This window comes from Dicentrarchus labrax, unplaced genomic scaffold, assembly GCF_905237075.1.
Source record: "Dicentrarchus labrax unplaced genomic scaffold, dlabrax2021, whole genome shotgun sequence".
Classification (NCBI taxonomy): Eukaryota; Metazoa; Chordata; class Actinopteri; family Moronidae; genus Dicentrarchus; species Dicentrarchus labrax.
In genome coordinates, this window is record NW_026136851.1 from 26 (window position 1) to 71,605 (window position 71,580).

Genomic DNA, 71,580 nt, shown 5'->3' on the forward strand with positions numbered 1-71,580 from the left:
CCTGGTGACCCCTGCAACATCCGTGGCCAAGCATGCACGGTGGATGGTGGCCACACTTACCTCAAGGGCCAATACTTTTGTGCTGTGGAAGAGGGCCCTGGAGGACGCACAGTGCAAAGAGTAGATCAGGGAACAGCTTGGCCCTGGTGAGCTACAGAAGCTCCCAGAACAACAGCCTGGAACCTCAAACAGAGGCATGAGAAACCAGAGAAACCAGGTGGGAAAGTGAGGAAGCCCCATAAACTGCGGATCTGCCAACTCTGTGGCCAGCCACAGCAGAAAGACTTTGGCCACAGCCAATATGGGGGAGAGCACTTCTGTGCTTTCTATGAAGGGAAGACTGTGGAGCTGTGGCTGGCTGAGAAGAGTTTAAAAAGACATTAAAAGTTTTTTTTTTTTAATATTTACTGTACTATTATCCAAGCACCTTATATGTTTCATCTGTTCACTGCACCTTATATTTTTTATTTTTAGTTTGCACTGCAATTATACTGGTTATTTATCCATTTTTTATATTGCATTCTATGTTGATTTTTTTGATATGTCTGTGTGTTGTTACTGTGTGTAATGCTGCTGCTACATTGCACTTTCCCAGCTTATCTATTATACATTTTGACCATTCCTAATAAATATTGAATTGATTAAAACCTTGTCATGTCTATTTAAATACTTTTTAACTTGACTTTTTAAACCTGGAGCCATTCAGGAGGCCAAAACGATACAAATATTAATGCACATTTAACAAAACAGGTCTCCTTGCTTTAAATGCGTGCAGGTGCCTTTAATTCGCCATATAATAAGTAACCATGTGCTCGGGATGATGTCGAACAACAGCTGAGAAAAGAAGCTTTTTCATTTAAGCTGCCATTGTCTTCCAGAAGCACCTATCTGCCAGTTTCCACCTCAGGAAGCTTCACAGCGGTGACTAGTACATTATAGAGTGGTTTGGTGTGGCTCTCTCACTTAGTTTGGCTGTAATGCACAAAACTATTAAAAGTGACTTTTTTGCGTTCCCCATGTAATTCTGGCTTTTTCCTGTTTCACATGCCATTCTGTGGGACTTTGGTGTTTTTCCACCTAAGTGTGCTGAATGAGCTTCTCAGGCTGAGAAAACAAGCTTTTTCACACAAGCTGCCATTCTCTTCTGGAAGCACCTATCTGCCAGTTTCCACCTTAGGAAGCTTCACAGCGGTGACTTGTACATTATAGAGTGGTTTTCTGTGTTCCAAATGCAGTTACGCTTTTTCGACAAAAGAGGGCACACTTGACCACAGAATAATTCATTCTGGACTTGCAAAGCTTCACAGTGGCATAATTAAAGTGATGCATAAGTGGTTTGATGTGGCTCTCTCACTTAGTTTGGCTCTAATGGACAAAACTATTAAAAGTGACTTTTTTGCGTTTCCCATGTAATTCTGGCTTTTTCCTGTTTCAAGTGCAATTCTGTGGGACTTTGGTGTTTTTCCACCTAAGTGTGCCAGGCTGAGAAACCAAGCCTTTTCACACAAGCTGCCATTCTCTTCCAGAAGCACCTATCTGCCAGTTTCCACTTCAGGAAGCTTCACAGCGGTGAATTGTACATTATAGAGTGGTTTTCTGTCTTCCAAATGCAGTTACGCTTTTTCGACAAAAGAGGGCACACTTGACCACAGAATAATTCATTCTGGACTTGCAAAGCTTCACAGTGGCATAATTAAAGTGATGCATAAGTGGTTTGGTGTGGTTCTCTCACTTAGTTTGGCTGTAATGAACAAAAATATTAAAATTGACTTTTTTGCTTTTCCCATGTAATTCTGGCTTTTTCCTTTTTCACATGCAATTCTGTGGGACTTTGGTGTTTTTCCAACTAAGTGTGCTGAATGAGCTTCTCAGGCTGAGAAAACAAGCTTTTTCACACAAGCTGCCATTCTCTTCCAGAAGCACCTATCTGCCAGTTTCCACCTCAGGAAGCTTCACAGCGGTGAATTGTACATTATAGAGTGGTTTTCTGTCTTCCAAATGCAGTTACGCTTTTTCGACAAAAGAGGGCACACTTGACCACAGAATAATTCATTCTGGACTTGCAAAGCTTCACAGTGGCATAATTAAAGTGATGCATAAGTGGTTTGGTGTGGCTCTCTCACTTAGTTTGGCTGTAATGAACAAAAATATTAAAATTGACTTTTTTGCTTTTCCCATGTAATTCTGGCTTTTTCCTTTTTCACATGCAATTCTGTGGGACTTTGGTGTTTTTCCAACTAAGTGTGCTGAATGAGCTTCTCAGGCTGAGAAAACAAGCTTTTTCACACAAGCTGCCATTCTCTTCTGGAAGCACCTATCTGCCAGTTTCGACCTCAGGAAGCTTCACAGCGGCGACTTGTACATTATAGAGTGGTTTGGTGTGGCTCTCTCACTTAGTTTGGCTGTAATGGACAAAACTATTAAAAGTGACTTTTTAGCGTTTCCCATGTAATTCTGGCTTTTTCCTGTTTCACATGCAATCGAGCCCCGGACTGATTTCGCACTCTTGCTGGGGCAGGTGTATATAGTTGTTTGCAGTGTTGTGTGTGTGTGTTTTTTTTAAAAAGACATTGACTTTCCCCTCCACAAGGACCGGGACTTTGCCGCAGTGTGGAGGCTTTCTACCAACACCGGTCCACCCACCCTGCCACAACTCTTCTACAGCACAGTGACACTCTGCTTGAAAAAAATGTGTGTCCCATTCACACCTGTATAACACGCTGTCATGCCTCTGTGCTGTTCTGATTCTATGCACTGACAAGTCTTATAGGCCTGCTGTGTGTCTGCTGCCTGTCATATGGTTTAAGGGGGGGGAATCATTGTGTGTCCCATTCACACCTGTATAACACGCTGTCATGCCTCTGTGCTGTTCTGATTCTATGCACTGACAGGTTTTTTTATTTTTTATATTTTGGACATGTGGGTATGTTCATGAATGTGATCACTGTTACATCAGTTACATCCAGTAGCTGCGACGCAAGATATCGGACTGCCATTTGTGCTGGTTCATCTGCTGTTGCCACTGGCTCTGTTGCTGCCAAAAAAATAAAAAGCCTTGTATGTACAGGTACTTCACACTGTAATGCCCCTGTGTTATGTATCCATGCATATCTGTGCTGAGCTCTTATACTATGTGTCTGCCTGCTGTGATTGCCTTGTGCCACTGCTCTGTTCTGCATCACCATTTATTATTATTATTATTATTATTATTATTATTATTATTATTGGATTGTAGTTTAAATAATCTATTTTGCTCTGTACTTCTGCTGTGTTTGATGTTGTTGTTGTGAAGATGCAGAACACAACAACAATATATTTAATTGATATTTATTTCACTGAAGAAAAAGGGGAAACAAATCATACACAGCATGTAACTTTAATTTATACATAAATAATTTATTTACCCTTTTTTACTGAGAATTGTATTTTATTTGTAAAGCCCTTTCCACACTGATATGCTGCACTGTCCTGTATCCTGGACATCTGACTTCATATTTCAAATAAATTGTCATCATTTTATACTGGTATCATTGTTCTCTTGTCCTATATCAAATTTAAAGCAATAAACACTGATGATACATATTCTCAATAAACACTGATGATACATATTCTCAATAAAATGAAGACACAGGAGATAAACCGTACTGTAAATGAAAAATCCATTTATTATTGCATTGCCTGGCCTTGGAAATATGCAAATTCATTATCATTTATAGACTCTATACAACGGTTCCAAGCATGTTTTAATCATTTTTTTATATTTAGAGAAGACATTTCGACGCTATGCACGCGTTTCGCAGTTTGCCTCCGTCGGGATTCGAACCGGCGAGCGGGAGTGCCGTTCCGCACGTCGACCGCGCGTCTTTTGCGCTCTAGTGCGCATGCGCGGGTGCCGACCAAAACAGAGAAGAACGCTGGGGGAGCGCCTCTGGGACAGCCTTCGTCTCTGTACCTGTGTTCCACATAAATGTCCCCACCTACCGATTTCAGAGGCTATCATTGGCTCATGCTCAAATGGAACAGGCCAATGGGTGAAGGCCAGGTCAACCCCATTGGTCTGTTCCATTTGGGTGCTGTGCTGTGATTCGACAGCTCGCCGCATGTCCCGCCCACCCCCAAAGCCACAGCCACGGTCAGTGTCATTCATTCATTCGGACTGAGCGGCGTTTGAGTGAGCGGACGGACGGACATTCACACAATATTATATGGTTAGACAAACTTTATTGTTTGTAAAATTATGTGCTACATTGAAAAGGCAGCTTATATATTATACAGTAATCAGTTAGCAGTGAAACAGCGAGCCAATGTAACGTTAGCGTAAGTTAGGACTGCCGCCGATGTCATTACCGATCGGTGAAATGTGTTTAAAATAATATTCCCATACTGGGTTTACTTGTTGAGACCTAGGATATTGTACTGCTATTGTGTGGAGTTGATATTTAAAGTTCAACTGTGCTTTAGATGCGTTAGCATATAAATCGCTATTAGCATGCTAAGCGTTGGAAATGAATGAGCATTTAGCCACTGCTGTGATGAGCTGACGATCTCTGGAAACGCTTTAAAAACGTGATGAGACAACTTGGCTCACTTCTTAAGACCCTTGGTATGCTGGTACAACGAGGTGGAGTCAAAATTTGAAGTGTAAATATGGTTTAAATGTGTAAACAGACCAGCCGTGATTTTGCTAGCTAAAAACAAGGAGGTGAATGAGGTCATTTTAGTTACTACTTTTCTGAGGGCTGGCGATCTCTCACAATGTATTTAATCTTTAAACAGACTACCTGATTATCTTCCTTAGACCCTGTAGATGTAGTTACTACAGTTTGAAGTCAAAATTCAAAGTGTAAATATGGTTTAAATGTGTAAACAGGACGCCTGATGTTGAATGTATGTTAATGAATGGGCACAGTATCATTGAGTACAGTAATAGACTGTCAGTAGGATGTAAACAGTGCATGTGTAGCAGATTACTGACTTAAATCTTATTTCTTGTCTTTCTAGAAAATGCAGCCTATTTTCCGCTTTGAGGCAAACCTTGACCTGACCCTGCGGGCCTCTCAGGAGGCGCTGGCCTTGAGCCGCCGCCAGAGGGGGGCCTCTGCCTCTGCCACTGCCCTGGTGGTGGTTAAGACCCCTGAGCTGGTGCGCTCTGAGGCAAGAGACAGGGTGGTGCAGAAGGGAGGTAACCCCACCGATCACCATCAGGTGCTGGCCGAGAGCGAGCTGCAGCTCGGCCAGTACCGTGGTCAGACGTTCCGGTGGCTGCTGGAGAATGACGTGGGATACGCAGTCACCATCTGTGTGTCCCACGAGGGAGAGAGAGACAAAGGGGGCACTAGTCAGCAGAATGCCCTCATGGTGCACAAAGACGCCCTCGTCTCCTACGCCAGGCTGTTCCCGCCGATGGTGGCAGCCATCGACAGGCGTAGGATGCTCGAGGGCAGTCCCCAGACCATGAGGGGCGTGGACGACACGCTGGTGGGGTTCGGTGTTCATAGTGACCTGACCTACAAGACCCTGTACGAGTCGACGGACCGTGAGCGGGCAAGGTAAGTTGTGTGTGTGTGTGTGTGTGTGTATCTGTGTGTGTATCTGTGTGTCTGTGTCTGTGTGTGTCTGTGTGTGTATCTGTGTCTGTGTGTGTATGTCTGTGTGTGTGCGTGACTTTTTTACCCATTGCATTTCTGTTCTCTTTTTAGCTATGTACAGTTTGTGAGGCAGGCGGCACCCACAGCCAAAGCGTCCAGGTTGGTGGACTTAAAAAAATATGTGCAGGCCCGGGATGCAGAGAAGGCAGCCCTGGCAGCACAACCACCACAACCACCCCTGGACGCTGTTGGTCCCCAGGATGGACCCTCGGATGCTGACCTGCTCGCTGCCGCCATGGAGGTCGACCCGTGCAGGGATGCCCCATCAGCCGTGCCCCCTTCTCTCTCTCTCCCAGCCACCGGAACGTCCCCTTCAGGACAACACCTGTGGGGAGAGGTCAGGCCCCGGCGCACAGGTATGCTCAGTGATGACATATTGTGTTGTAGTGTGTGTGTGTCTGTGTTCAGTACACTAACGGTCTGACACTGCTGTGTGTTTCAGCTGCTACCACGTGGCTGGAGGCTGACGCTCCCCGAAGAGCAGCACGACTGGGTGGGCCGGGCACTGTTCAGGAGGGCACCCAACGGGCAGGGTGTCCTCACATCTGAACTCCGCCTGTGGTGGCACCCACCAAGGTGCCCGGCCCCCTCTACACCCAGCCACCCGCCACAGCCCACCCCTTTTTCCAGAGTCCCTTTTTCCTGTGGGTGCCCTACAGGATGTGGGCGTACCACCTCCGCTGCCCCATCGTCGCCTGTGGGGGGCAAGCTTGCGGGAGCTGGCCTCTACAAGACGGTGAGGAGGGTCTTGGACAGGAGCTGCTGGTACTTCATGGGCACGGAGTACCTGGAATGCAGCTCCTGTCACAAGAAGATGCCGGGATGGTCGCAGGACATCTTGGGACAGCTGGACATGGCCCATCGTGAGCAGTTTCCAGCAGTTCTCACGTACAAGTAAGTAATGTAAACAGTAACAGCAACAGTAATGTATTTCTGTGGTTTTCTCCAGTAACCTCTGATCACCTCTTTCCCCTCCCAGGTTGTCCTGCGACAGAGCTGTGATCGGGCTCATGAAGGGGCGCACTTTGGGCAACAGTGCGTCTCGCCTCCGTGCCTCTCTGGTGGAGCGCACACCAGAGAGTGGATGGCGCGGTCGATGCTGTACCTTTCCGTGCTCCGCAAGCTTCGGGTACCGGGCGCTGCGCCGCTGGCGGCGTCGTCGCTCCCAACCATGCACCCGGTGCCCACAGTGCTCTGGCTCATCAACGTCTACGTCAGGGACGCCTTGACGAGGCTCGACGAGACGAGAGCCAGAGTCACTTCCATCTTTGGTGATCTTTTGAAGATGGACTCCACCAAGAAGGTAGGTTTTGTTATCCACCACAGCGTGCCGTGTACCCAGTGTAATGTTTGTTTTGTCATGTGTCTGAATGTTGTTGTGTTGCTGTGTCACACAGATCACCAAAAAGCTTGCGGGCGGTGCTGCCGGGACGGCCGCCTGGGTCACCAACGTCGGCAATGAGTACGGGCAGGTGCTCATGTCCGTCCTCACCGCAGCTGAGGGGGGGCGGACTTGTCGACATGGCATGGTACCGCGAAGCCGGGAAGGCCCCTCCAAGGGTCCTGTACGTGGACCGGGACTGCTGTGCCACCGTGGGACAGTGTCAAACGTCCAAGCTGTTCCACGAGTGGCACGAGCTGGTCGTCAGGCTCGACGTGTGGCACCTCATGCGGCGTTTCGCCAGAGGGGGTGACCACCGACAGCCACCAGCTCTACGGCCTCTTCATGGCGAGGCTCTCCTTCGCCATTTTTGAGTGGGACGCCGAAGACGTGTCCCGCCTGAGAGGAGCCAAGCAGTCCGAGGAGGGGAGGGACGCCCAGGAGGTCAAGCTGTCCGCCAAGGAGCTCGCCCGTCACTGCCGGCGCCGCACCAGGGGTGCAGTGAAGACGGAGCGGCTGGTCCAAGAGGTGCTGGACACCTTCTGGCACGTGACAGACAGCATGGGCGTCCCTTTGATCGACCGCGCCCGAATGGAGGAGATCTGGAGCACGCTGCGCCGACACCTCGACTGAATCCAGGACCCTGCGGGAGTGGACCTCTACACCAAGACGGGAGAGCTCACCAAAGGCGGGGTGAGGCTCCCCGTCTACCGGTGCGGCCGAGGCTCCACTTCCCTGGAATCGTTCCACCTGCACCTGTGCCGCTTCATCCCAGGTAAGTACATGTGTGGTTTACAACACAGACTCAATTATGTATTTGTGTGTTTATTTGTTCTCACACTAACTGTGTTGCTTTGTTTCTGCTTAGGACAATCTGCAAGTGATGTACACTTCCAGGTGTACCTGCTGGAGGGCCTGGTGCGGTGGAACGAGAATCGAGGGAGGACAGAGGTCGGCGCTGCGTTGCTACAGTGCCCAGCTGCAGCACAGCTTCGACCAGCTGACCCAAGAGCTTCTTGGGCTCACGCTGGTCGACACGTACACCATGCCCAGGGAGTACACAGGTAAGTCATAAATCTGTCTGAGGTAACGGTAACGTTTAACACCTGTCTTAGGTGTCTGTCATTTAACATCTGTGTCTCTGTGTGCCCACAGGGGAACTCATTGGGGTGGAGTACCTGTTCTCCCAGACGGGCGCTGTGCTGCAGAAGGACCTGGATGATCCTGACGCTCCAGGAGGGACTGATGAGGACGAAGCCGGGGGGTGGGGTGGGGGGGCAGTGATGAAGAGTTCGAGGAGGAGGAACCAGAGGAGATTCGTCTCCTCGAACACCACAGCGCTCTCCTTCAGTCCTCAAACCTCACCCGCGTGGACCAAATGGAGGTGCAGCAGGCTGTGGAGGAGGAGGAGGAGGAGGAGGAGGAGGAGGAGGAGGAGGATGTTATCGGGCCAGGTGGAGGCAGCTACCAGCACGTCGTGGCCCTGGCCCAGGCCCTCGTGGAACTGCGCCACCGCCGCTACGTCACTCCCAGGCAAGCCAGAGAGATCACCGATCTCTGGCTGAAGTTGAGTGATTGGGACAAGGCAGCGGTCAAACCCCCCCCGTCACCAGGGCCGGCTTGTCCAAGGCCGATTCCGGACCACCCAGCGGCACGCTCACATGCCAGGGGTGTGGATAGTGTGAAGTGGTAAGCAGTCACAATAAATTTCCAAGCTTTTTTTGGTTCTTGTCCTGTCCTGTCAGTCACTAATTAACTCACTGACTCATCTCTCTCTCTCTCTCTCTGTCTATGTAGTGCGGTCCTGGGCAAGGGGGCGGGAGCGGCGCAGTCTCCCGATGTGTCGAGGCTTGTGGAGGCTGTCCTGCTGGACCTCAGCATCCTCCACTGCAGCGAGGGCAGGAAGATTGCCGGGGTCTGGATTCCTCGCTGGGGTGCCGTCATGAGGGACTATCTAACAATTCGCGAGAATGTTTATAGTTGTGCAGCCCTCATGACGAGCACCCGCATCCAGCTATATGATGTCAATCGGCGGACCCTGACGCAATGGTAAGACCTGATCCTTTCTCTCACATCTGATTTGAAGTGGCACTGTGTGAGTGTGTGTGTGTGATGTCATGATTACTAATGTGCATTTGTTACATTCTGTTTTTTAAGGCACAACCAGAGGAGCAAGGCCATGATGAGGGACACCATCGCCATTGCAGTCCTGGGGCCCAGCACTCCCCAGACTGCAGCGGAGCCCCTGCCTGCCCCACCGACTGTGCTGCAGCAGCCTGAGCAGCCAGACCAGCCCCTCCAGCACCGCCTGCCCACGGACGCTTCTGGTCCTGGACCTCATCGTCGCCAGCTCCTCCACTGCCTCCCTCCTCCTCCTCATCAGCCACCCCACAAGCCTCCAGCGCGGACGCCGTCCTGTCCACCAGCGTCAGCGCGGAGGCCGGTGACATCCCCCTCCACAGCCACAGCTGCCACTGCTCCACCAGTGCCAAGGAACACCGCCTGGAGGCGCAAGCTCCAGGACGAGAAAGAGCGTTGTGCCGGGAGCTGGGAGAACACTTATAACCAGCAAAGAAGGTCTCCCACTTTAACTGCAGGCGCAGTGGCCAACCGAAGACGCGGGCGTTTGGCCACAGCCGCTACAAGAAGGAGACCTTCTGCTCCCGGGCCGAGGGGAAAGGGAGAACTGTGGAGCAGTGGCTGGCAGAGGTGAAGGGGCGTGATGGAGCAGCCCCCCCTGCCTGAGCGAACACTTCACTTTGTGTGTGTGTGTGTGTGTGTGTGAGTGAGTGATGGGGCGGCTCCCCCTCTCTGAGCGAACGCTTTGTGTGTGTGTGTGTGTGTGTGTGTGTTTGGGAGGGAGGGATTTGTAAATATTGTGTATATAGTGTATTTAGTTTGTCAATTATGTTTGCTAAATAAATATTGTGTATATAGTTGTCTTATATAAGATATTCCTTTATTTGTCCCACAATGGGGAAATTCCAATATATATCTATATAGTTGTATATTGCTGTCTTAATTGTTTTTGTTTTAAATAAACTTTTCTTTTTTAAACCAATGCTTTCTCCTGCTTCTTTCGGTCTTTAAGAAATTAAATAAATATAGGGAAGACTAGGTATCTAGACTAGGTGCCTGATATCACTAAATTCCCACAGGTAACAGTCACACAATACATCATTCCCTCTCCTCACTTAAAACTAGGGTCAAGGGGTCATCCCAGGGTCAGGTTCAAAGGTTTACCTAGAGACTAGGTGAGAATGGGCCTCAAATGGACACTGTAAAACAACAGGGGGTGCTGAGGGTTTAGTTGGACAGAATGGAAGGCAGAAAAGCAACGCGGAAAACCAAACACGTCACTTCATTAGGTTTGTTAGAAATATACTTTGTTAAACTGCATCTGTGTTTCTATGTACCTTGACTAACAGAGTTCTGTATTGTATTTGTATTTAAGTGGACTACGACTGCACATCCTCCTCCCCCCTCCTCCTCCTCCAGCTCCTCTCCTTGACGGCTTCAGGCAGCAGAGCCAGTGGCGGGGACCAGCAAGCCCACCCGTTGCACTGTGTACAGGCGCAAAATTAAAGCAGCAAAAGACAAAAAAGTCCTCCAAAGTACCAGGGGAAAGCCACAGCACAAACCTGGTGACCCCTGCAACATCCGTGGCCAAGCATGCACGGTGGATGGTGGCCACACTTACCTCAAGGGCCAATACTTTTGTGCTGTGGAAGAGGGCCCTGGAGGACGCACAGTGCAAGAGTAGATCAGGGAACAGCTTGGCCCTGGTGAGCTACAGAAGCTCCCCAGAACAACAGCCTGGAACCTCAAACAGAGGCATGAGAAACCAGAGAAACCAGGTGGGAAAGTGAGGAAGCCCCATAAACTGCGGATCTGCCAACTCTGTGGCCAGCCACAGCAGAAAGACTTTGGCCACAGCCAATATGGGGGAGAGCACTTCTGTGCTTTCTATGAAGGGAAGACTGTGGAGCTGTGGCTGGCTGAGAAGAGTTTAAAAAGACATTAAAAGTTTTTTTTTTTTTAATATTTACTGTACTATTATCCAAGCACCTTATATGTTTCATCTGTTCACTGCACCTTATATTTTTTATTTTTAGTTTGCACTGCAATTATACTGGTTATTTATCCATTTTTTATATTGCATTCTATGTTGATTTTTTTGATATGTCTGTGTGTTGTTACTGTGTGTAATGCTGCTGCTACATTGCACTTTCCCAGCTTATCTATTATACATTTTGACCATTCCTAATAAATATTGAATTGATTAAAACCTTGTCATGTCTATTTAAATACTTTTTAACTTGACTTTTTAAACCTGGAGCCATTCAGGAGGCCAAAACGATACAAATATTAATGCACATTTAACAAAACAGGTCTCCTTGCTTTAAATGCGTGCAGGTGCCTTTAATTCGCCATATAATAAGTAACCATGTGCTCGGGATGATGTCGAACAACAGCTGAGAAAAGAAGCTTTTTCATTTAAGCTGCCATTGTCTTCCAGAAGCACCTATCTGCCAGTTTCCACCTCAGGAAGCTTCACAGCGGTGACTAGTACATTATAGAGTGGTTTGGTGTGGCTCTCTCACTTAGTTTGGCTGTAATGCACAAAACTATTAAAAGTGACTTTTTGCGTTCCCCATGTAATTCTGGCTTTTTCCTGTTTCACATGCCATTCTGTGGGACTTTGGTGTTTTTCCACCTAAGTGTGCTGAATGAGCTTCTCAGGCTGAGAAAACAAGCTTTTTCACACAAGCTGCCATTCTCTTCTGGAAGCACCTATCTGCCAGTTTCCACCTTAGGAAGCTTCACAGCGGTGACTTGTACATTATAGAGTGGTTTTCTGTGTTCCAAATGCAGTTACGCTTTTTCGACAAAAGAGGGCACACTTGACCACAGAATAATTCATTCTGGACTTGCAAAGCTTCACAGTGGCATAATTAAAGTGATGCATAAGTGGTTTGATGTGGCTCTCTCACTTAGTTTGGCTCTAATGGACAAAACTATTAAAAGTGACTTTTTTGCGTTTCCCATGTAATTCTGGCTTTTTCCTGTTTCAAGTGCAATTCTGTGGGACTTTGGTGTTTTTCCACCTAAGTGTGCCAGGCTGAGAAACCAAGCCTTTTCACACAAGCTGCCATTCTCTTCCAGAAGCACCTATCTGCCAGTTTCCACTTCAGGAAGCTTCACAGCGGTGAATTGTACATTATAGAGTGGTTTTCTGTCTTCCAAATGCAGTTACGCTTTTTCGACAAAAGAGGGCACACTTGACCACAGAATAATTCATTCTGGACTTGCAAAGCTTCACAGTGGCATAATTAAAGTGATGCATAAGTGGTTTGGTGTGGTTCTCTCACTTAGTTTGGCTGTAATGAACAAAAATATTAAAATTGACTTTTTTGCTTTTCCCATGTAATTCTGGCTTTTTCCTTTTTCACATGCAATTCTGTGGGACTTTGGTGTTTTTCCAACTAAGTGTGCTGAATGAGCTTCTCAGGCTGAGAAAACAAGCTTTTTCACACAAGCTGCCATTCTCTTCCAGAAGCACCTATCTGCCAGTTTCCACCTCAGGAAGCTTCACAGCGGTGAATTGTACATTATAGAGTGGTTTTCTGTCTTCCAAATGCAGTTACGCTTTTTCGACAAAAGAGGGCACACTTGACCACAGAATAATTCATTCTGGACTTGCAAAGCTTCACAGTGGCATAATTAAAGTGATGCATAAGTGGTTTGGTGTGGCTCTCTCACTTAGTTTGGCTGTAATGAACAAAAATATTAAAATTGACTTTTTTGCTTTTCCCATGTAATTCTGGCTTTTTCCTTTTTCACATGCAATTCTGTGGGACTTTGGTGTTTTTCCAACTAAGTGTGCTGAATGAGCTTCTCAGGCTGAGAAAACAAGCTTTTTCACACAAGCTGCCATTCTCTTCTGGAAGCACCTATCTGCCAGTTTCGACCTCAGGAAGCTTCACAGCGGCGACTTGTACATTATAGAGTGGTTTGGTGTGGCTCTCTCACTTAGTTTGGCTGTAATGGACAAAACTATTAAAAGTGACTTTTTAGCGTTTCCCATGTAATTCTGGCTTTTTCCTGTTTCACATGCAATCGAGCCCCGGACTGATTTCGCACTCTTGCTGGGGCAGGTGTATATAGTTGTTTGCAGTGTTGTGTGTGTGTGTTTTTTTTTTAAAAGACATTGACTTTCCCCTCCACAAGGACCGGGACTTTGCCGCAGTGTGGAGGCTTTCTACCAACACCGGTCCACCCACCCTGCCACAACTCTTCTACAGCACAGTGACACTCTGCTTGGAAAAAAAATGTGTGTCCCATTCACACCTGTATAACACGCTGTCATGCCTCTGTGCTGTTCTGATTCTATGCACTGACAAGTCTTATAGGCCTGCTGTGTGTCTGCTGCCTGTCATATGGTTTAAGGGGGGGGAATCATTGTGTGTCCCATTCACACCTGTATAACACGCTGTCATGCCTCTGTGCTGTTCTGATTCTATGCACTGACAGGTTTTTTTATTTTTTATATTTTGGACATGTGGGTATGTTCATTAATGTGATCACTGTTACATCAGTTACATCCAGTAGCTGCGACGCAAGATATCGGACTGCCATTTGTGCTGGTTCATCTGCTGTTGCCACTGGCTCTGTTGCTGCCAAAAAATAAAAAGCCTTGTATGTACAGGTACTTCACACTGTAATGCCCCTGTGTTATGTATCCATGCATATCTGTGCTGAGCTCTTATACTATGTGTCTGCCTGCTGTGATTGCCTTGTGCCACTGCTCTGTTCTGCATCACCATTTATTATTATTATTATTATTATTATTATTATTATTATTGGATTGTAGTTTAAATAATCTATTTTGCTCTGTACTTCTGCTGTGTTTGATGTTGTTGTTGTGAAGATGCAGAACACAACAACAATATATTTAATTGATATTTATTTCACTGAAGAAAAAGGGGAAACAAATCATACACAGCATGTAACTTTAATTTATACATAAATAATTTATTTACCCTTTTTTACTGAGAATTGTATTTTATTTGTAAAGCCCTTTCCACACTGATATGCTGCACTGTCCTGTATCCTGGACATCTGACTTCATATTTCAAATAAATTGTCATCATTTTATACTGGTATCATTGTTCTCTTGTCCTATATCAAATTTAAAGCAATAAACACTGATGATACATATTCTCAATAAACACTGATGATACATATTCTCAATAAAATGAAGACACAGGAGATAAACCGTACTGTAAATGAAAAATCCATTTATTATTGCATTGCCTGGCCTTGGAAATATGCAAATTCATTATCATTTATAGACTCTATACAACGGTTCCAAGCATGTTTTAATCATTTTTTTATATTTAGAGAAGACATTTCGACGCTATGCACGCGTTTCGCAGTTTGCCTCCGTCGGGATTCGAACCGGCGAGCGGGAGTGCCGTTCCGCACGTCGACCGCGCGTCTTTTGCGCTCTAGTGCGCATGCGCGGGTGCCGACCAAAACAGAGAAGAACGCTGGGGGAGCGCCTCTGGGACAGCCTTCGTCTCTGTACCTGTGTTCCACATAAATGTCCCCACCTACCGATTTCAGAGGCTATCATTGGCTCATGCTCAAATGGAACAGGCCAATGGGTGAAGGCCAGGTCAACCCCATTGGTCTGTTCCATTTGGGTGCTGTGCTGTGATTCGACAGCTCGCCGCATGTCCCGCCCACCCCCAAAGCCACAGCCACGGTCAGTGTCATTCATTCATTCGGACTGAGCGGCGTTTGAGTGAGCGGACGGACGGACATTCACACAATATTATATGGTTAGACAAACTTTATTGTTTGTAAAATTATGTGCTACATTGAAAAGGCAGCTTATATATTATACAGTAATCAGTTAGCAGTGAAACAGCGAGCCAATGTAACGTTAGCGTAAGTTAGGACTGCCGCCGATGTCATTACCGATCAGTGAAATGTGTTTAAAATAATATTCCCATACTGGGTTTACTTGTTGAGACCTAGGATATTGTACTGCTATTGTGTGGAGTTGATATTTAAAGTTCAACTGTGCTTTAGATGCGTTAGCATATAAATCGCTATTAGCATGCTAAGCGTTGGAAATGAATGAGCATTTAGCCACTGCTGTGATGAGCTGACGATCTCTGGAAACGCTTTAAAAACGTGATGAGACAACTTGGCTCACTTCTTAAGACCCTTGGTATGCTGGTACAACGAGGTGGAGTCAAAATTTGAAGTGTAAATATGGTTTAAATGTGTAAACAGACCAGCCGTGATTTTGCTAGCTAAAAACAAGGAGGTGAATGAGGTCATTTTAGTTACTACTTTTCTGAGGGCTGGCGATCTCTCACAATGTATTTAATCTTTAAACAGACTACCTGATTATCTTCCTTAGACCCTGTAGATGTAGTTACTACAGTTTGAAGTCAAAATTCAAAGTGTAAATATGGTTTAAATGTGTAAACAGGACGCCTGATGTTGAATGTATGTTAATGAATGGGCACAGTATCATTGAGTACAGTAATAGACTGTCAGTAGGATGTAAACAGTGCATGTGTAGCAGATTACTGACTTAAATCTTATTTCTTGTCTTTCTAGAAAATGCAGCCTATTTTCCGCTTTGAGGCAAACCTTGACCTGACCCTGCGGGCCTCTCAGGAGGCGCTGGCCTTGAGCCGCCGCCAGAGGGGGGCCTCTGCCTCTGCCACTGCCCTGGTGGTGGTTAAGACCCCTGAGCTGGTGCGCTCTGAGGCAAGAGACAGGGTGGTGCAGAAGGGAGGTAACCCCACCGATCACCATCAGGTGCTGGCCGAGAGCGAGCTGCAGCTCGGCCAGTACCGTGGTCAGACGTTCCGGTGGCTGCTGGAGAATGACGTGGGATACGCAGTCACCATCTGTGTGTCCCACGAGGGAGAGAGAGACAAAGGGGGCACTAGTCAGCAGAATGCCCTCATGGTGCACAAAGACGCCCTCGTCTCCTACGCCAGGCTGTTCCCGCCGATGGTGGCAGCCATCGACAGGCGTAGGATGCTCGAGGGCAGTCCCCAGACCATGAGGGGCGTGGACGACACGCTGGTGGGGTTCGGTGTTCATAGTGACCTGACCTACAAGACCCTGTACGAGTCGACGGACCGTGAGCGGGCAAGGTAAGTTGTGTGTGTGTGTGTGTGTGTGTGTGTGTGTGTGTCTGTGTGTGTCTGTGTGTGTATCTGTGTGTGTATCTGTGTGTCTGTGTCTGTGTGTGTCTGTGTGTGTATCTGTGTCTGTGTGTGTATGTCTGTGTGTGTGCGTGACTTTTTTACCCATTGCATTTCTGTTCTCTTTTTTAGCTATGTACAGTTTGTGAGGCAGGCGGCACCCACAGCCAAAGCGTCCAGGTTGGTGGACTAAAAAAATATGTGCAGGCCCGGGATGCAGAGAAGGCAGCCCTGGCAGCACAACCACCACAACCACCCCTGGACGCTGTTGGTCCCCAGGATGGACCCTCGGATGCTGACCTGCTCGCTGCCGCCATGGAGGTCGACCCGTGCAGGGATGCCCCATCAGCCGTGCCCCCCTCTTCTCTCTCTCCCAGCCACCGGAACGTCCCCTTCAGGACAACACCTGTGGGGAGAGGTCAGGCCCCGGCGCACAGGTATGCTCAGTGATGACATATTGTGTTGTAGTGTGTGTGTGTCTGTGTTCAGTACACTAACGGTCTGACACTGCTGTGTGTTTCAGCTGCTACCACGTGGCTGGAGGCTGACGCTCCCCGAAGAGCAGCACGACTGGGTGGGCCGGGCACTGTTCAGGAGGGCACCCAACGGGCAGGGTGTCCTCACATCTGAACTCCGCCTGTGGTGGCACCCACCAAGGTGCCCGGCCCCTCTACACCCAGCCACCCGCCACAGCCCACCCCCTTTTCCAGAGTCCCTTTTTCCTGTGGGTGCCCTACAGGATGTGGGCGTACCACCTCCGCTGCCCCATCGTCGCCTGTGGGGGCAAGCTTGCGGGAGCTGGCCTCTACAAGACGGTGAGGAGGGTCTTGGACAGGAGCTGCTGGTACTTCATGGGCACGGAGTACCTGGAATGCAGCTCCTGTCACAAGAAGATGCCGGGATGGTCGCAGGACATCTTGGGACAGCTGGACATGGCCCATCGTGAGCAGTTTCCAGCAGTTCTCACGTACAAGTAAGTAATGTAAACAGTAACAGCAACAGTAATGTATTTCTGTGGTTTTCTCCAGTAACCTCTGATCACCTCTTTCCCCTCCCAGGTTGTCCTGCGACAGAGCTGTGATCGGGCTCATGAAGGGGCGCACTTTGGGCAACAGTGCGTCTCGCCTCCGTGCCTCTCTGGTGGAGCGCACACCAGAGAGTGGATGGCGCGGTCGATGCTGTACCTTTCCGTGCTCCGCAAGCTTCGGGTACCGGGCGCTGCGCCGCTGGCGGCGTCGTCGCTCCCAACCATGCACCCGGTGCCCACAGTGCTCTGGCTCATCAACGTCTACGTCAGGGACGCCTTGACGAGGCTCGACGAGACGAGAGCCAGAGTCACTTCCATCTTTGGTGATCTTTTGAAGATGGACTCCACCAAGAAGGTAGGTTTTGTTATCCACCACAGCGTGCCGTGTACCCAGTGTAATGTTTGTTTTGTCATGTGTCTGAATGTTGTTCAATTCAATTCAATTCAATTCAATTTTATTTGTATAGCGCCAATTCATAACAGAAGTTATCTCAGGACACTTTTCAAATAGAGCAGGTCTAGACCGAACTCTTTAACATTAATTACAGAGACCCAACAGTACCACCATGAGCAAGCACTTGGCGACAAGGGCAAGGAAAAACTGCCTGTTAAAAGGCAGAAACCTAGGACAGATCCTCCGGCTCTAGGTGGGTGGTCGTCTGTCTCGACCAGTTGGGGTGAGAGAGAGAGAGAGAGAGAGAGAGAGAGAGAGAGAGAGAGCGACAGACAGACAGACAGGTGCACAGCAACAACAGTATTGGCAATGGCAGTCAAGCAGGACCATGGCAGGAGGCTCCACCAGGATCCATGAGAACCTGCGAGACGAGAAAGCACAAGAACTCCGGGGAAGAAGTGGAGTTAGTAACATGCATTAAAGGGACATGAATGAGTGCAGAAAGAGAGAGGAAGAGAGTAGCTCAGTGCACCATGGGAAATCCCCCGATAGTCTAGGCCTATAGCAGCATAACTAAGGGATGGTTCAGGACTCACCTGATCCAGCCCTAACTATAAGCTTTATCAAAGAGGAATGTCTTAAGCCTACTCTTGAAAGTGGTGAGGGTGTCTGCCTCCCGAACCACAACTGGAAGCCGGTTCCACAGGAGAGGAGCTTGGTAACTGAAGGCTCTGGCTCCTGTTCTACTTTTAGAGACTATAGGAACCACAAGTAGCCCAGCATTCAGAGAACGTAGTGTTCTAGTGGGGTAATAGGGTACTATGAGCTCTTTAAGATATGAAGGGGCCTGACCATGAAGAGCTTTATAGGTGAGGAGGAGTATTTTAAATTCAATTCTACATTTTATAGGGAGCCAATGCAGAGTAGCTAGTACAGGAGAGATGTGATCTCTTTTTCTAGTTCCTGTCAGTACTCGTGCTGCAGCGTTCTGAATTAATTGGAGCGTTTTAATGGACTTATTGGGGCAACCTGATAATAAAGAGTTGCAGTAATCCAGCCTTGAAGTAACAAATGCATGGATTAGTTTTTCTGCATCTGTCTGTGATAGTATGTGTCTAATTTTTCTAATATTACGTAAATGAAAGAAGGCAGTCCTAGAGGTCTGCTTTATGTGGGAGTTAAATGACAAATCCTGATCAAAGATAACTCCAAGATTCCTGACAGTGGTGCTAGAGGCCAAGTTAATGCCATCTAGAGTGACTATATCTTTAGACAATGAGTCTCTAAGGTTTTTGGGGCCAAGAACAAGAATTTCGGTTTTTTCTGAGTTTAACATCAGAAAATTGCAGGTCATCCAGGATTTTATGTCCTTAAGACATGTTTGTAATTTAGATAATTGATTAATTTCATTGGGTTTGATTGATAGATATAACTGCGTATCATCTGCATAACAGTGAAAGTTAATGGAGTGATTCCTAATAATGTTGCCTAAAGGGAGCATATATAAAGTAAATAGTATTGGTCCAAGTACAGAACCTTGTGGAACTCCATGACTAACTTTAGTATTTATGGAGGATTCATCGTTAACATGTACAAACTGAGTACGATCTGATAAGTATGACTTAAACCAGGTTAGGGCAGTTCCTTTAATGCCAATTTGATGCTCAAGTCTCTGTAAAAGAATATCATGGTCAATGGTGTCAAATGCAGCACTAAGATCTAATAATACAAGTACAGAGACAAGTCCATTGTCAGAAGCAGTCAGAAGGTCATTATTAACTTTAACCAGAGCTGTCTCTGTGCTATGATGAACTCTAAATCCTGACTGAAAATCCTCAAATAAACTATTGTTATGTAGAAAGTCACACAACTCTTTGGCGACTACTTTCTCCAGAATCTTAGAGAGGAACGGGAGGTTAGAAATCGGTCTATAGTTGGCTAAAACCCCTGGGTCAAGAGTAGACTTTTTAAGAAGGGGTTTAATTACAGCTACTTTAAAGGACTGTGGTACATATCCTGATAATAAAGAAAGATTAATCATATCCAGTAAAGAAGTGCCAATTAAGGGAACAACTTCTTTAAGCAGCCTAGTTGGGATCGGGTCTAACAGACAGGTTGATGGCTTCGATGAAGAAATGATTGAAGTTAACTGATGAAGATCGATAGCAGAAAAACAGTCTAAATATACATCTAAGTTTACATTGACAGAAGTCCCTGAACTTGGAGAGCCACTGATAACTGTTGATGGCAGTTGGTGATTAATTTTTTCTCTAATAGTAATAATTTTATTATAGAAGAAGCTCATGAAGTCATTGCTACTTAAGTTTATGGGGATATGTGGCTCGATAGAGCTGTGACTCTCTGTCAGCCTGGCTACAGTGCTGAAGAGGAACCTAGGGTTGTTCTTATTTTCTTCTATTAGTGCTGAGTAATAGGCTCCTCTGGCATTACGGAGGGCCTTTCTATAAATCTTAAGATCATCTTGCCAATTTGAGCGATATTCTGATAATTTGGAAGAGCGCCATTTCCTTTCAGATTTCCTAGCTATTTGCTTTAACTGGCGGGTTTGGTGGTTATACCAAGGTGCTAGTCTCCTATGTTTTAATAATTTCCTTTTTATAGGAGCGATAGAGTCTAATGTTGATCGTAGTGAGCCTGTAGCACTATCGACAAGATTATCAATTTCAGAGGGACTAAAGTTGTTATAGGACTCTGTTAAATTCAGACATGGCATTGAATTAAACACTGAAGGAATCTCCTCCTTAAATTTAGCTACAGCACTGTCAGATAGACATCTGCTGTAGGAAGTTTTGCCTAATGGCTTATAATCTAATAGTATGAATTCAAAAGTTACTAAATAATGGTCAGATAGGAAAGGATTATGTGGGAAGACTATTAAATGTTCAATATCAATGCCATATGATAGAACAAGGTCAAGAGTGTGATTAAAACAATGAGTTGGTTTATTTACACTCTGACAGAAGCCAATTGAGTCTATTAATGATATAAATGCATTACTAAGGCTGTCATTGTCAACATCCACATGAATATTAAAATCACCTACAATAATTACTTTATCTGATTTAAGGACTAAGCTTGATAGAAACTCTGAAAATTCAGATATAAAATCAGAGTACGGTCCAGGAGCGCGGTACACTATAACAAATAGAACTGGCTGCAGTGTTTTCCAGTTTGGGTGAGAAAGACTAAGAACAAGGCTTTCAAATGAATTATAATTTAGTTTAGGTTTAGGGTCCATTAAAACGTTGTGTTGCTGTGTCACACAGATCACCAAAAAGCTTGCGGGCGGTGCTGCCGGGACGGCCGCCTGGGTCACCAACGTCGGCAATGAGTACGGGCAGGTGCTCATGTCCGTCCTCACCGCAGCTGAGGGGGGCGGACTTGTCGACATGGCATGGTACCGCGAAGCCGGGAAGGCCCCTCCAAGGGTCCTGTACGTGGACCGGGACTGCTGTGCCACCGTGGGACAGTGTCAAACGTCCAAGCTGTTCCACGAGTGGCACGAGCTGGTCGTCAGGCTCGACGTGTGGCACCTCATGCGGCGTTTCGCCAGAGGGGTGACCACCGACAGCCACCAGCTCTACGGCCTCTTCATGGCGAGGCTCTCCTTCGCCATTTTTGAGTGGGACGCCGAAGACGTGTCCCGCCTGAGAGGAGCCAAGCAGTCCGAGGAGGGGAGGGACGCCCAGGAGGTCAAGCTGTCCGCCAAGGAGCTCGCCCGTCACTGCCGGCGCCGCACCAGGGGTGCAGTGAAGACGGAGCGGCTGGTCCAAGAGGTGCTGGACACCTTCTGGCACGTGACAGACAGCATGGGCGTCCCTTTGATCGACCGCGCCCGAATGGAGGAGATCTGGAGCACGCTGCGCCGACACCTCGACTGAATCCAGGACCCTGCGGGAGTGGACCTCTACACCAAGACGGGAGAGCTCACCAAAGGCGGGGTGAGGCTCCCCGTCTACCGGTGCGGCCGAGGCTCCACTTCCCTGGAATCGTTCCACCTGCACCTGTGCCGCTTCATCCCAGGTAAGTACATGTGTGGTTTACAACACAGACTCAATTATGTATTTGTGTGTTTATTTGTTCTCACACTAACTGTGTTGCTTTGTTTCTGCTTAGGACAATCTGCAAGTGATGTACACTTCCAGGTGTACCTGCTGGAGGGCCTGGTGCGGTGGAACGAGAATCGAGGGAGGACAGAGGTCGGCGCTGCGTTGCTACAGTGCCCAGCTGCAGCACAGCTTCGACCAGCTGACCCAAGAGCTTCTTGGGCTCACGCTGGTCGACACGTACACCATGCCCAGGGAGTACACAGGTAAGTCATAAATCTGTCTGAGGTAACGGTAACGTTTAACACCTGTCTTAGGTGTCTGTCATTTAACATCTGTGTCTCTGTGTGCCCACAGGGGAACTCATTGGGGTGGAGTACCTGTTCTCCCAGACGGGCGCTGTGCTGCAGAAGGACCTGGATGATCCTGACGCTCCAGGAGGGACTGATGAGGACGAAGCCGGGGGGGGGGGGGGGGGGGGCAGTGATGAAGAGTTCGAGGAGGAGGAACCAGAGGAGATTCGTCTCCTCGAACACCACAGCGCTCTCCTTCAGTCCTCAAACCTCACCCGCGTGGACCAAATGGAGGTGCAGCAGGCTGTGGAGGAGGAGGAGGAGGAGGAGGAGGAGGAGGAGGAGGAGGAGGAGGATGTTATCGGGCCAGGTGGAGGCAGCTACCAGCACGTCGTGGCCCTGGCCCAGGCCCTCGTGGAACCGCCGCTACGTCACTCCCAGGCAAGCCAGAGAGATCACCGATCTCTGGCTGAAGTTGAGTGATTGGGACAAGGCAGCGGTCAAATCTCCCCCCCCCCGTCACCAGGGCCGGCTTGTCCAAGGCCGATTCCGGACCACCCAGCGGCACGCTCACATGCCAGGGGTGTGGATAGTGTGAAGTGGTAAGCAGTCACAATAAATTTCCAAGCTTTTTTTGGTTCTTGTCCTGTCCTGTCAGTCACTAATTAACTCACTGACTCACTCTCTCTCTCTCTCTCTGTCTATGTAGTGCGGTCCTGGGCAAGGGGGCGGGAGCGGCGCAGTCTCCCGATGTGTCGAGGCTTGTGGAGGCTGTCCTGCTGGACCTCAGCATCCTCCACTGCAGCGAGGGCAGGAAGATTGCCGGGGTCTGGATTCCTCGCTGGGGTGCCGTCATGAGGGACTATCTAACAATTCGCGAGAATGTTTATAGTTGTGCAGCCCTCATGACGAGCACCCGCATCCAGCTATATGATGTCAATCGGCGGACCCTGACGCAATGGTAAGACCTGATCCTTTCTCTCACATCTGATTTGAAGTGGCACTGTGTGAGTGTGTGTGTGTGATGTCATGATTACTAATGTGCATTTGTTACATTCTGTTTTTTTAAGGCACAACCAGAGGAGCAAGGCCATGATGAGGGACACCATCGCCATTGCAGTCCTGGGGCCCAGCACTCCCCAGACTGCAGCGGAGCCCCTGCCTGCCCCACCGACTGTGCTGCAGCAGCCTGAGCAGCCAGACCAGCCCCTCCAGCACCGCCTGCCCACGGACGCTTCTGGTCCTGGACCTCATCGTCGCCAGCTCCTCCACTGCCTCCTCCTCCTCCTCATCAGCCACCCCACAAGCCTCCAGCGCGGACGCCGTCCTGTCCACCAGCGTCAGCGCGGAGGCCGGTGACATCCCCTCCACAGCCACAGCTGCCACTGCTCCACCAGTGCCAAGGAACACCGCCTGGAGGCGCAAGCTCCAGGACGAGAAAGAGCGTTGTGCCGGGAGCTGGGAGAACACTTATAACCAGCAAAGAAGGTCTCCCACTTTAACTGCAGGCGCAGTGGCCAACCGAAGACGCGGGCGTTTGGCCACAGCCGCTACAAGAAGGAGACCTTCTGCTCCCGGGCCGAGGGGAAAGGGAGAACTGTGGAGCAGTGGCTGGCAGAGGTGAAGGGGCGTGATGGAGCAGCCCCCCTGCCTGAGCGAACACTTCACTTTGTGTGTGTGTGTGTGTGTGTGAGTGAGTGATGGGGCGGCTCCCCCTCTCTGAGCGAACGCTTTGTGTGTGTGTGTGTGTGTGTGTGTTTGGGAGGGAGGGATTTGTAAATATTGTGTATATAGTGTATTTAGTTTGTCAATTATGTTTGCTAAATAAATATTGTGTATATAGTTGTCTTATATAAGATATTCCTTTATTTGTCCCACAATGGGGAAATTCCAATATATATCTATATAGTTGTATATTGCAGTCTTAATTGTTTTTGTTTTAAATAAACTTTTCTTTTTTAAACCAATGCTTTCTCCTGCTTCTTTCGGTCTTTAAGAAATTAAATAAATATAGGGAAGACTAGGTATCTAGACTAGGTGCCTGATATCACTAAATTCCCACAGGTAACAGTCACACAATACATCATTCCCTCTCCTCACTTAAAACTAGGGTCAAGGGGTCATCCCAGGGTCAGGTTCAAAGGTTTACCTAGAGACTAGGTGAGAATGGGCCTCAAATGGACACTGTAAAACAACAGGGGGTGCTGAGGGTTTAGTTGGACAGAATGGAAGGCAGAAAAGCAACGCGGAAAACCAAACACGTCACTTCATTAGGTTTGTTAGAAATATACTTTGTTAAACTGCATCTGTGTTTCTATGTACCTTGACTAACAGAGTTCTGTATTGTATTTGTATTTAAGTGGACTACGACTGCACATCCTCCTCCCCCCTCCTCCTCCTCCAGCTCCTCTCCTTGACGGCTTCAGGCAGCAGAGCCAGTGGCGGGGACCAGCAAGCCCACCCGTTGCACTGTGTACAGGCGCAAAATTAAAGCAGCAAAAGACAAAAAGTCCTCCAAAGTACCAGGGGAAAGCCACAGCACAAACCTGGTGACCCCTGCAACATCCGTGGCCAAGCATGCACGGTGGATGGTGGCCACACTTACCTCAAGGGCCAATACTTTTGTGCTGTGGAAGAGGGCCCTGGAGGACGCACAGTGCAAGAGTAGATCAGGGAACAGCTTGGCCCTGGTGAGCTACAGAAGCTCCCCAGAACAACAGCCTGGAACCTCAAACAGAGGCATGAGAAACCAGAGAAACCAGGTGGGAAAGTGAGGAAGCCCCATAAACTGCGGATCTGCCAACTCTGTGGCCAGCCACAGCAGAAAGACTTTGGCCACAGCCAATATGGGGGAGAGCACTTCTGTGCTTTCTATGAAGGGAAGACTGTGGAGCTGTGGCTGGCTGAGAAGAGTTTAAAAAGACATTAAAAGTTTTTTTTTTTTTTAATATTTACTGTACTATTATCCAAGCACCTTATATGTTTCATCTGTTCACTGCACCTTATATTTTTTATTTTTAGTTTGCACTGCAATTATACTGGTTATTTATCCATTTTTTATATTGCATTCTATGTTGATTTTTTTGATATGTCTGTGTGTTGTTACTGTGTGTAATGCTGCTGCTACATTGCACTTTCCCAGCTTATCTATTATACATTTTGACCATTCCTAATAAATATTGAATTGATTAAAACCTTGTCATGTCTATTTAAATACTTTTTAACTTGACTTTTTAAACCTGGAGCCATTCAGGAGGCCAAAACGATACAAATATTAATGCACATTTAACAAAACAGGTCTCCTTGCTTTAAATGCGTGCAGGTGCCTTTAATTCGCCATATAATAAGTAACCATGTGCTCGGGATGATGTCGAACAACAGCTGAGAAAAGAAGCTTTTTCATTTAAGCTGCCATTGTCTTCCAGAAGCACCTATCTGCCAGTTTCCACCTCAGGAAGCTTCACAGCGGTGACTAGTACATTATAGAGTGGTTTGGTGTGGCTCTCTCACTTAGTTTGGCTGTAATGCACAAAACTATTAAAAGTGACTTTTTTGCGTTCCCCATGTAATTCTGGCTTTTTCCTGTTTCACATGCCATTCTGTGGGACTTTGGTGTTTTTCCACCTAAGTGTGCTGAATGAGCTTCTCAGGCTGAGAAAACAAGCTTTTTCACACAAGCTGCCATTCTCTTCTGGAAGCACCTATCTGCCAGTTTCCACCTTAGGAAGCTTCACAGCGGTGACTTGTACATTATAGAGTGGTTTTCTGTGTTCCAAATGCAGTTACGCTTTTTCGACAAAAGAGGGCACACTTGACCACAGAATAATTCATTCTGGACTTGCAAAGCTTCACAGTGGCATAATTAAAGTGATGCATAAGTGGTTTGATGTGGCTCTCTCACTTAGTTTGGCTCTAATGGACAAAACTATTAAAAGTGACTTTTTTGCGTTTCCCATGTAATTCTGGCTTTTTCCTGTTTCAAGTGCAATTCTGTGGGACTTTGGTGTTTTTCCACCTAAGTGTGCCAGGCTGAGAAACCAAGCCTTTTCACACAAGCTGCCATTCTCTTCCAGAAGCACCTATCTGCCAGTTTCCACTTCAGGAAGCTTCACAGCGGTGAATTGTACATTATAGAGTGGTTTTCTGTCTTCCAAATGCAGTTACGCTTTTTCGACAAAAGAGGGCACACTTGACCACAGAATAATTCATTCTGGACTTGCAAAGCTTCACAGTGGCATAATTAAAGTGATGCATAAGTGGTTTGGTGTGGTTCTCTCACTTAGTTTGGCTGTAATGAACAAAAATATTAAAATTGACTTTTTTGCTTTTCCCATGTAATTCTGGCTTTTTCCTTTTTCACATGCAATTCTGTGGGACTTTGGTGTTTTTCCAACTAAGTGTGCTGAATGAGCTTCTCAGGCTGAGAAAACAAGCTTTTTCACACAAGCTGCCATTCTCTTCCAGAAGCACCTATCTGCCAGTTTCCACCTCAGGAAGCTTCACAGCGGTGAATTGTACATTATAGAGTGGTTTTCTGTCTTCCAAATGCAGTTACGCTTTTTCGACAAAAGAGGGCACACTTGACCACAGAATAATTCATTCTGGACTTGCAAAGCTTCACAGTGGCATAATTAAAGTGATGCATAAGTGGTTTGGTGTGGCTCTCTCACTTAGTTTGGCTGTAATGAACAAAAATATTAAAATTGACTTTTTTGCTTTTCCCATGTAATTCTGGCTTTTTCCTTTTTCACATGCAATTCTGTGGGACTTTGGTGTTTTTCCAACTAAGTGTGCTGAATGAGCTTCTCAGGCTGAGAAAACAAGCTTTTTCACACAAGCTGCCATTCTCTTCTGGAAGCACCTATCTGCCAGTTTCGACCTCAGGAAGCTTCACAGCGGCGACTTGTACATTATAGAGTGGTTTGGTGTGGCTCTCTCACTTAGTTTGGCTGTAATGGACAAAACTATTAAAAGTGACTTTTTAGCGTTTCCCATGTAATTCTGGCTTTTTCCTGTTTCACATGCAATCGAGCCCCGGACTGATTTCGCACTCTTGCTGGGGCAGGTGTATATAGTTGTTTGCAGTGTTGTGTGTGTGTGTTTTTTTTTAAAAGACATTGACTTTCCCCTCCACAAGGACCGGGACTTTGCCGCAGTGTGGAGGCTTTCTACCAACACCGGTCCACCCACCCTGCCACAACTCTTCTACAGCACAGTGACACTCTGCTTGGAAAAAAATGTGTGTCCCATTCACACCTGTATAACACGCTGTCATGCCTCTGTGCTGTTCTGATTCTATGCACTGACAAGTCTTATAGGCCTGCTGTGTGTCTGCTGCCTGTCATATGGTTTAAGGGGGGGGAATCATTGTGTGTCCCATTCACACCTGTATAACACGCTGTCATGCCTCTGTGCTGTTCTGATTCTATGCACTGACAGGTTTTTTTATTTTTTATATTTTGGACATGTGGGTATGTTCATTAATGTGATCACTGTTACATCAGTTACATCCAGTAGCTGCGACGCAAGATATCGGACTGCCATTTGTGCTGGTTCATCTGCTGTTGCCACTGGCTCTGTTGCTGCCAAAAAAATAAAAAGCCTTGTATGTACAGGTACTTCACACTGTAATGCCCCTGTGTTATGTATCCATGCATATCTGTGCTGAGCTCTTATACTATGTGTCTGCCTGCTGTGATTGCCTTGTGCCACTGCTCTGTTCTGCATCACCATTTATTATTATTATTATTATTATTATTATTATTATTATTGGATTGTAGTTTAAATAATCTATTTTGCTCTGTACTTCTGCTGTGTTTGATGTTGTTGTTGTGAAGATGCAGAACACAACAACAATATATTTAATTGATATTTATTTCACTGAAGAAAAAGGGGAAACAAATCATACACAGCATGTAACTTTAATTTATACATAAATAATTTATTTACCCTTTTTTACTGAGAATTGTATTTTATTTGTAAAGCCCTTTCCACACTGATATGCTGCACTGTCCTGTATCCTGGACATCTGACTTCATATTTCAAATAAATTGTCATCATTTTATACTGGTATCATTGTTCTCTTGTCCTATATCAAATTTAAAGCAATAAACACTGATGATACATATTCTCAATAAACACTGATGATACATATTCTCAATAAAATGAAGACACAGGAGATAAACCGTACTGTAAATGAAAAATCCATTTATTATTGCATTGCCTGGCCTTGGAAATATGCAAATTCATTATCATTTATAGACTCTATACAACGGTTCCAAGCATGTTTTAATCATTTTTTTATATTTAGAGAAGACATTTCGACGCTATGCACGCGTTTCGCAGTTTGCCTCCGTCGGGATTCGAACCGGCGAGCGGGAGTGCCGTTCCGCACGTCGACCGCGCGTCTTTTGCGCTCTAGTGCGCATGCGCGGGTGCCGACCAAAACAGAGAAGAACGCTGGGGGAGCGCCTCTGGGACAGCCTTCGTCTCTGTACCTGTGTTCCACATAAATGTCCCCACCTACCGATTTCAGAGGCTATCATTGGCTCATGCTCAAATGGAACAGGCCAATGGGTGAAGGCCAGGTCAACCCCATTGGTCTGTTCCATTTGGGTGCTGTGCTGTGATTCGACAGCTCGCCGCATGTCCCGCCCACCCCAAAAGCCACAGCCACGGTCAGTGTCATTCATTCATTCGGACTGAGCGGCGTTTGAGTGAGCGGACGGACGGACATTCACACAATATTATATGGTTAGACAAACTTTATTGTTTGTAAAATTATGTGCTACATTGAAAAGGCAGCTTATATATTATACAGTAATCAGTTAGCAGTGAAACAGCGAGCCAATGTAACGTTAGCGTAAGTTAGGACTGCCGCCGATGTCATTACCGATCAGTGAAATGTGTTTAAAATAATATTCCCATACTGGGTTTACTTGTTGAGACCTAGGATATTGTACTGCTATTGTGTGGAGTTGATATTTAAAGTTCAACTGTGCTTTAGATGCGTTAGCATATAAATCGCTATTAGCATGCTAAGCGTTGGAAATGAATGAGCATTTAGCCACTGCTGTGATGAGCTGACGATCTCTGGAAACGCTTTAAAAACGTGATGAGACAACTTGGCTCACTTCTTAAGACCCTTGGTATGCTGGTACAACGAGGTGGAGTCAAAATTTGAAGTGTAAATATGGTTTAAATGTGTAAACAGACCAGCCGTGATTTTGCTAGCTAAAAACAAGGAGGTGAATGAGGTCATTTTAGTTACTACTTTTCTGAGGGCTGGCGATCTCTCACAATGTATTTAATCTTTAAACAGACTACCTGATTATCTTCCTTAGACCCTGTAGATGTAGTTACTACAGTTTGAAGTCAAAATTCAAAGTGTAAATATGGTTTAAATGTGTAAACAGGACGCCTGATGTTGAATGTATGTTAATGAATGGGCACAGTATCATTGAGTACAGTAATAGACTGTCAGTAGGATGTAAACAGTGCATGTGTAGCAGATTACTGACTTAAATCTTATTTCTTGTCTTTCTAGAAAATGCAGCCTATTTTCCGCTTTGAGGCAAACCTTGACCTGACCCTGCGGGCCTCTCAGGAGGCGCTGGCCTTGAGCCGCCGCCAGAGGGGGGCCTCTGCCTCTGCCACTGCCCTGGTGGTGGTTAAGACCCCTGAGCTGGTGCGCTCTGAGGCAAGAGACAGGGTGGTGCAGAAGGGAGGTAACCCCACCGATCACCATCAGGTGCTGGCCGAGAGCGAGCTGCAGCTCGGCCAGTACCGTGGTCAGACGTTCCGGTGGCTGCTGGAGAATGACGTGGGATACGCAGTCACCATCTGTGTGTCCCACGAGGGAGAGAGAGACAAAGGGGGCACTAGTCAGCAGAATGCCCTCATGGTGCACAAAGACGCCCTCGTCTCCTACGCCAGGCTGTTCCCGCCGATGGTGGCAGCCATCGACAGGCGTAGGATGCTCGAGGGCAGTCCCCAGACCATGAGGGGCGTGGACGACACGCTGGTGGGGTTCGGTGTTCATAGTGACCTGACCTACAAGACCCTGTACGAGTCGACGGACCGTGAGCGGGCAAGGTAAGTTGTGTGTGTGTGTGTGTGTGTGTGTGTGTGTGTGTCTGTGTGTGTCTGTGTGTGTATCTGTGTGTGTATCTGTGTGTCTGTGTCTGTGTGTGTCTGTGTGTGTATCTGTGTCTGTGTGTGTATGTCTGTGTGTGTGCGTGACTTTTTTACCCATTGCATTTCTGTTCTCTTTTTTAGCTATGTACAGTTTGTGAGGCAGGCGGCACCCACAGCCAAAGCGTCCAGGTTGGTGGACTTAAAAAAATATGTGCAGGCCCGGGATGCAGAGAAGGCAGCCCTGGCAGCACAACCACCACAACCACCCCTGGACGCTGTTGGTCCCCAGGATGGACCCTCGGATGCTGACCTGCTCGCTGCCGCCATGGAGGTCGACCCGTGCAGGGATGCCCCATCAGCCGTGCCCCCCTTCTCTCTCTCTCCCAGCCACCGGAACGTCCCCTTCAGGACAACACCTGTGGGGAGAGGTCAGGCCCCGGCGCACAGGTATGCTCAGTGATGACATATTGTGTTGTAGTGTGTGTGTGTCTGTGTTCAGTACACTAACGGTCTGACACTGCTGTGTGTTTCAGCTGCTACCACGTGGCTGGAGGCTGACGCTCCCCGAAGAGCAGCACGACTGGGTGGGCCGGGCACTGTTCAGGAGGGCACCCAACGGGCAGGGTGTCCTCACATCTGAACTCCGCCTGTGGTGGCACCCACCAAGGTGCCCGGCCCCTCTACACCCAGCCACCCGCCACAGCCCACCCCTTTTTCCAGAGTCCCTTTTTCCTGTGGGTGCCCTACAGGATGTGGGCGTACCACCTCCGCTGCCCCATCGTCGCCTGTGGGGGCAAGCTTGCGGGAGCTGGCCTCTACAAGACGGTGAGGAGGGTCTTGGACAGGAGCTGCTGGTACTTCATGGGCACGGAGTACCTGGAATGCAGCTCCTGTCACAAGAAGATGCCGGGATGGTCGCAGGACATCTTGGGACAGCTGGACATGGCCCATCGTGAGCAGTTTCCAGCAGTTCTCACGTACAAGTAAGTAATGTAAACAGTAACAGCAACAGTAATGTATTTCTGTGGTTTTCTCCAGTAACCTCTGATCACCTCTTTCCCCTCCCAGGTTGTCCTGCGACAGAGCTGTGATCGGGCTCATGAAGGGGCGCACTTTGGGCAACAGTGCGTCTCGCCTCCGTGCCTCTCTGGTGGAGCGCACACCAGAGAGTGGATGGCGCGGTCGATGCTGTACCTTTCCGTGCTCCGCAAGCTTCGGGTACCGGGCGCTGCGCCGCTGGCGGCGTCGTCGCTCCCAACCATGCACCCGGTGCCCACAGTGCTCTGGCTCATCAACGTCTACGTCAGGGACGCCTTGACGAGGCTCGACGAGACGAGAGCCAGAGTCACTTCCATCTTTGGTGATCTTTTGAAGATGGACTCCACCAAGAAGGTAGGTTTTGTTATCCACCACAGCGTGCCGTGTACCCAGTGTAATGTTTGTTTTGTCATGTGTCTGAATGTTGTTCAATTCAATTCAATTCAATTCAATTTTATTTGTATAGCGCCAATTCATAACAGAAGTTATCTCAGGACACTTTTCAAATAGAGCAGGTCTAGACCGAACTCTTTAACATTAATTACAGAGACCCAACAGTACCACCATGAGCAAGCACTTGGCGACAAGGGCAAGGGAAAAACTGCCTGTTAAAAGGCAGAAACCTAGGACAGATCCTCCGGCTCTAGGTGGGTGGTCGTCTGTCTCGACCAGTTGGGGTGAGAGAGAGAGAGAGAGAGAGAGAGAGAGAGAGAGAGAGAGCGACAGACAGACAGACAGGTGCACAGCAACAACAGTATTGGCAATGGCAGTCAAGCAGGACCATGGCAGGAGGCTCCACCAGGATCCATGAGAACCTGCGAGACGAGAAAGCACAAGAACTCCGGGGAAGAAGTGGAGTTAGTAACATGCATTAAAGGGACATGAATGAGTGCAGAAAGAGAGAGGAAGAGAGTAGCTCAGTGCACCATGGGAAATCCCCCCGATAGTCTAGGCCTATAGCAGCATAACTAAGGGATGGTTCAGGACTCACCTGATCCAGCCCTAACTATAAGCTTTATCAAAGAGGAATGTCTTAAGCCTACTCTTGAAAGTGGTGAGGGTGTCTGCCTCCCGAACCACAACTGGAAGCCGGTTCCACAGGAGAGGAGCTTGGTAACTGAAGGCTCTGGCTCCTGTTCTACTTTTTAGAGACTATAGGAACCACAAGTAGCCCAGCATTCAGAGAACGTAGTGTTCTAGTGGGGTAATAGGGTACTATGAGCTCTTTAAGATATGAAGGGGCCTGACCATGAAGAGCTTTATAGGTGAGGAGGAGTATTTTAAATTCAATTCTACATTTTATAGGGAGCCAATGCAGAGTAGCTAGTACAGGAGAGATGTGATCTCTTTTTCTAGTTCCTGTCAGTACTCGTGCTGCAGCGTTCTGAATTAATTGGAGCGTTTTAATGGACTTATTGGGGCAACCTGATAATAAAGAGTTGCAGTAATCCAGCCTTGAAGTAACAAATGCATGGATTAGTTTTTCTGCATCTGTCTGTGATAGTATGTGTCTAATTTTTCTAATATTACGTAAATGAAAGAAGGCAGTCCTAGAGGTCTGCTTTATGTGGGAGTTAAATGACAAATCCTGATCAAAGATAACTCCAAGATTCCTGACAGTGGTGCTAGAGGCCAAGTTAATGCCATCTAGAGTGACTATATCTTTAGACAATGAGTCTCTAAGGTTTTTGGGGCCAAGAACAAGAATTTCGGTTTTTTCTGAGTTTAACATCAGAAAATTGCAGGTCATCCAGGATTTTATGTCCTTAAGACATGTTTGTAATTTAGATAATTGATTAATTTCATTGGGTTTGATTGATAGATATAACTGCGTATCATCTGCATAACAGTGAAAGTTAATGGAGTGATTCCTAATAATGTTGCCTAAAGGGAGCATATATAAAGTAAATAGTATTGGTCCAAGTACAGAACCTTGTGGAACTCCATGACTAACTTTAGTATTTATGGAGGATTCATCGTTAACATGTACAAACTGAGTACGATCTGATAAGTATGACTTAAACCAGGTTAGGGCAGTTCCTTTAATGCCAATTTGATGCTCAAGTCTCTGTAAAAGAATATCATGGTCAATGGTGTCAAATGCAGCACTAAGATCTAATAATACAAGTACAGAGACAAGTCCATTGTCAGAAGCAGTCAGAAGGTCATTATTAACTTTAACCAGAGCTGTCTCTGTGCTATGATGAACTCTAAATCCTGACTGAAAATCCTCAAATAAACTATTGTTATGTAGAAAGTCACACAACTCTTTGGCGACTACTTTCTCCAGAATCTTAGAGAGGAACGGGAGGTTAGAAATCGGTCTATAGTTGGCTAAAACCCCTGGGTCAAGAGTAGACTTTTTAAGAAGGGGTTTAATTACAGCTACTTTAAAGGACTGTGGTACATATCCTGATAATAAAGAAAGATTAATCATATCCAGTAAAGAAGTGCCAATTAAGGGAACAACTTCTTTAAGCAGCCTAGTTGGGATCGGGTCTAACAGACAGGTTGATGGCTTCGATGAAGAAATGATTGAAGTTAACTGATGAAGATCGATAGCAGAAAAACAGTCTAAATATACATCTAAGTTTACATTGACAGAAGTCCCTGAACTTGGAGAGCCACTGATAACTGTTGATGGCAGTTGGTGATTAATTTTTTCTCTAATAGTAATAATTTTATTATAGAAGAAGCTCATGAAGTCATTGCTACTTAAGTTTATGGGGATATGTGGCTCGATAGAGCTGTGACTCTCTGTCAGCCTGGCTACAGTGCTGAAGAGGAACCTAGGGTTGTTCTTATTTTCTTCTATTAGTGCTGAGTAATAGGCTCCTCTGGCATTACGGAGGGCCTTTCTATAAATCTTAAGATCATCTTGCCAATTTGAGCGATATTCTGATAATTTGGAAGAGCGCCATTTCCTTTCAGATTTCCTAGCTATTTGCTTTAACTGGCGGGTTTGGTGGTTATACCAAGGTGCTAGTCTCCTATGTTTTAATAATTTCCTTTTTATAGGAGCGATAGAGTCTAATGTTGATCGTAGTGAGCCTGTAGCACTATCGACAAGATTATCAATTTCAGAGGGACTAAAGTTGTTATAGGACTCTGTTAAATTCAGACATGGCATTGAATTAAACACTGAAGGAATCTCCTCCTTAAATTTAGCTACAGCACTGTCAGATAGACATCTGCTGTAGGAAGTTTTGCCTAATGGCTTATAATCTAATAGTATGAATTCAAAAGTTACTAAATAATGGTCAGATAGGAAAGGATTATGTGGGAAGACTATTAAATGTTCAATATCAATGCCATATGATAGAACAAGGTCAAGAGTGTGATTAAAACAATGAGTTGGTTTATTTACACTCTGACAGAAGCCAATTGAGTCTATTAATGATATAAATGCATTACTAAGGCTGTCATTGTCAACATCCACATGAATATTAAAATCACCTACAATAATTACTTTATCTGATTTAAGGACTAAGCTTGATAGAAACTCTGAAAATTCAGATATAAAATCAGAGTACGGTCCAGGAGCGCGGTACACTATAACAAATAGAACTGGCTGCAGTGTTTTCCAGTTTGGGTGAGAAAGACTAAGAACAAGGCTTTCAAATGAATTATAATTTAGTTTAGGTTTAGGGTCCATTAAAACGTTGTGTTGCTGTGTCACACAGATCACCAAAAAGCTTGCGGGCGGTGCTGCCGGGACGGCCGCCTGGGTCACCAACGTCGGCAATGAGTACGGGCAGGTGCTCATGTCCGTCCTCACCGCAGCTGAGGGGGGGCGGACTTGTCGACATGGCATGGTACCGCGAAGCCGGGAAGGCCCCTCCAAGGGTCCTGTACGTGGACCGGGACTGCTGTGCCACCGTGGGACAGTGTCAAACGTCCAAGCTGTTCCACGAGTGGCACGAGCTGGTCGTCAGGCTCGACGTGTGGCACCTCATGCGGCGTTTCGCCAGAGGGGTGACCACCGACAGCCACCAGCTCTACGGCCTCTTCATGGCGAGGCTCTCCTTCGCCATTTTTGAGTGGGACGCCGAAGACGTGTCCCGCCTGAGAGGAGCCAAGCAGTCCGAGGAGGGGAGGGACGCCCAGGAGGTCAAGCTGTCCGCCAAGGAGCTCGCCCGTCACTGCCGGCGCCGCACCAGGGGTGCAGTGAAGACGGAGCGGCTGGTCCAAGAGGTGCTGGACACCTTCTGGCACGTGACAGACAGCATGGGCGTCCCTTTGATCGACCGCGCCCGAATGGAGGAGATCTGGAGCACGCTGCGCCGACACCTCGACTGAATCCAGGACCCTGCGGGAGTGGACCTCTACACCAAGACGGGAGAGCTCACCAAAGGCGGGGTGAGGCTCCCCGTCTACCGGTGCGGCCGAGGCTCCACTTCCCTGGAATCGTTCCACCTGCACCTGTGCCGCTTCATCCCAGGTAAGTACATGTGTGGTTTACAACACAGACTCAATTATGTATTTGTGTGTTTATTTGTTCTCACACTAACTGTGTTGCTTTGTTTCTGCTTAGGACAATCTGCAAGTGATGTACACTTCCAGGTGTACCTGCTGGAGGGCCTGGTGCGGTGGAACGAGAATCGAGGGAGGACAGAGGTCGGCGCTGCGTTGCTACAGTGCCCAGCTGCAGCACAGCTTCGACCAGCTGACCCAAGAGCTTCTTGGGCTCACGCTGGTCGACACGTACACCATGCCCAGGGAGTACACAGGTAAGTCATAAATCTGTCTGAGGTAACGGTAACGTTTAACACCTGTCTTAGGTGTCTGTCATTTAACATCTGTGTCTCTGTGTGCCCACAGGGGAACTCATTGGGGTGGAGTACCTGTTCTCCCAGACGGGCGCTGTGCTGCAGAAGGACCTGGATGATCCTGACGCTCCAGGAGGGACTGATGAGGACGAAGCCGGGGGGTGGGGTGGGGGGGCAGTGATGAAGAGTTCGAGGAGGAGGAACCAGAGGAGATTCGTCTCCTCGAACACCACAGCGCTCTCCTTCAGTCCTCAAACCTCACCCGCGTGGACCAAATGGAGGTGCAGCAGGCTGTGGAGGAGGAGGAGGAGGAGGAGGAGGAGGAGGAGGAGGAGGAGGATGTTATCGGGCCAGGTGGAGGCAGCTACCAGCACGTCGTGGCCCTGGCCCAGGCCCTCGTGGAACCGCCGCTACGTCACTCCCAGGCAAGCCAGAGAGATCACCGATCTCTGGCTGAAGTTGAGTGATTGGGACAAGGCAGCGGTCACCCCCCCGTCACCAGGGCCGGCTTGTCCAAGGCCGATTCCGGACCACCCAGCGGCACGCTCACATGCCAGGGGTGTGGATAGTGTGAAGTGGTAAGCAGTCACAATAAATTTCCAAGCTTTTTTTGGTTCTTGTCCTGTCCTGTCAGTCACTAATTAACTCACTGACTCATCTCTCTCTCTCTCTCTGTCTATGTAGTGCGGTCCTGGGCAAGGGGGCGGGAGCGGCGCAGTCTCCCGATGTGTCGAGGCTTGTGGAGGCTGTCCTGCTGGACCTCAGCATCCTCCACTGCAGCGAGGGCAGGAAGATTGCCGGGGTCTGGATTCCTCGCTGGGGTGCCGTCATGAGGGACTATCTAACAATTCGCGAGAATGTTTATAGTTGTGCAGCCCTCATGACGAGCACCCGCATCCAGCTATATGATGTCAATCGGCGGACCCTGACGCAATGGTAAGACCTGATCCTTTCTCTCACATCTGATTTGAAGTGGCACTGTGTGAGTGTGTGTGTGTGATGTCATGATTACTAATGTGCATTTGTTACATTCTGTTTTTTAAGGCACAACCAGAGGAGCAAGGCCATGATGAGGGACACCATCGCCATTGCAGTCCTGGGGCCCAGCACTCCCCAGACTGCAGCGGAGCCCCTGCCTGCCCCACCGACTGTGCTGCAGCAGCCTGAGCAGCCAGACCAGCCCCTCCAGCACCGCCTGCCCACGGACGCTTCTGGTCCTGGACCTCATCGTCGCCAGCTCCTCCACTGCCTCCTCCTCCTCCTCATCAGCCACCCCACAAGCCTCCAGCGCGGACGCCGTCCTGTCCACCAGCGTCAGCGCGGAGGCCGGTGACATCCCCTCCACAGCCACAGCTGCCACTGCTCCACCAGTGCCAAGGAACACCGCCTGGAGGCGCAAGCTCCAGGAGGAGAAAGAGCGTTGTGCCGGGAGCTGGGAGAACACTTATAACCAGCAAAGAAGGTCTCCCACTTTAACTGCAGGCGCAGTGGCCAACCGAAGACGCGGGCGTTTGGCCACAGCCGCTACAAGAAGGAGACCTTCTGCTCCCGGGCCGAGGGGAAAGGGAGAACTGTGGAGCAGTGGCTGGCAGAGGTGAAGGGGCGTGATGGAGCAGCCCCCCTGCCTGAGCGAACACTTCACTTTGTGTGTGTGTGTGTGTGTGTGAGTGAGTGATGGGGCGGCTCCCCTCTCTGAGCGAACGCTTTGTGTGTGTGTGTGTGTGTGTGTGTGTTTGGGAGGGAGGGATTTGTAAATATTGTGTATATAGTGTATTTAGTTTGTCAATTATGTTTGCTAAATAAATATTGTGTATATAGTTGTCTTATATAAGATATTCCTTTATTTGTCCCACAATGGGGAAATTCCAATATATATCTATATAGTTGTATATTGCTGTCTTAATTGTTTTTGTTTTAAATAAACTTTTCTTTTTTAAACCAATGCTTTCTCCTGCTTCTTTCGGTCTTTAAGAAATTAAATAAATATAGGGAAGACTAGGTATCTAGACTAGGTGCCTGATATCACTAAATTCCCACAGGTAACAGTCACACAATACATCATTCCCTCTCCTCACTTAAAACTAGGGTCAAGGGGTCATCCCAGGGTCAGGTTCAAAGGTTTACCTAGAGACTAGGTGAGAATGGGCCTCAAATGGACACTGTAAAACAACAGGGGGTGCTGAGGGTTTAGTTGGACAGAATGGAAGGCAGAAAAGCAACGCGGAAAACCAAACACGTCACTTCATTAGGTTTGTTAGAAATATACTTTGTTAAACTGCATCTGTGTTTCTATGTACCTTGACTAACAGAGTTCTGTATTGTATTTGTATTTAAGTGGACTACGACTGCACATCCTCCTCCTCCTCCTCCTCCTCCAGCTCCTCTCCTTGACGGCTTCAGGCAGCAGAGCCAGTGGCGGGGACCAGCAAGCCCACCCGTTGCACTGTGTACAGGCGCAAAATTAAAGCAGCAAAAGACAAAAAAGTCCTCCAAAGTACCAGGGGAAAGCCACAGCACAAACCTGGTGACCCCTGCAACATCCGTGGCCAAGCATGCACGGTGGATGGTGGCCACACTTACCTCAAGGGCCAATACTTTTGTGCTGTGGAAGAGGGCCCTGGAGGACGCACAGTGCAAGAGTAGATCAGGGAACAGCTTGGCCCTGGTGAGCTACAGAAGCTCCCCAGAACAACAGCCTGGAACCTCAAACAGAGGCATGAGAAACCAGAGAAACCAGGTGGGAAAGTGAGGAAGCCCCATAAACTGCGGATCTGCCAACTCTGTGGCCAGCCACAGCAGAAAGACTTTGGCCACAGCCAATATGGGGGAGAGCACTTCTGTGCTTTCTATGAAGGGAAGACTGTGGAGCTGTGGCTGGCTGAGAAGAGTTTAAAAAGACATTAAAAGTTTTTTTTTTTTTAATATTTACTGTACTATTATCCAAGCACCTTATATGTTTCATCTGTTCACTGCACCTTATATTTTTTATTTTTAGTTTGCACTGCAATTATACTGGTTATTTATCCATTTTTTATATTGCATTCTATGTTGATTTTTTTGATATGTCTGTGTGTTGTTACTGTGTGTAATGCTGCTGCTACATTGCACTTTCCCAGCTTATCTATTATACATTTTGACCATTCCTAATAAATATTGAATTGATTAAAACCTTGTCATGTCTATTTAAATACTTTTTAACTTGACTTTTTAAACCTGGAGCCATTCAGGAGGCCAAAACGATACAAATATTAATGCACATTTAACAAAACAGGTCTCCTTGCTTTAAATGCGTGCAGGGGCCTTTAATTCGCCATATGATAAGTAACCATGTGCTCGGGATGACGTCGAACAACAGCTGAGAAAAGAAGCTTTTTCATTTAAGCTGCCATTGTCTTCCAGAAGCACCTATCTGCCAGTTTCCACCTCAGGAAGCTTCACAGCGGTGACTAGTACATTATAGAGTGGTTTGGTGTGGCTCTCTCACTTAGTTTGGCTGTAATGCACAAAACTATTAAAAGTGACTTTTTGCGTTTCCCATGTAATTCTGGCTTTTTCCTGTTTCACATGCAATTCTGTGGGACTTTGGTGTTTTTCCACCTAAGTGTGCCGAATGAGCTTCTCAGGCTGAGAAAACAAGCTTTTTCACACAAGCTGCCATTCTCTTCCAGAAGCACCTATGTGCCAGTTTCCACCTCAGGAAGCTTCACAGCGGCGACTTGTACATTATAGAGTGGTTTGGTGTGGCTCTCTCACTTAGTTTGGGTGTAATGGACAAAAATATTAAAAGTGACTTTTTAGCGTATCCCATGTAATTCTGGCTTTTTCCTTTTTCACATGCAATTCTGTGGGACTTTGGTGTTTTTCCACATGAGTGTGCCAGGCTGAAAAAACAAGCTTTTTCACACAAGCTGCCATTCTCTTCCAGAAGCACCTATCTGCCAGTTTCCACCTAAGGAAGCTTCACAGCGGTGACTTGTACATTATAGAGTGGTTTTCTGTGTTCCAAATGCAGTTATGCTTTTTCGACAAAAAGAGGGCACACTTGACCACAGAATAATTCATTCTGGACTTGCAAAGCTTCACAGTGGCATAATTAAAGTGATGCATAAGTGGTTTGGTGTGGCTCTCTCACTTAGTTCAGCTGTAATGGACAAAACTATTAAAAGTGACTTTTTTGCGTTTCACATGTAATTCTGGCTTTTTCCTGTTTCACATGCAATTCTGTGGGACTTTGGTGTTTTTCCACCTAAGTGTGCCGAATGAGCTTCTCAGGCTGAGAAAACAAGCTTTTTCACACAAGCTGCCGTTCTCTTCCAGAAGCACCTATCTGCCAGTTTCCACCTCAGGAAGCTTCACAGCGTCGACTTGTACATTATAGAGTGGTTTGGTGTGGCTCTCTCACTTAGTTTGGCTGTAATGAACAAAACTATTAAAAGTGACTTTTTTGCGTTTCCCATGTAATTCTTGCTTTTTCCTGTTTCACATGCAATTCTGTGGGACTTTGGTGTTTTTCCACCTAAGTGTGCTGAATGAGCTTCTCAGGCTGAGAAAACAAGCTTTTTCACACAAGCTGCCATTCTCTTCTGGAAGCACCTATCTGCCAGTTTCCACCTTAGGAAGCTTCACAGCGGTGACTTGTACATTATAGAGTGGTTTTCTGTGTTCCAAATGCAGTTACGCTTTTTCGACAAAAGAGGGCAGACTTGACCACAGAATAATTCATTCTGGACTTGCAAAGCTTCACAGTGGCATAATTAAAGTGATGCATAAGTGGTTTGGTGTGGCTCTCTCACTTAGTTCAGCTGTAATGGACAAAACTATTAAAAGTGACTTTTTTGCGTTTCCCATGTAATTCTTGCTTTTTCCTGTTTCACATGCAATTCTGTGGGACTTTGGTGTTTTTCCACATGAGTGTGCCAGGCTGAAAAAACAAGCTTTTTCACACAAGCTGCCATTCTCTTCCAGAAGCACCTATCTGCCAGTTTCCACCTCAGGAAGCTTCACAGCGGTGACTTGTACATTATAGAGTGGTTTGATGTGGCTCTCTCACTTAGTTTGGCTCTAATGGACAAAACTATTAAAAGTGACTTTTTAGCGTTTCCCATGTAATTCTGGCTTTTTCCTGTTTCAAGTGCAATTCTGTGGGACTTTGGTGTTTTTCCACCTAAGTGTGCCAGGCTGAGAAACCAAGCTTTTTCACACAAGCTGCCATTCTCTTCCAGAAGCACCTATCTGCCAGTTTCCACCTCAGGAAGCTTCACAGCGGTGAATTGTACATTATAGAGTGGTTTTCTGTCTTCCAAATGCAGTTACGCTTTTTCGACAAAAGAGGGCACACTTGACCACAGAATAATTCATTCTGGACTTGCAAAGCTTCACAGTGGCATAATTAAAGTGATGCATAAGTGGTTTGGTGTGGCTCTCTCACTTAGTTTGGCTGTAATGAACAAAAATATTAAAATTGGCTTTTTTGCTTTTCCCATGTAATTCTGGCTTTTTCCTTTTTCACATGCAATTCTGTGGGACTTTGGTGTTTTTCCAACTAAGTGTGCTGAATGAGCTTCTCAGGCTGAGAAAACAAGCTTTTTCACACAAGCTGCCATTCTCTTCTGGAAGCACCTATCTGCCAGTTTCGACCTCAGGAAGCTTCACAGCGGCGACTTGTACATTATAGAGTGGTTTGGTGTGGCTCTCTCACTTAGTTTGGCTGTAATGGACAAAACTATTAAAAGTGACTTTTTAGCGTTTCCCATGTAATTCTGGCTTTTTCCTGTTTCACATGCAATCGAGCCCCGGACTGATTTCGCACTCTTGCTGGGGCAGGTGTATATAGTTGTTTGCAGTGTTGTGTGTGTGTTTTTTTTTAAAAAGACATTGACTTTCCCCTCCACAAGGACCGGGACTTTGCCGCAGTGTGGAGGCTTTCTACCAACACCGGTCCACCCACCCTGCCACAACTCTTCTACAGCACAGTGACACTCTGCTTGGAAAAAAAATGTGTGTCCCATTCACACCTGTATAACACGCTGTCATGCCTCTGTGCTGTTCTGATTCTATGCACTGACAAGTTTTTTTATTTTTTATATTTTGGACATGTGGGTATGTTCATTAATGTGATCACTGTTACATCAGTTACATCCAGTAGCTGCAACGCAAGATATCGGACTGCCATTTGTGCTGGTTCATCTGCTGTTGCCACTGGCTCTGTTGCTGCCAAAAAAATAAAAAGCCTTGTATGTACAGGTACTTCACACTGTAATGCCCCTGTGTTATGTATCCATGCATATCTGTGCTGAGCTCTTATACTATGTGTCTGCCTGCTGTGATTGCCTTGTGCCACTGCTCTGTTCTGCATCACCATTTATTATTATTATTATTATTATTATTATTGGATTGTAGTTTAAATAATCTATTTTGCTCTGTACTTCTGCTGTGTTTGATGTTGTTGTTGTGAAGATGCAGAACACAACAACAATATATTTAATTGATATTTATTTCACTGAAGAAAAAGGGGAAACAAATCATACACAGCATGTAACTTTAATTTATACATAAATAATTTATTTACCCTTTTTACTGAGAATTGTATTTTATTTGTAAAGCCCTTTCCACACTGATATGCTGCACTGTCCTGTATCCTGGACATCTGACTTCATATTTCAAATAAATTGTCATCATTTTATACTGATATCATTGTTCTCTTGTCCTATATCAAATTTAAAGCAATAAACACTGATGATACATATTCTCAATAAACACTGATGATACATATTCTCAATAAAATGAAGACACAGGAGATAAACCGTACTGTAAATGAAAAATCCATTTATTATTGCATTGCCTGGCCTTGGAAATATGCAAATTCATTATCATTTATAGACTCTATACAACGGTTCCAAGCATGTTTTAATCATTTTTTTATATTTAGAGAAGACATTTCGACGCTATGCACGCGTTTCGCAGTTTGCCTCCGTCGGGATTCGAACCGGCGAGCGGGAGTGCCGTTCCCCACGTCGACCGCGCGTCTTTTGCGCTCTAGTGCGCATGCGCGGGTGCCGACCAAAACAGAGAAGAACGCTGGGGGAGCGCCTCTGGGACAGCCTTCGTCTCTGTACCTGTGTTCCACATAAATGTCCCCACCTACCGATTTCAGAGGCTATCATTGGCTCATGCTCAAATGGAACAGGCCAATGGGTGAAGGCCAGGTCAACCCCATTGGTCTGTTCCATTTGGGTGCTGTGCTGTGATTCGACAGCTCGCCGCATGTCCCGCCCACCCCCAAAGCCACAGCCACGGTCAGTGTCATTCATTCATTCGGACTGAGCGGCGTTTGAGTGAGCGGACGGACGGACATTCACACAATATTATATGGTTAGACAAACTTTATTGTTTGTAAAATTATGTGCTACATTGAAAAGGCAGCTTATATATTATACAGTAATCAGTTAGCAGTGAAACAGCGAGCCAATGTAACGTTAGCGTAAGTTAGGACTGCCGCCGATGTCATTACCGATCGGTGAAATGTGTTTAAAATAATATTCCCATACTGGGTTTACTTGTTGAGACCTAGGATATTGTACTGCTATTGTGTGGAGTTGATATTTAAAGTTCAACTGTGCTTTAGATGCGTTAGCATATAAATCGCTATTAGCATGCTAAGCGTTGGAAATGAATGAGCATTTAGCCACTGCTGTGATGAGCTGACGATCTCTGGAAACGCTTTAAAAACGTGATGAGACAACTTGGCTCACTTCTTAAGACCCTTGGTATGCTGGTACAACGAGGTGGAGTCAAAATTTGAAGTGTAAATATGGTTTAAATGTGTAAACAGACCAGCCGTGATTTTGCTAGCTAAAAACAAGGAGGTGAATGAGGTCATTTTAGTTACTACTTTTCTGAGGGCTGGCGATCTCTCACAATGTATTTAATCTTTAAACAGACTACCTGATTATCTTCCTTAGACCCTGTAGATGTAGTTACTACAGTTTGAAGTCAAAATTCAAAGTGTAAATATGGTTTAAATGTGTAAACAGGACGCCTGATGTTGAATGTATGTTAATGAATGGGCACAGTATCATTGAGTACAGTAATAGACTGTCAGTAGGATGTAAACAGTGCATGTGTAGCAGATTACTGACTTAAATCTTATTTCTTGTCTTTCTAGAAAATGCAGCCTATTTTCCGCTTTGAGGCAAACCTTGACCTGACCCTGCGGGCCTCTCAGGAGGCGCTGGCCTTGAGCCGCCGCCAGAGGGGGGCCTCTGCCTCTGCCACTGCCCTGGTGGTGGTTAAGACCCCTGAGCTGGTGCGCTCTGAGGCAAGAGACAGGGTGGTGCAGAAGGGAGGTAACCCCACCGATCACCATCAGGTGCTGGCCGAGAGCGAGCTGCAGCTCGGCCAGTACCGTGGTCAGACGTTCCGGTGGCTGCTGGAGAATGACGTGGGATACGCAGTCACCATCTGTGTGTCCCACGAGGGAGAGAGAGACAAAGGGGGCACTAGTCAGCAGAATGCCCTCATGGTGCACAAAGACGCCCTCGTCTCCTACGCCAGGCTGTTCCCGCCGATGGTGGCAGCCATCGACAGGCGTAGGATGCTCGAGGGCAGTCCCCAGACCATGAGGGGCGTGGACGACACGCTGGTGGGGTTCGGTGTTCATAGTGACCTGACCTACAAGACCCTGTACGAGTCGACGGACCGTGAGCGTGCAAGGCAAGTTGTTTGTTTGTTTGTGTGTCTGTGTGTGTCTGTGTGTGTATCTGTGTGTCTGTGTGTGTCTGTGTGTGTATCTGTGTCTGTGTGTGTATGTCTGTGTGTGTGCGTGACTTTTTTACCCATTGCATTTCTGTTCTCTTTTTTAGCTATGTACAGTTTGTGAGGCAGGCGGCACCCACAGCCAAAGCGTCCAGGTTGGTGGACTTAAAAAAATATGTGCAGGCCCGGGATGCAGAGAAGGCAGCCCTGGCAGCACAACCACCACAACCACCCCTGGACGCTGTTGGTCCCCAGGATGGACCCTCGGATGCTGACCTGCTCGCTGCCGCCATGGAGGTCGACCCGTGCAGGGATGCCCCATCAGCCGTGCCCCCCTTCTCTCTCTCCCAGCCACCGGAACGTCCCCTTCAGGACAACACCTGTGGGGAGAGGTCAGGCCCCGGCGCACAGGTATGCTCAGTGATGACATATTGTGTTGTAGTGTGTGTGTGTCTGTGTTCAGTACACTAACGGTCTGACACTGCTGTGTGTTTCAGCTGCTACCACGTGGCTGGAGGCTGACGCTCCCCGAAGAGCAGCACGACTGGGTGGGCCGGGCACTGTTCAGGAGGGCACCCAACGGGCAGGGTGTCCTCACATCTGAACTCCGCCTGTGGTGGCACCCACCAGGTGCCCGGCCCCTCTACACCCAGCCACCCGCCACAGCCCACCCCCTTTTTCCAGAGTCCCTTTTTCCTGTGGGTGCCCTACAGGATGTGGGCGTACCACCTCCGCTGCCCCATCGTCGCCTGTGGGGGCAAGCTTGCGGGAGCTGGCCTCTACAAGACGGTGAGGAGGGTCTTGGACAGGAGCTGCTGGTACTTCATGGGCACGGAGTACCTGGAATGCAGCTCCTGTCACAAGAAGATGCCGGGATGGTCGCAGGACATCTTGGGACAGCTGGACATGGCCCATCGTGAGCAGTTTCCAGCAGTTCTCACGTACAAGTAAGTAATGTAAACAGTAACAGCAACAGTAATGTATTTCTGTGGTTTTCTCCAGTAACCTCTGATCACCTCTTTCCCCTCCCAGGTTGTCCTGCGACAGAGCTGTGATCGGGCTCATGAAGGAGCGCACTTTGGGCAACAGTGCGTCTCGCCTCCGTGCCTCTCTGGTGGAGCAGCACACCAGAGTGTGGATGGCGCGGTCGATGCTGTACCTTTCCGTGCTCCGCAAGCTCGGGTACCGGGCGCTGCGCCGCTGGCGGCGTCGTCGCTCCCAACCATGCACCCGGTGCCCACAGTGCTCTGGCTCATCAACGTCTACGTCAGGGACGCCTTGACGAGGCTCGACGAGACGAGAGCCAGAGTCACTTCCATCTTTGGTGATCTTTTGAAGATGGACTCCACCAAGAAGGTAGGTTTTGTTATCCACCACAGCGTGCCGTGTACCCAGTGTAATGTTTGTTTTGTCATGTGTCTGAATGTTGTTGTGTTGCTGTGTCACACAGATCACCAAAAAGCTTGCGGGCGGTGCTGCCGGGACGGCCGCCTGGGTCACCAACGTCGGCAATGAGTACGGGCAGGTGCTCATGTCCGTCCTCACCGCAGCTGAGGGGGGGCGGACTTGTCGACATGGCATGGTACCGCGAAGCCGGGAAGGCCCCTCCAAGGGTCCTGTACGTGGACCGGGACTGCTGTGCCACCGTGGGAAAGTGTCAAACGTCCAAGCTGTTCCACGAGTGGCACGAGCTGGTCGTCAGGCTCGACGTGTGGCACCTCATGCGGCGTTTCGCCAGAGGGGTGACCACCGACAGCCACCAGCTCTACGGCCTCTTCATGGCGAGGCTCTCCTTCGCCATTTTTGAGTGGGACGCCGAAGACGTGTCCCGCCTGAGAGGAGCCAAGCAGTCCGAGGAGGGGAGGGACGCCCAGGAGGTCAAGCTGTCCGCCAAGGAGCTCGCCCGTCACTGCCGGCGCCGCACCAGGGGTGCAGTGGAGACGGAGCGGCTGATCCAAGAGGTGCTGGACACCTTCTGGCACGTGACGGACAGCATGGGTGTCCCTTTGATCGACCGCGCCCGAATGGAGGAGATCTGCACTCATTCATGTCCCTTTAATGCATGTTACTAACTCCACTTCTTCCCCGGAGTTCTTGTGCTTTCTCGTCTCGCAGGTTCTCATGGATCCTGGTGGAGCCTCCTGCCATGGTCCTGCTTGACTGCCATTGCCAATACTGTTGTTGCTGTGCACCTCTCTCTCTCTCTCTCTCTCTCTCTCTCTCTCTCTCTCTCTCTCTCTCTCTCTCTCTCTCTCTCTCTCTCTCTCTCTCTCACCCCAACTGGTCGAGACAGACGACCACCCACCTAGAGCCGGAGGATCTGTCCTAGGTTTCTGCCTTTTAACAGGCAGTTTTTCCTTGCCCTTGTCGCCAAGTGCTTGCTCATGGTGGTACTGTTGGGTCTCTGTAATTAATGTTAAAGAGTTCGGTCTAGACCTGCTCTATTTGAAAAGTGTCCTGAGATAACTTCTGTTATGAATTGGCGCTATACAAATAAAATTGAATTGAATTGAATTGAATCTGGAGCACGCTGCGCCGACACCTCGACTGAATCCAGGACCCTGCGGGAGTGGACCTCTACACCAAGACGGGAGAGCTCACCAAAGGCGGGGTGAGGCTCCCCGTCTACCGGTGCGGCCGAGGCTCCACTTCCCTGGAATCGTTCCACCTGCACCTGTGCCGCTTCATCCCAGGTAAGTACATGTGTGGTTTACAACACAGACTCAATTATGTATTTGTGTGTTTATTTGTCCTCACACTAACTGTGTTGCTTTGTTTCTGCTTAGGACAATCTGCAAGTGATGTACACTTCCAGGTGTACCTGCTGGAGGGCCTGGTGCGGTGGAACGAGAATCGAGGGAGGACAGAGGTCGGCGCTGCGTTGCTACAGTGCCCAGCTGCAGCACAGCTTCGACCAGCTGACCCAAGAGCTTCTTGGGCTCACGCTGGTCGACACGTACACCATGCCCAGGGAGTACACAGGTAAGTCATAAATCTGTCTGAGGTAACGGTAACGTTTAACACCTGTCTTAGGTGTCTGTCATTTAACATCTGTGTCTCTGTGTGCCCACAGGGGAACTCATTGGGGTGGAGTACCTGTTCTCCCAGACGGGCGCTGTGCTGCAGAAGGACCTGGATGATCCTGACGCTCCAGGAGGGACTGATGAGGACGAAGCCGGGGGGTGGGGTGGGGGGGCAGTGATGAAGAGTTCGAGGAGGAGGAACCAGAGGAGATTCGTCTCCTCGAACACCACAGCGCTCTCCTTCAGTCCTCAAACCTCACCCGCGTGGACCAAATGGAGGTGCAGCAGGCTGTGGAGGAGGAGGAGGAGGAGGAGGAGGAGGATGTTATCGGGCCAGGTGGAGGCAGCTACCAGCACGTCGTGGCCCTGGCCCAGGCCCTCGTGGAACTGCGCCACCGCCGCTACGTCACTCCCAGGCAAGCCAGAGAGATCACCGCTCTCTGGCTGAAGTTAAGTGATTGGGACAAGGCAGCGGTCAAATTCCCCCCCCCGTCACCAGGGCCGGCTTGTCCAAGGCCGATTCCGGACCACCCAGCGGCACGCTCACATGCCAGGGGTGTGGATAGTGTGAAGTGGTAAGCAGTCACAATAAATTTCCAAGTTTTTTTTGGTTCTTGTCCTGTCCTGTCAGTCACTAATTCACTCACTGACTCACTCTCTCTCTCTCTCTCTCTCTCTCTCTCTCTCTCTCTCTCTCTCTCTGTCTATGTAGTGCGGTCCTGGGCAAGGGGGCGGGAGCGGCGCAGTCTCCCGATGTGTCGAGGCTTGTGGAGGCTGTCCTGCTGGACCTCAGCATCCTCCACTGCAGCGAGGGCAGGAACATTGCCGGGGTCTGGATTCCTCGCTGGGGTGCCGTCATGAGGGACTATCTAACAATTCGCGAGAATGTTTATAGTTGTGCAGCCCTCATGACGAGCACCCGCATCCAGCTATATGATGTCAATTGGCGGACCCTGACACAATGGTAAGACCTGATCCTTTCTCTCACATCTGATTTGAAGTGGCACTGTGTGAGTGTGTGTGTGTGTGATGTCATGATTACTAATGTGCATTTGTTACATTCTGTTTTTTAAGGCACAACCAGAGGAGCAAGGCCATGATGAGGGACACCATCGCCATTGCAGTCCTGGGGCCCAGCACTCCCCAGACTGCAGCGGAGCCCCTGCCTGCCCCACCGACTGTGCTGCAGCAGCCTGAGCAGCCAGACCAGCCCCTCCAGCACCGCCTGCCCACGGACGCTTCCGGTCCTGGACCTCATCGTCGCCAGCTCCTCCACTGCCTACTCCTCCTCCTCATCAGCCACCCCACAAGCCTCCAGCGCGGACGCCGTCCTGTCCACCAGCGTCAGTGCGGAGGCCGGTGACATCCCCTCCACAGCCACAGCTGCCACTGCTCCACCAGTGCCAAGGAACACCGCCTGGAGGCGCAAGCTCCAGGAGGAGAAAGAGCGTTGTGCCGGGAGCTGGGAGAACACTTAAAACCAGCAAAGAAGGTCTCCCACTTTAACTGCAGGCGCAGTGGCCAACCGAAGACGCGGGCGTTTGGCCACAGCCGCTACAAGAAGGAGACCTTCTGCTCCCGGGCCGAGGGGAAAGGGAGAACTGTGGAGCAGTGGCTGGCAGAGGTGAAGGGGCGTGATGGAGCAGCCCCCTGCCTGAGCGAACACTTCACTTTGTGTGTGTGTGTGTGTGTGAGTGAGTGATGGGGCGGCTCCCCCTCTCTGAGCGAACGCTTTGTGTGTGTGTGTGTGTGTGTGTGTGTGTGTGTTTGGGAGGGAGGGATTTGTAAATATTGTGTATATAGTGTATTTAGTTTGTCAATTATGTTTGCTAAATAAATATTGTGTATATAGTTGTCTTATATAAGATATTCCTTTATTTGTCCCACAATGGGGAAATTCCAATATATATCTATATAGTTGTATATTGCTGTCTTAATTGTTTTTGTTTTAAATAAACTTTTCTTTTTTAAACCAATGCTTTCTCCTGCTTCTTTCGGTCTTTAAGAAATTAAATAAATATAGGGAAGACTAGGTATCTAGACTAGGTGCCTGATATCACTAAATTCCCACAGGTAACAGTCACACAATACATCATTCCCTCTCCTCACTTAAAACTAGGGTCAAGGGGTCAACCCAGGGTCAGGTTCAAAGGTTTACCTAGAGACTAGGTGAGAATGGGCCTCAAATGGACACTGTAAAACAACAGGGGGTGCTGAGGGTTTAGTTGGACAGAATGGAAGGCAGAAAAGCAACGCGGAAAACCAAACACGTCACTTCATTAGGTTTGTTAGAAATATACTTTGTTAAACTGCATCTGTGTTTCTATGTACCTTGACTAACAGAGTTCTGTATTGTATTTGTATTTAAGTGGACTACGACTGCACATCCTCCTCCTCCTCCTCCTCCTCCAGCTCCTCTCCTTGACGGCTTCAGGCAGCAGAGCCAGTGGCGGGGACCAGCAAGCCCACCCGTTGCACTGTGTACAGGCGCAAAATTAAAGCAGCAAAAGACAAAAAAGTCCTCCAAAGTACCAGGGGAAAGCCACAGCACAAACCTGGTGACCCCTGCAACATCCGTGGCCAAGCATGCACGGTGGATGGTGGCCACACTTACCTCAAGGGCCAATACTTTTGTGCTGTGGAAGAGGGCCCTGGAGGACGCACAGTGCAAGAGTAGATCAGGGAACAGCTTGGCCCTGGTGAGCTACAGAAGCTCCCCAGAACAACAGCCTGGAACCTCAAACAGAGGCATGAGAAACCAGAGAAACCAGGTGGGAAAGTGAGGAAGCCCCATAAACTGCGGATCTGCCAACTCTGTGGCCAGCCACAGCAGAAAGACTTTGGCCACAGCCAATATGGGGGAGAGCACTTCTGTGCTTTCTATGAAGGGAAGACTGTGGAGCTGTGGCTGGCTGAGAAGAGTTTAAAAAGACATTAAAAGTTTTTTTTTTTTAATATTTACTGTACTATTATCCAAGCACCTTATATGTTTCATCTGTTCACTGCACCTTATATTTTTTATTTTTAGTTTGCACTGCAATTATACTGGTTATTTATCCATTTTTTATATTGCATTCTATGTTGATTTTTTTGATATGTCTGTGTGTTGTTACTGTGTGTAATGCTGCTGCTACATTGCACTTTCCCAGCTTATCTATTATACATTTTGACCATTCCTAATAAATATTGAATTGATTAAAACCTTGTCATGTCTATTTAAATACTTTTTAACTTGACTTTTTAAACCTGGAGCCATTCAGGAGGCCAAAACGATACAAATATTAATGCACATTTAACAAAACAGGTCTCCTTGCTTTAAATGCGTGCAGGGGCCTTTAATTCGCCATATGATAAGTAACCATGTGCTCGGGATGACGTCGAACAACAGCTGAGAAAAGAAGCTTTTTCATTTAAGCTGCCATTGTCTTCCAGAAGCACCTATCTGCCAGTTTCCACCTCAGGAAGCTTCACAGCGGTGACTAGTACATTATAGAGTGGTTTGGTGTGGCTCTCTCACTTAGTTTGGCTGTAATGCACAAAACTATTAAAAGTGACTTTTTTGCGTTTCCCATGTAATTCTGGCTTTTTCCTGTTTCACATGCAATTCTGTGGGACTTTGGTGTTTTTCCACCTAAGTGTGCCGAATGAGCTTCTCAGGCTGAGAAAACAAGCTTTTTCACACAAGCTGCCATTCTCTTCCAGAAGCACCTATCTGCCAGTTTCCACCTCAGGAAGCTTCACAGCGGCGACTTGTACATTATAGAGTGGTTTGGTGTGGCTCTCTCACTTAGTTTGGGTGTAATGGACAAAAATATTAAAAGTGACTTTTTAGCGTATCCCATGTAATTCTGGCTTTTTCCTTTTTCACATGCAATTCTGTGGGACTTTGGTGTTTTTCCACATGAGTGTGCCAGGCTGAAAAAACAAGCTTTTTCACACAAGCTGCCGTTCTCTTCCAGAAGCACCTATCTGCCAGTTTCCACCTCAGGAAGCTTCACAGCGTCGACTTGTACATTATAGAGTGGTTTGGTGTGGCTCTCTCACTTAGTTTGGCTGTAATGAACAAAACTATTAAAAGTGACTTTTTGCGTTTACCATGTAATTCTTGCTTTTTCCTGTTTCACATGCAATTCTGTGGGACTTTGGTGTTTTTCCACATGAGTGTGCCAGGCTGAAAAAACAAGCTTTTTCACACAAGCTGCCATTCTCTTCCAGAAGCACCTATCTGCCAGTTTCCACCTCAGGAAGCTTCACAGCGGCATCCTGAATATGATTGGACACCCTCCTCAGAGGATGACAGCAACACCACTGTTGAGGAGTACCAGCCAGTGCCTGATTCCTCTTCCTCAGTGAAGAGGACGATACAGACACAGCGGTGGAGGCCGAGCAGCTGATGGCAGAGACAGTGGAGCTGGCGGGTGAGTGGATGTCTCATCATTGGAAAATTATGTGGTTTCACACTGCTGAAGAGACACTGCAATACAATCCAGTACCCACTGGTATCACCCCAGGGCCCACCCTTTATGCAGTTGCACGCATCAGCAACCTGAGTTCTGCCCCTTATCTGTCAGTTTCCACCTCAGAAAGCTTCACAGCGGTGAATTTTACATTATAGAGTGGTTTTCTGTGTTCCAACTGCAGTTACGCCTTTTCGACAAAAGAGGGAATACTTGACCACAGAATAATTCATTTTGGACTTGCGAAGCTTCACAGTGGCATAATTAAAGTGATGGATGAAGTGGTTTGGTGTGGCTCTCTCACTTAGTTTAGCTGTAATGGACAAAACTATGAAAAGTGAATTTTTTGCGTTTCCCATGTAATTCTGGCTTTTTCCTGTTTTACATGCAATTCTGTGGGACTTTGGTGTTTTTCCACCTAAGTGTGCCAGGCTGAGAAAACAAGCTTTTTCACACAAGCTGCCATTCTCTTCCAGAAGCACCTATGTGCCAGTTTCCACCTCAGGAAGCTTCACAGCGGTGACTTGTACATTATAGAGTGGTTTGGTGTGGCTCTCTCACTTAGTTTGGCTGTAATGCACAAAACTATTAAAAGTGACTCTTTTGCGTTTCCCATGTAATTCTGTCTTTTTCTTGTATCACATGCAATTCTGTGGGACTTTGGTGTATTTCCACCTAAGTGTGCCAAATGAGTTTCTTAGGCTGAGAAAACAAGCTTTTTCACACAAGCTGCCATTCTCTTCCAGAAGCACCTATCTGCCAGTTTCCACCTCAGGAAGCTTCACAGCGGCGACTTGTACATTATAGAGTGGTTTGGTGTGGCTCTCTCACTTAGTTTAGCTGTAATGGACAAAACTATTAACCGTCTGTACTCTATGCTGGCCGTTTGTGTCCAATTCACTTCCTTTTTTTTGACCATTTTAGCTGTGTTAATGCATATGGAATGTTATTGCCCAAGGGTCTGGATTTTTTTCAGATTTTTTAATTATCAAAACCTGCTCTTTAAATATGTCAATATTATACTGTATATCTCCAATTGTACCTCGTGGCTCTATCATGGACACTTTTGGCCAATTGAAACCCATGACAACATTTTTTTTAAAATTCCTTGTGATGTGCAGTATTAAATCATATAATTTTAGGTAAAATGGCTTTCATTCTAAACTCAACAATTGAAAATTTTAGTTTTTAATGTTTTCTACCAGATTATGTCATTTGTCCATTTTTTGCCAAGGGAGCAATTTCAGGTAATATTCTTAGTTTCCACTAGGGGCGTATGATGGCTTACTGCACTCCAATGGAGCAAATGAATGACACAATTTTGACATAGGTGTGATCTTAAGGATGTCAGATAATGATGTGTGTTTGTGCATGAAAAAAAATGTGCCTATAAATATGTATTTGCAAGATAGAGTGACATAAATTACAGTGTAGCATACCTCCAAGTTTCAGTGAATTTCTTTTGGTACAGGCTATTGAGCTTTGAGTTTCCAAGGCAAACTTGGCTTTGATGCACAAGTTGAAAACACCTGTAGCTTTGATCTTTTTGTAAAAGAATGCCACACACAACTACACAATAGCCCTTACATACTCAAATAGCTGCTCTCCAAAAAAAAAAAAAAAGGATCACAGGTCATCTTGACTTCGGGGTGAACAAAAACAAAGTCTGACAATGTTTATAAATCTGTCCTGGAGTTTATGCAGGTGCAGTCAGTACTAATGCTATAAGTGAGCCTAACAGCTCCCAGATCATTCTTTCTCTGGCAAGATGGCGAAAAGGTCATATTCACTGAATGAAGCACTTGAGTATGTGATGGGCTCGGTCAGGGATGGTGGGGAGAAATCCTCTGCGCTTGAGGAGACATCTTCTACCCAAGATGAGGACACGTCCTCTCCTGAAGATGATTGGACACCCTCCTCAGAGGATGACAGCAACACCACTGATGAGGAGTACCAGCCAGTGCCTGATTCCTCTTCCTCAGGGGAAGAGGACGATACAGACACAGCGGTGGAGGCCGAGCAGCTGATGGCAGAGACAGTGGAGCCGGCGGGTGAGTGGACGTCTCATCATTGGAAAATTATGTGGTTTCACACTGCTGAAGAGACACTGCACTACAATCCAGTACCCACTGGTATCACCCCAGGGCCCACCCTTTATGCAGTTGCACGCATCAGCAACCTGAGTTCTGCCCCTTATCTGTCAGTTTCCACCTCAGAAAGCTTCACAGCGGTGAATTTTACATTATAGAGTGGTTTTCTGTGTTCCAACTGCAGTTACGCCTTTTCGACAAAAGAGGGAATACTTGACCACAGAATAATTCATTTTGGACTTGCAAAGCTTCACAGTGGCATAATTAAAGTGATGGATGAAGTGGTTTGGTGTGGCTCTCTCACTTAGTTTAGCTGTAATGGACAAAACTATGAAAAGTGACTTTTTTGCGTTTTCCATGTAATTCTGTCTTTTTCCTGTTTCACATGTAATTCTGTGGGACTTTGGTGTTTTTCCACCTAAGTGTGCCAGGCTGAGAAAACAAGCTTTTTCACACAAGCTGCCATTCTCTTCCAGAAGCACCTATCTGCCAGTTTCCACCTCAGGAAGCTTTACAGCGGCGACTTGTACATTATAGAGTGGTTTGGTGTGGCTCTCTCACTTAGTTTGGCTGTAATGGACAAAAATATTAAAAGTGACTTTTTTGCGTTTCCCATGTAATTCTGGCTTTTTGCTGTTTCACATGCAATTCTGTGGGACTTTGGTGTTTTTCTACCTAAGTGTGCAGGGCTGAAAAAACAAGCTTTTTTCACACAAGCTGCCATTCTCTTCCAGAAGCACCTATCTGCCAGTTTCCACCTCAGGAAGCTTTACAGCGGCATCCTGAAGATGATTGGACACCCTCCTCAGAGGATGACAGCAACACCACTGATGAGGAGTACCAGCCAGTGCCTGATTCCTCTTCCTCAGGGGAAGAGGACGATACAGACACAGCGGTGGAGGCCGAGCAGCTGATGGCAGAGACAGTGGAGCCGGCGGGTGAGTGGATGTCTCATCATTGGAAAATTATGTGGTTTCACACTGCTGAAGAGACACTGCACTTACAATCCAGTACCCACTGGTATCACCCCAGGGCCCACCCTTTATGCAGTTGCACGCATCAGCAACCTGAGTTCTGCCCCTTATCTGTCAGTTTCCACCTCAGAAAGCTTCACAGCGGTGAATTTTACATTATAGAATGGTTTTCTGTGTTCTAACTGCAGTTACGCCTTTTCGACAAAAGAGGGAATACTTGACCACAGAATAATTCATTTTGGACTTGCAAAGCTTCACAGTGGCATAATTAAAGTGATGGATGAAGTGGTTTGGTGTGGCTCTCTCACTTAGTTTAGCTGTAATGGACAAAACTATGAAAAGTGACTTTTTTGCGTTTTCCATGTAATTCTGTCTTTTTCCTGTTTCACATGTAATTCTGTGGGACTTTGGTGTTTTTCCACCTAAGTGTGCCAGGCTGAGAAAACAAGCTTTTTCACACAAGCTGCCATTCTCTTCCAGAAGCACCTATCTGCCAGTTTCCACCTCAGGAAGCTTCACAGCGGCGACTTGTACATTATAGAGTGGTTTGGTGTGGCTCTCTCACTTAGTTTGGCTGTAATGGACAAAAATATTAAAAGTTACTTTTTTGCGTTTCCCATGTAATTCTGGCTTTTTGCTGTTTCACATGCAATTCTGTGGGACTTTGGTGTTTTTCCACCTAAGTGTGCAGGGCTGAAAAAACAAGCTTTTTCACACAAGCTGCCATTCTCTTCCAGAAGCACCTATCTGCCAGTTTCCACCTCAGGAAGCTTTACAGCGGCATCCTGAAGATGATTGGACACCCTCCTCAGAGGATGACAGCAACACCACTGATGAGGAGTACCAGCCAGTGCCTGATTCCTCTTCCTCAGGGGAAGAGGACGATACAGACACAGCGGTGGAGGCCGAGCAGCTGATGGCAGAGACAGTGGAGCCGGCGGGTGAGTGGATGTCTCATCATTGGAAAATAATGTGGTTTCACACTGCTGAAGAGACACTGCACTACAATCTAGTACCCACTGGTATCACCCCAGGGCCCACCCTTTATGCAGTTGCACGCATCAGCAACCTGAGTTCTGCCCCTTATCTGTCAGTTTCCACCTCAGAAAGCTTCACAGCGGTGAATTTTACATTATAGAGTGGTTTTCTGTGTTCCAACTGCAGTTACGCCTTTTCGACAAAAGAGGGAATACTTGACCACAGAATAATTCATTTTGGACTTGCAAAGCTTCACAGTGGCATAATTAAAGTGATGGATGAAGTGGTTTGGTGTGGCTCTCTCACTTAGTTTAGCTGTAATGGACAAAACTATGAAAAGTGACTTTTTTGCGTTTTCCATGTAATTCTGTCTTTTTCCTGTTTCACATGTAATTCTGTGGGACTTTGGTGTTTTTCCACCTAAGTGTGCCAGGCTGAGAAAACAAGCTTTTTCACACAAGCTGCCATTCTCTTCCAGAAGCACCTATCTGCCAGTTTCCACCTCAGGAAGCTTCACAGCGGCGACTTGTACATTATAGAGTGGTTTGGTGTGGCTCTCTCACTTAGTTTGGCTGTAATGGACAAAACTATTAAAAGTGACTTTTTAGCGTTTCCCATGTAATTCTGGCTTTTTCCTGTTTCACATGCAATTCTGTGGGACTTTGGTGTTTTTCCACCTAAGTGTGCCAGGCTGAGAAAACAAGCTTTTTCACACAAGCTGCCATTCTCTTCCAGAAGCACCTATCTGCCAGTTTCCACCTCAGGAAGCTTCACAGCGGTGACTTGTACATTATAGAGTGGTTTGGTGTGGCTCTCTCACTTAGTTTGGCTGGAATGGACAAAACTATTAAAAGTGACTTTTTTGCGTTTTCCATGTAATTCTGTCTTTTTCCTGTTTCACATGTAATTCTGTGGGACTTTGGTGTTTTTCCACCTAAGTGTGCCAGGCTGAGAAAACTAGCTTTTTCACACAAGCTGCCATTCTCTTCCAGAAGCAGCTATGTGCCAGTTTCCACCTCAGGAAGCCTCACAGCGGCGACTTGTACATTATAGAGTGGTTTTGTGTGGCTCTGTCACTTAGTTTGGCTGTAATGCACAAAACTATTAAAAGTGACTTTTCTGCGTTTCCCATGTAATTCTGGCTTTTTCTTGTTTCACATGCAATTCTGTGGGACTTTGGTGTTTTTCCACCTAAGTGTGCCGAATGAGCTTCTCAGGCTGAGAAAACAAGCTTTTTCACACAAGCTGCCATTCTCTTCCAGAAGCACCTATGTGCCAGTTTCCACCTCAGGAAGCCTCACAGCGGCGACTTGTACATTATAGAGTGGATTTGTGTGGCTCTGTCACTTAGTTTGGCTGTAATGCACAAAACTATTAAAAGTGACTTTTCTGCGTTTCCCATGTAATTCTGGCTTTTTCTTGTTTCACATGCAATTCTGTGGGACTTTGGTGTTTTTCCACCTAAGTGTGCCGAATGAGCTTGTCAGACTGAGAAAACAAGCTTTTTCACACAAGCTGCCATTCTCTTCCAGAAGCACCTATCTGCCAGTTTCCACCTCAGGAAGCTTCACAGCGGTGACTTGTACATTATAGAGTGGTTCTCTGTGTTCCAACTGAAATTACACTTTTTCGACAGAAGAGGGCACACTTGACCACAGAATAATTCATTCTGGACTTGCAAAGTTTCACAGTGGCATTATGAAATTGATGCATCAAGTGGTTTGGTGTGGCTCTCTCACAAAGTTCAGCTGTAATGGACAAAACTATTAAAAGTGACTTTTTTGCGTTTCCCATGTAATTCTGTCTTTTTCCTGTTTCACATGCAATTCTGTGGGACTTTGGTGTTTTTCCACCTAAGTGTGCCAAATGAGCTTCTCAGGCTGAGAAAACAAGCTTTTTGACACAAGCTGCCATTCTCTTCCAGAAGCACCTATGTGCCAGTTTCCACCTCAGGAAGCCTCACAGCGGCGACTTGTACATTATAGAGTGGTTTTGTGTGGCTCTGTCACTTAGTTTGGCTGTAATGCACAAAACTATTAAAAGTGACTTTTCTGCGTTTCCCATGTAATTCTGGCTTTTTATTTGTTTCACATGCAATTCTGTGGGACTTTGGTGTTTTTCCACCTAAGTGTGCCGAATGAGCTTCTCAGGCTGAGAAAACAAGCTTTTTCACACAAGCTGCCATTCTCTTCCAGAAGCACCTATGTGCCAGTTTCCACCTCAGGAAGCCTCACAGCGGCGACTTGTACATTATAGAGTGGTTTGGTGTGGCTCTGTCACTTAGTTTGGCTGTAGTGCACAAAACTATTAAAAGTGACTTTTCTGCGTTTCCCATGTAATTCTGGCTTTTTCTTGTTTCACATGCAATTCTGTGGGACTTTGGTGTTTTTCCACCTAAGTGTGCCGAATGAGCTTCTCAGGCTGAGAAAACAAGCTTTTTCACACAAGCTGCCATTCTCTTCCAGAAGCACCTATGTGCCAGTTTCCACCTCAGGAAGCCTCACAGCGGCGACTTGTACATTATAGAGTGGTTTTGTGTGGCTCTGTCACTTAGTTTGGCTGTAATGCAACAAAACTATTAAAAGTGACTTTTCTGCGTTTCCCATGTAATTCTGGCTTTTTCTTGTTTCACATGCAATTCTGTGGGACTTTGGTGTTTTTCCACCTAAGTGTGCCGAATGAGCTTCTCAGGCTGAGAAAACAAGCTTTTTCACACAAGCTGCCATTCTCTTCCAGAAGCACCTATGTGCCAGTTTCCACCTCAGGAAGCCTCACAGCGGCGACTTGTACATTATAGAGTGGTTTGGTGTGGCTCTGTCACTTAGTTTGGCTGTAATGCACAAAACTATTAAAAGTGACTTTTCTGCGTTTCCCATGTAATTCTGGCTTTTTCTTGTTTCACATGCAATTCTGTGGGACTTTGGTGTTTTTCCACCTAAGTGTGCTGAATGAGCTTCTCAGGCTGAGAAAACAAGCTTTTTCACACAAGCTGCCATTCTCTTCCAGAAGCACCTATGTGCCAGTTTCCACCTCAGGAAGCCTCACAGGTGATTTATTATAGAGGGTTTTCACAAAATACTTAAAAAAGGGGGCGGCGACTTACAGTACATTATAAATTGATGCAGAAGTGGTTTGGTGTGGCTCTGTCACTTAGTTTGGCTGTAATGCACAAAACTATTAAAAGTGACTTTTCTGCGTTTCCCATGTAATTCTGGCTTTTTCTTGTTTCACATGCAATTCTGTGGGACTTTGGTGTTTTTCCACCTAAGTGTGCCGAATGAGCTTCTCAGGCTGAGAAAACAAGCTTTTTCACACAAGCTGCCATTCTCTTCCAGAAGCACCTATGTGCCAGTTTCCACCTCAGGAAGCCTCACAGCGGCGACTTGTACATTATAGAGTGGTTTGGTGTGGCTCTGTCACTTAGTTTGGCTGTAATGCACAAAACTATTAAAAGTGACTTTTCTGCGTTTCCCATGTAATTCTGGCTTTTTGTTGTTTCACATGCAATTCTGTGGGACTTTGGTGTTTTTCCACCTAAGTGTGCCGAATGAGCTTCTCAGGCTGAGAAAACAAGCTTTTTCACACAAGCTGCCATTCTCTTCCAGAAGCACCTATGTGCCAGTTTCCACCTCAGGAAGCCTCACAGCGGCGACTTGTACATTATAGAGTGGTTTTGTGTGGCTCTGTCACTTAGTTTGGCTGTAATGCACAAAACTATTAAAAGTGACTTTTCTGCGTTTCCCATGTAATTCTGGCTTTTTCTTGTTTCACATGCAATTCTGTGGGACTTTGGTGTTTTTCCACCTAAGTGTGCCGAATGAGCTTCTCAGGCTGAGAAAACAAGCTTTTTCACACAAGCTGCCATTCTCTTCCAGAAGCACCTATGTGCCAGTTTCCACCTCAGGAAGCCTCACAGCGGCGACTTGTACATTATAGAGTGGTTTTGGTGTGGCTCTGTCACTTAGTTTGGCTGTAATGCACAAAACTATTAAAAGTGACTTTTCTGCGTTTCCCATGTAATTCTGGCTTTTTGTTGTTTCACATGCAATTCTGTGGGACTTTGGTGTTTTTCCACCTAAGTGTGCCGAATGAGCTTCTCAGGCTGAGAAAACAAGCTTTTTCACACAAGCTGCCATTCTCTTCCAGAAGCACCTATGTGCCAGTTTCCACCTCAGGAAGCCTCACAGCGGCGACTTGTACATTATAGAGTGGTTTGGTGTGGCTCTGTCACTTAGTTTGGCTGTAATGCACAAAACTATTAAAAGTGACTTTTCTGCGTTTCCCATGTAATTCTGGCTTTTTCTTGTTTCACATGCAATTCTGTGGGACTTTGGTGTTTTTCCACCTAAGTGTGCCGAATGAGCTTCTCAGGCTGAGAAAACAAGCTTTTTCACACAAGCTGCCATTCTCTTCCAGAAGCACCTATGCGCCAGTTTCCACCTCAGGAAGCCTCACAGCGGCGACTTGTACATTATAGAGTGGTTTGGTGTGGCTCTGTCACTTAGTTTGGCTGTAATGCAAAAAACTATTAAAAGTGACTTTTCTGCGTTTCCCATGTAATTCTGGCTTTTTCTTGTTTCACATGCAATTCTGTGGGACTTTGGTGTTTTTCCACCTAAGTGTGCCGAATGAGCTTCTCAGGCTGAGAAAACAAGCTTTTTCACACAAGCTGCCATTCTCTTCCAGAAGCACCTATGTGCCAGTTTCCACCTCAGGAAGCCTCACAGCGGCGACTTGTACATTATAGAGTGGTTTTGTGTGGCTCTGTCACTTAGTTTGGCTGTAATGCACAAAACTATTAAAAGTGACTTTTCTGCGTTTCCCATGTAATTCTGGCTTTTTGTTGTTTCACATGCAATTCTGTGGGACTTTGGTGTTTTTCCACCTAAGTGTGCTGAATGAGCTTCTCAGGCTGAGAAAACAAGCTTTTTCACACAAGCTGCCATTCTCTTCCAGAAGCACCTATGTGCCAGTTTCCACCTCAGGAAGCCTCACAGCGGCGACTTGTACATTATAGAGTGGTTTGGTGTGGCTCTGTCACTTAGTTTGGCTGTAATGCACAAAACTATTAAAAGTGACTTTTCTGCGTTTCCCATGTAATTCTGGCTTTTTCTTGTTTCACATGCAATTCTGTGGGACTTTGGTGTTTTTCCACCTAAGTGTGCTGAATGAGCTTCTCAGGCTGAGAAAACAAGCTTTTTCACACAAGCTGCCATTCTCTTCCAGAAGCACCTATGTGCCAGTTTCCACCTCAGGAAGCCTCACAGCGGCGACTTGTACATTATAGAGTGGTTTGGTGTGGCTCTGTCACTTAGTTTGGCTGTAATGCAAAAAACTATTAAAAGTGACTTTTCTGCGTTTCCCATGTAATTCTGGCTTTTTCTTGTTTCACATGCAATTCTGTGGGACTTTGGTGTTTTTCCACCTAAGTGTGCCGAATGAGCTTCTCAGGCTGAGAAAACAAGCTTTTTCACACAAGCTGCCATTCTCTTCCAGAAGCACCTATGTGCCAGTTTCCACCTCAGGAAGCCTCACAGCAGCGACTTGTACATTATAGAGTGGTTTTGTGTGGCTCTGTCACTTAGTTTGGCTGTAATGCACAAAACTATTAAAAGTGACTTTTCTGCGTTTCCCATGTAATTCTGGCTTTTTCTTGTTTCACATGCAATTCTGTGGGACTTTGGTGTTTTTCCACCTAAGTGTGCCGAATGAGCTTCTCAGGCTGAGAAAACAAGCTTTTTCACACAAGCTGCCATTCTCTTCCAGAAGCACCTATCTGACAGTTTCCACCTCAGGAAGCCTCACAGCGGCGACTTGTACATTATAGAGTGGTTTTGTGTGGCTCTGTCACTTAGTTTGGCTGTAATGCACAAAACTATTAAAAGTGACTTTTCTGCGTTTCCCATGTAATTCTGGCTTTTTGTTGTTTCACATGCAATTCTGTGGGACTTTGGTGTTTTTCCACCTAAGTGTGCTGAATGAGCTTCTCAGGCTGAGAAAACAAGCTTTTTCACACAAGCTGCCATTCTCTTCCAGAAGCACCTATCTGCCAGTTTCCACCTCAGGAAGCCTCACAGCGGCGACTTGTACATTATAGTGGTCTCTGGTTATGAATTAATTTTACGGCACTTACCAGAACATCACTTAAGCCAGGATTGGAGTGGTTTGGTGTGGCTCTCTCACTTAGTTTGGCTGTAATGCACAAAACTATTAAAAGTGACTTTTCTGCGTTTCCCATGTAATTCTGGCTTTTTGTTGTTTCACATGCAATTCTGTGGGACTTTGGTGTTTTTCCACCTAAGTGTGCTGAATGAGCTTCTCAGGCTGAGAAAACAAGCTTTTTCACACAAGCTGCCATTCTCTTCCAGAAGCACCTATGTGCCAGTTTCCACCTCAGGAAGCCTCACAGCGGCGACTTGTACATTATAGAGTGGTTTGGTGTGGCTCTGTCACTTAGTTTGGCTGTAATGCACAAAACTATTAAAAGTGACTTTTCTGCGTTTCCCATGTAATTCTGGCTTTTTCTTGTTTCACATGCAATTCTGTGGGACTTTGGTGTTTTTCCACCTAAGTGTGCCGAATGAGCTTCTCAGGCTGAGAAAACAAGCTTTTTCACACAAGCTGCCATTCTCTTCCAGAAGCACCTATGTGCCAGTTTCCACCTCAGGAAGCCTCACAGCGGCGACTTGTACATTATAGAGTGGTTTGGTGTGGCTCTGTCACTTAGTTTGGCTGTAATGCACAAAACTATTAAAAGTGACTTTTCTGCGTTTCCCATGTAATTCTGGCTTTTTCTTGTTTCACATGCAATTCTGTGGGACTTTGGTGTTTTTCCACCTAAGTGTGCCGAATGAGCTTCTCAGGCTGAGAAAACAAGCTTTTTCACACAAGCTGCCATTCTCTTCCAGAAGCACCTATCTGACAGTTTCCACCTCAGGAAGCCTCACAGCGGCGACTTGTACATTATAGAGTGGTTTGGTGTGGCTCTGTCACTTAGTTTGGCTGTAATGCACAAAACTATTAAAAGTGACTTTTCTGCGTTTCCCATGTAATTCTGGCTTTTTCTTGTTTCACATGCAATTCTGTGGGACTTTGGTGTTTTTCCACCTAAGTGTGCTGAATGAGCTTCTCAGGCTGAGAAAACAAGCTTTTTCACACAAGCTGCCATTCTCTTCCAGAAGCACCTATCTGCCAGTTTCCACCTCAGGAAGCCTCACAGCGGCGACTTGTACATTATAGAGTGGTTTGGTGTGGCTCTGTCACTTAGTTTGGCTGTAATGCACAAAACTATTAAAAGTGACTTTTCTGCGTTTCCCATGTAATTCTGGCTTTTTCTTGTTTCACATGCAATTCTGTGGGACTTTGGTGTTTTTCCACCTAAGTGTGCCGAATGAGCTTCTCAGGCTGAGAAAACAAGCTTTTTCACACAAGCTGCCATTCTCTTCCAGAAGCACCTATGTGCCAGTTTCCACCTCAGGAAGCCTCACAGCGGCGACTTGTACATTATAGAGTGGTTTGGTGTGGCTCTGTCACTTAGTTTGGCTGTAATGCACAAAACTATTAAAAGTGACTTTTCTGCGTTTCCCATGTAATTCTGGCTTTTTCTTGTTTCACATGCAATTCTGTGGGACTTTGGTGTTTTTCCACCTAAGTGTGCCGAATGAGCTTCTCAGGCTGAGAAAACAAGCTTTTTCACACAAGCTGCCATTCTCTTCCAGAAGCACCTATGTGCCAGTTTCCACCTCAGGAAGCCTCACAGCGGCGACTTGTACATTATAGAGTGGTTTGGTGTGGCTCTGTCACTTAGTTTGGCTGTAATGCACAAAACTATTAAAAGTGACTTTTCTGCGTTTCCCATGTAATTCTGGCTTTTTGTTGTTTCACATGCAATTCTGTGGGACTTTGGTGTTTTTCCACCTAAGTGTGCCGAATGAGCTTCTCAGGCTGAGAAAACAAGCTTTTTCACACAAGCTGCCATTCTCTTCCAGAAGCACCTATCTGCCAGTTTCCACCTCAGGAAGCTTCACAGCGGTGACTTGTACATTATAGAGTGGTTCTCTGGTTCCACTGAATTCCTTTTCGCAGAAGAGGGCAGACTTGACCCAGAATAATTCATTCTGGACTTGCAAGCTTCACAGTGGCTTTGAATTGTGCTGAAGTGGTTTGGTGTGGCTCTCTCACAAAGTTCAGCTGTAATGAACAAAACTATTAAAAGTGACTTTTCTGCGTTTCCCATGTAATTCTGGCTTTTTTTGTTTCACATGCAATTCTGTTGGACTTTGGTGTTTTTCCACCTAAGTGTGCTGAATGAGCTTCTCAGGCTGAGAAAACAAGCTTTTTCACACAAGCTGCCATTCTCTTCCAGAAGCACCTATATGCCAGTTTCCACCTCAGGAAGCCTCACAGCGGCGACTTGTACATTATAGAGTGGTTTGGTGTGGCTCTGTCACTTAGTTTGGCTGTAATGCACAAAACTATTAAAAGTGACTTTTCTGCGTTTCCCATGTAATTCTGGCTTTTTCTTGTTTCACATGCAATTCTGTGGGACTTTGGTGTTTTTCCACCTAAGTGTGCCGAATGAGCTTCTCAGGCTGAGAAAACAAGCTTTTTCATACAAGCTGCCATTCTCTTCCAGAAGCACCTATGTGCCAGTTTCCACCTCAGGAAGCCTCACAGCGGCGACTTGTACATTATAGAGTGGTTTTGTGTGGCTCTGTCCCTTAGTTTGGCTGTAATGCACAAAACTATTAAAAGTGACTTTTCTGCGTTTCCCATGTAATTCTGGCTTTTTGTTGTTTCACATGCAATTCTGTGGGACTTTGGTGTTTTTCCACCTAAGTGTGCCGAATGAGCTTCTCAGGCTGAGAAAACAAGCTTTTTCACACAAGCTGCCATTCTCTTCCAGAAGCACCTATGTGCCAGTTTCCACCTCAGGAAGCCTCACAGCGGCGACTTGTACATTATAGAGTGGTTTTGTGTGGCTCTGTCACTTAGTTTGGCTGTAATGCACAAAACTATTAAAAGTGACTTTTCTGCGTTTCCCATGTAATTCTGGCTTTTTCTTGTTTCACATGCAATTCTGTGGGACTTTGGTGTTTTTCCACCTAAGTGTGCCGAATGAGCTTCTCAGGCTGAGAAAACAAGTTTTTTCACACAAGCTGCCATTCTCTTCCAGAAGCACCTATGTGCCAGTTTCCACCTCAGGAAGCCTCACAGCGGCGACTGGTACATTATAGAGTGGTTTGGTGTGGCTTTGTCACTTAGTTTGGCTGTAATGCACAAAACTATTAAAAGTGACTTTTCTGCGTTTCCCATGTAATTCTGGCTTTTTCTTGTTTCACATGCAATTCTGTGGGACTTTGGTGTTTTTCCACCTAAGTGTGCTGAATGAGCTTCTCAGGCTGAGAAAACAAGCTTTTTCACACAAGCTGCCATTCTCTTCCAGAAGCACCTATCTGACAGTTTCCACCTCAGGAAGCCTCACAGCGGCGACTTGTACATTATAGAGTGGTTTGGTGTGGCTCTGTCACTTAGTTTGGCTGTAATGCAAAAAACTATTAAAAGTGACTTTTCTGCGTTTCCCATGTAATTCTGGCTTTTTCTTGTTTCACATGCAATTCTGTGGGACTTTGGTGTTTTTCCACCTAAGTGTGCCGAATGAGCTTCTCAGGCTGAGAAAACAAGCTTTTTCACACAAGCTGCCATTCTCTTCCAGAAGCACCTATGTGCCAGTTTCCACCTCAGGAAGCCTCACAGCGGCGACTTGTACATTATAGAGTGGTTTGGTGTGGCTCTGTCACTTAGTTTGGCTGTAATGCACAAAACTATTAAAAGTGACTTTTCTGCGTTTCCCATGTAATTCTGGCTTTTTCTTGTTTCACATGCAATTCTGTGGGACTTTGGTGTTTTTCCACCTAAGTGTGCCGAATGAGCTTCTCAGGCTGAGAAAACAAGCTTTTTCACACAAGCTGCCATTCTCTTCCAGAAGCACCTATGTGCCAGTTTCCACCTCAGGAAGCCTCACAGCGGCGACTTGTACATTATAGAGTGGTTTGGTGTGGCTCTGTCACTTAGTTTGGCTGTAATGCACAAAACTATTAAAAGTGACTTTTCTGCGTTTCCCATGTAATTCTGGCTTTTTCTTGTTTCACATGCAATTCTGTGGGACTTTGGTGTTTTTCCACCTAAGTGTGCCGAATGAGCTTCTCAGGCTGAGAAAACAAGCTTTTTCACACAAGCTGCCATTCTCTTCCAGAAGCACCTATCTGCCAGTTTCCACCTCAGGAAGCTTCACAGCGGTGACTTGTACATTATAGAGTGGTTCTCTGTGTTCCAACTGAAATTACACTTTTTCGACAGAAGAGGGCAGACTTGACCACAGAATAATTCATTCTGGACTTGCAAAGCTTCACAGTGGCATTATGAAATTGATGCATGAAGTGGTTTGGTGTGGCTCTCTCACAAAGTTCAGCTGTAATGGACAAAACTATTAAAAGTGACTTTTCTGCGTTTCCCATGTAATTCTGGCTTTTTGTTGTTTCACATGCAATTCTGTTGGACTTTGGTGTTTTTCCACCTAAGTGTGCTGAATGAGCTTCTCAGGCTGAGAAAACAAGCTTTTTCACACAAGCTGCCATTCTCTTCCAGAAGCACCTATGTGCCAGTTTCCACCTCAGGAAGCCTCACAGCGGCGACTTGTACATTATAGAGTGGTTTGGTGTGGCTCTGTCACTTAGTTTGGCTGTAATGCACAAAACTATTAAAAGTGACTTTTCTGCGTTTCCCATGTAATTCTGGCTTTTTCTTGTTTCACATGCAATTCTGTGGGACTTTGGTGTTTTTCCACCTAAGTGTGCCGAATGAGCTTCTCAGGCTGAGAAAACAAGCTTTTTCACACAAGCTGCCATTCTCTTCCAGAAGCACCTATGTGCCAGTTTCCACCTCAGGAAGCCTCACAGCGGCGACTTGTACATTATAGAGTGGTTTTGTGTGGCTGTGTCCCTTAGTTTGGCTGTAATGCACAAAACTATTAAAAGTGACTTTTCTGCGTTTCCCATGTAATTCTGGCTTTTTGTTGTTTCACATGCAATTCTGTGGGACTTTGGTGTTTTTCCACCTAAGTGTGCCGAATGAGCTTCTCAGGCAGAGAAAACAAGCTTTTTCACACAAGCTGCCATTCTCTTCCAGAAGCACCTATGTGCCAGTTTCCACCTCAGGAAGCCTCACAGCGGCGACTTGTACATTATAGAGTGGTTTTGTGTGGCTGTGTCACTTAGTTTGGCTGTAATGCACAAAACTATTAAAAGTGACTTTTCTGCGTTTCCCATGTAATTCTGGCTTTTTCTTGTTTCACATGCAATTCTGTGGGACTTTGGTGTTTTTCCACCTAAGTGTGCCGAATGAGCTTCTCAGGCTGAGAAAACAAGCTTTTTCACACAAGCTGCCATTCTCTTCCAGAAGCACCTATGTGCCAGTTTCCACCTCAGGAAGCCTCACAGCGGCGACTTGTACATTATAGAGTGGTTTGGTGTGGCTCTGTCACTTAGTTTGGCTGTAATGCACAAAACTATTAAAAGTGACTTTTCTGCGTTTCCCATGTAATTCTGGCTTTTTGTTGTTTCACATGCAATTCTGTGGGACTTTGGTGTTTTTCCACCTAAGTGTGCCGAATGAGCTTCTCAGGCTGAGAAAACAAGCTTTTTCACACAAGCTGCCATTCTCTTCCAGAAGCACCTATCTGCCAGTTTCCACCTCAGGAAGCCTCACAGCGGCGACTTGTACATTATAGAGTGGTTCTCTGTGTTAACTGAAATTAACTTTTACAGAGGGCGCTGCCCGTATTATTTGCTGAGCTTCGTGGATTATTATGAAGTGGTTTGGTGTGGCTCTCTCACTTAGTTTGGCTGTAATGCACAAAACTATTAAAAGTGACTTTTCTGCGTTTCCCATGTAATTCTGGCTTTTTGTTGTTTCACATGCAATTCTGTGGGACTTTGGTGTTTTTCCACCTAAGTGTGCTGAATGAGCTTCTCAGGCTGAGAAAACAAGCTTTTTCACACAAGCTGCCATTCTCTTCCAGAAGCACCTATGTGCCAGTTTCCACCTCAGGAAGCCTCACAGCGGCGACTTGTACATTATAGAGTGGTTTGGTGTGGCTCTGTCACTTAGTTTGGCTGTAATGCACAAAACTATTAAAAGTGACTTTTCTGCGTTTCCCATGTAATTCTGGCTTTTTCTTGTTTCACATGCAATTCTGTGGGACTTTGGTGTTTTTCCACCTAAGTGTGCCGAATGAGCTTCTCAGGCTGAGAAAACAAGCTTTTTCACACAAGCTGCCATTCTCTTCCAGAAGCACCTATGTGCCAGTTTCCACCTCAGGAAGCCTCACAGCGGCGACTTGTACATTATAGAGTGGTTTTGTGTGGCTGTGTCCCTTAGTTTGGCTGTAATGCAACAAAACTATTAAAAGTGACTTTTCTGCGTTTCCCATGTAATTCTGGCTTTTTGTTGTTTCACATGCAATTCTGTGGGACTTTGGTGTTTTTCCACCTAAGTGTGCCGAATGAGCTTCTCAGGCTGAGAAAACAAGCTTTTTCACACAAGCTGCCATTCTCTTCCAGAAGCACCTATGTGCCAGTTTCCACCTCAGGAAGCCTCACAGCGGCGACTTGTACATTATAGAGTGGTTTTGTGTGGCTGTGTCACTTAGTTTGGCTGTAATGCACAAAACTATTAAAAGTGACTTTTCTGCGTTTCCCATGTAATTCTGGCTTTTTCTTGTTTCACATGCAATTCTGTGGGACTTTGGTGTTTTTCCACCTAAGTGTGCCGAATGAGCTTCTCAGGCTGAGAAAACAAGTTTTTTCACACAAGCTGCCATTCTCTTCCAGAAGCACCTATGTGCCAGTTTCCACCTCAGGAAGCCTCACAGCGGCGACTTGTACATTATAGAGTGGTTTGGTGTGGCTTTGTCACTTAGTTTGGCTGTAATGCACAAAACTATTAAAAGTGACTTTTCTGCGTTTCCCATGTAATTCTGGCTTTTTCTTGTTTCACATGCAATTCTGTGGGACTTTGGTGTTTTTCCACCTAAGTGTGCCGAATGAGCTTCTCAGGCTGAGAAAACAAGCTTTTTCACACAAGCTGCCATTCTCTTCCAGAAGCACCTATGTGCCAGTTTCCACCTCAGGAAGCCTCACAGCGGCGACTTGTACATTATAGAGTGGTTTTGTGTGGCTCTGTCACTTAGTTTGGCTGTAATGCACAAAACTATTAAAAGTGACTTTTCTGCGTTTCCCATGTAATTCTGGCTTTTTCTTGTTTCACATGCAATTCTGTGGGACTTTGGTGTTTTTCCACCTAAGTGTGCCGAATGAGCTTCTCAGGCTGAGAAAACAAGCTTTTTCACACAAGCTGCCATTCTCTTCCAGAAGCACCTATCTGACAGTTTCCACCTCAGGAAGCCTCACAGCGGCGACTTGTACATTATAGAGTGGTTCTCTGTGTTCCAACTGAAATTACACTTTTTCGACAGAAGAGGGCAGACTTGACCACAGAATAATTCATTCTGACTTGCAAAGCTTCACAGTGGCATTATGAAATTGTGCATGAAGTGGTTTGGTGTGGCTCTCTCACAAAGTTTAGCTGTAATGGACAAAACTATTAAAAGTGACTTTTCTGCGTTTCCCATGTAATTCTGGCTTTTTGTTGTTTCACATGCAATTCTGTTGGACTTTGGTGTTTTTCCACCTAAGTGTGCTGAATGAGCTTCTCAGGCTGAGAAAACAAGCTTTTTCACACAAGCTGCCATTCTCTTCCAGAAGCACCTATGTGCCAGTTTCCACCTCAGGAAGCCTCACAGCGGCGACTTGTACATTATAGAGTGGTTTGGTGTGGCTCTGTCACTTAGTTTGGCTGTAATGCACAAAACTATTAAAAGTGACTTTTCTGCGTTTCCCATGTAATTCTGGCTTTTTCTTGTTTCACATGCAATTCTGTGGGACTTTGGTGTTTTTCCACCTAAGTGTGCCGAATGAGCTTCTCAGGCTGAGAAAACAAGCTTTTTCACACAAGCTGCCATTCTCTTCCAGAAGCACCTATGTGCCAGTTTCCACCTCAGGAAGCCTCACAGCGGCGACTTGTACATTATAGAGTGGTTTTGTGTGGCTGTGTCCCTTAGTTTGGCTGTAATGCAACAAAACTATTAAAAGTGACTTTTCTGCGTTTCCCATGTAATTCTGGCTTTTTGTTGTTTCACATGCAATTCTGTGGGACTTTGGTGTTTTTCCACCTAAGTGTGCCGAATGAGCTTCTCAGGCTGAGAAAACAAGCTTTTTCACACAAGCTGCCATTCTCTTCCAGAAGCACCTATGTGCCAGTTTCCACCTCAGGAAGCCTCACAGCGGCGACTTGTGCATTATAGAGTGGTTTTGTGTGGCTCTGTCACTTAGTTTGGCTGTAATGCACAAAACTATTAAAAGTGACTTTTCTGCGTTTCCCATGTAATTCTGGCTTTTTCTTGTTTCACATGCAATTCTGTGGGACTTTGGTGTTTTTCCACCTAAGTGTGCCGAATGAGCTTCTCAGGCTGAGAAAACAAGTTTTTTCACACAAGCTGCCATTCTCTTCCAGAAGCACCTATGTGCCAGTTTCCACCTCAGGAAGCCTCACAGCGGCGACTGGTACATTATAGAGTGGTTTGGTGTGGCTTTGTCACTTAGTTTGGCTGTAATGCACAAAACTATTAAAAGTGACTTTTCTGCGTTTCCCATGTAATTCTGGCTTTTTCTTGTTTCACATGCAATTCTGTGGGACTTTGGTGTTTTTCCACCTAAGTGTGCCGAATGAGCTTCTCAGGCTGAGAAAACAAGCTTTTTCACACAAGCTGCCATTCTCTTCCAGAAGCACTTATCTGACAGTTTCCACCTCAGGAAGCCTCACTGCGGCGACTTGTACATTATAGAGTGGTTTGGTGTGGCTCTGTCACTTAGTTTGGCTGTAATGCAAAAAACTATTAAAAGTGACTTTTCTGCGTTTCCCATGTAATTCTGGCTTTTTCTTGTTTCACATGCAATTCTGTGGGACTTTGGTGTTTTTCCACCTAAGTGTGCCGAATGAGCTTCTCAGGCTGAGAAAACAAGCTTTTTCACACAAGCTGCCATTCTCTTCCAGAAGCACCTATGTGCCAGTTTCCACCTCAGGAAGCCTCACAGCGGCGACTTGTACATTATAGAGTGGTTTTGTGTGGCTGTGTCACTTAGTTTGGCTGTAATGCACAAAACTATTAAAAGTGACTTTTCTGCGTTTCCCATG

General features: G+C 46.6%; 1 protein-coding gene across 5 annotated transcripts; it reads left to right on the forward strand.

Annotated features, from left to right (window-relative positions):
- Positions 1–6,395: 6,395 nt before the first annotated feature.
- LOC127360103 (uncharacterized) lies at positions 6,396–35,944 on the forward strand. Of its 5 annotated transcripts, none has more exons than XR_007883180.1 (4): positions 6,396–6,542; positions 6,628–6,951; positions 20,977–21,733; positions 21,827–22,013. XR_007883180.1 is itself a non-coding variant. In XM_051394367.1 (3 exons), the coding sequence occupies exons 2-3, from the start codon at positions 17,432–17,434 to the stop codon at positions 21,589–21,591; spliced, it is 834 nt and encodes a 277-aa protein (XP_051250327.1). In that variant the 5' UTR covers positions 17,090–17,241; positions 17,327–17,431; the 3' UTR covers positions 21,592–22,013. The 5 variants fall into 5 exon arrangements, 1 of the variants encoding a protein (XP_051250327.1); XR_007883181.1 differs by lacking the exon at positions 6,628–6,951 and adding an exon at positions 17,327–17,650 and having other exon boundaries at positions 6,397–6,542; XR_007883182.1 differs by lacking the exons at positions 6,396–6,542; positions 6,628–6,951; positions 21,827–22,013 and adding exons at positions 17,090–17,241; positions 17,327–17,650; positions 35,758–35,944.
- The last annotated feature ends 35,636 nt before the right edge of the window (positions 35,945–71,580 follow it).

What these genes read in the sequence shown, in the direction of transcription:
- LOC127360103 (XM_051394367.1), top strand. Translation starts at nt 17,432, where the DNA reads ATGGCGCGGTCGATGCTGTACCTTTCCGTGCTCCGCAAGCTTCGGGTA. An exon ending in AGATGGACTCCACCAAGAAG is followed by an intron (nt 17,651 to 20,976) that starts GTAGGTTTTGTT and finishes TGTGTCACACAG; the next exon opens with ATCACCAAAAAGCTTGCGGG.